We start from the raw sequence: 72,089 nt of genomic DNA on the forward strand, positions 1-72,089 counted from the left end.
GACTAGATGACTTGAAATTTTGGGGGACATTATTGTGTTTTATTTTCTTTCTTTTATGCATTGTTTTAAGGCTAATGAAGGACCCCCCCCCCCCAATTTTATAACATTTCTTAAAAGGGTATCATATTTTTGCCTCAATAGAGTTGAAGATCATTGTACATTTTATCCATTTCTAACTACATATATCATTAAATCTTAGAACTGGAATCAGTCCAAAACTGATTCTTGCTCAATTAAGTACACTGGGATTTTTCCACTAAATTTAAAAATTATGTTGTTGTTCAGTCGCTCAGTCATGTCCGACTCTTTGTGATCCCATGGACTGCAGCATGCCAGGCTTCTGTGTCCTTCACTGTCTCCCAGAACTTGTTCAGATTCATGTCCATTGAGGCCATGATGGAATCCAACCTTCTCATCATGTGTAGAAACACTATTAAACCATATCACTGATTAAGGTCTGTAAGTTGTGATGAGATGGTTGGATGGTATCACCGACTCAATGAACATAATTTTGAGCAGGCTCTGGGAGTTGGTGTTGGACAGGGAAGACTGGCATGCTGCAGTTCATGAGGTCACAGAGTTGAACACGACTAAGCAACAGAACTGAACTGAAGATGTGCAGTGATAGAAGAAAAAATATTTTTTAACTATTTTCAGACTATTTACAGTTAAGAAAAAAGTACCAGACCAGTTGTTTTGCTTCAGCAAAGATGAATTTATCATGTATTTTTCTACTTGTCATTGCAAGTTTTTCTCTCTTTTTATTTAGTATTCAATATATTCTGCCTTGATGTTTGGTCTCTATAGAAAAATTTACCACCAATTCAGATACAGTGTTTAAATATTTATCCAATTATTAAATTGAATACTACTACCTATTTTAATATACATAATATCCTATGGCTGAGGACACTAATAAAACAGGGTAATATCATATGAAAGTTTCTTCTTACATGAGTATTATATTCATATAATAGATTTCACAACAGAGACAGTGACAATTTAATAAAGTAGTTATAGTCTTATTCAGTCCCTTCATGGATCACAGCCTTGTCTTGACAAAGCAGTTTGCACAACTCAATGAACCTATAAGCCATGCCATACAGGGCCACCCAAGATGGATGGATCATAGTGAAGAGTTCTGACAAAATATGGTACACTGGAGGAAGAAATGACAACCCACTCCACTATTCCTACCAGGGGAACCCCATGAACAGTATGAAAAGGCAAAAAGATATGACACTAGAAGATAAGTCCCCCCCATCAGAAGGTATCCAATATGCTACCGGGAAGCATGGAGGGCAATTACTAATAGCTTCAGGAAGAATGAAGCAGCTGGGCCAAAGCAGAAATGACACTCAATTGTGGATGCATCTGATCATAAAAGTAAAGTCAGATGCTCTAAGAAAAATTATCGCATAGAAACCTGGAATGTTAGGTCCACGGATCAAGGTTAATTGGATGTGGTCAAACAGGAGATGGCAAGATTGAACATAAACATCTTAGGAATTAATGAACTAAAAGGGTCTTGAATTTAATTGAGGTGACCATTATATCTACTACTGTGGACAAGAATCCCTTAGAAGAAATGGAGTAGCCCTCAGAATTAGAAAAAAAAAGAGTAAGAAATGCAGTATTTGGGCAATCTGTAAAACAACAGAATCATCTCAGTTTTCTTCCAAGGCAAACCATTCGACATCAGTGTAGCACAAGTCTATGTCCCAACTACTGAAGCTGAAGAAGCTGAAGTTGATTGGTTCTGTGAAGACCTACAAGAACTTCTAGATCTAATACCAAAAAAAGATATCCTTTTTATCACAGGGGATTGGAATCTAAAAGTGAAAGTCAGGAGATATTCAGAATAACAGGCAAGTTTGGTCTTAGAGTACAAAATGAAAAAGGGCAAAGACTAACAGAGTTTTGTCAAGAAAATACACTGGCAATAGCAAAAATGACCCAAGAGATGACTCTACATATGGACATCACCATATTGTCAATATCACAATCAGATTGATTCACTGCAGAACTTGACTGCAGCCATGAAATTAAAAGACACTTGCTCCCTGGAAGGAAACCTATAACATAACTAGAGCATATTAAAAAGCAGAGATGTTGCTTTGCAAACAAATGTCCATATGGTCAAAGCTATGGTGTTTCCAGTACTCATGTATGGATTTGAGCGTTGGACCATAAAGAAGGCTGCATGTTGAAGAATCAATGCTCTTGAACTGTGGTGTTGGAGAAGACTCTTGAGACTCCTTTGGTCTGCATGGAGATCAAAGAAATCAATTGTACAGGAAATCAACCCTAACTATTAACTGGAAGAACTGACACTGTAGCTGAAGTTCCAATACTTTGGCAATCTGATAGAAAGAATCAACTCATTGGAAAAGACCCTGATGATGGGAAAGATTAAAGGCAAAAGAAGAAAAGAGGCAGCAGAAGATAAGATGGTTAGATAGCACCACTGACTCAATGGACATGAATCTGAGAAAATCCAGGACATAGTGGAGGACAGAGGAGCCTGGCATGGCACCCTCCATGTGGTGGCAAATAGCAGACACAACTTAGTGACTGAACAACAAAAACAACATGGACTTTCCTGGTGGCTGAATGGTAAAAAATTTGCCTGCCAATGCAGAAGATGCTAGTTTGATCTCCGGGTTGCACAGATCCTCTGGTGAAGAAAATGACAACCCTCTCCAGTATTCTTGCCTCGGAAATCCCATGGACAGAGGAGTCTGGCTGGTGACAGTCTATGGGGTTGCAAAGAGTCTGACATGACTTAGCAACTGAGTATTCACACTTAATCGTCCCTATGTATATAAATCATCACTTTATTGACATTCTGAACACCTAAACTACTCTTCTCTTCAACAGATCCCTCATGGCGTTTTTCACCTCCACGTTTCTCACTGTGTAAATGATAAGATTTAACATGGGAGTGAGGATTGCAGAGAACATAGTCACCCACTTGTCCACAGGGTAAGTGGCCACAGGACGTGTGTAGGTGAACGCACAAGGCAGAAAAAAGAGCATCACTACTGCAAGGAGATCCAACCAGTCCATCCTGAAGGAGATCAGTCCTGGGTGTTCCTTGGAAGGACTGATGCTGAAGCTGAAACTCCAATACTTTGGCCACCTCATGCGACGAGCTGACTTGTTGGAAAAGACCCTGATGCTGGGAGGGATTGGGGGCAGGAGGAGAAGGGGATGACAGAGGATTAGATGGCTGGATGGCCTCACCGACTCGATGAGCATGAGTTTGAGTAAACTCCGGGAGTTTGTGATGGACAGGGAGGCCTGGCGTGCTGCGATTCATAGGGTTGCAAAGAGTGGGACAAGACTGAGCGACTGAACTGAACTGATTGTAAAATGGGCGCCACATGTAGAGAGGGCTCTGAGTCATCCTTTGGAGCCAAGGGATTTCAGGGAACTCAGGATGGCTATGTAGGAGATGAGGAGAAGGAAAAAAATGAGCAAGAACATGGCCCCACTGTTAGCAGCCACCATGATTCCAGGTATGTAGGTGTTATTGCAGGCAAGTTCCAACAGTAAGAAGAAATCACATGTGAAGTGGTTAATGACATTGAGACCACAGAAGGTCAAGTCCATCAAGAAAAGAATCTGCACAGTGGCATGCAGGATCCCCCCCAATCCAGGCCACCACCACCAAGAGTTGGCAGAGCCCCCGTCGCATGATGGTCATGTAGTGCAGAGGCTTGCAGATGGCCACACAGAGGTCATAGGCCATGAAAATGAGGACGATTACCTCTGATGCTGCCAGGAAGTGTTCTGAAGAGACCTGAGTCATGCATCCTTGCCAGGAGATGATTCTCCTTTGGTGAAGTAGGTCAACAATCAATTTGGGAGTGGTAACAGATGTGAAGGAGGCATCTAATAAAGCCAAGTAAGTGAGAAGGAAGTACATGGGAGCAGAAAGTGTGGGGCTGAGGAAGATGGTGATGACAATGAGCAGGTGGACCAGCACAGTGAAGAGAAAAATGAACAGAAAGACAATGAGGAGTATTTTCTGCATGTGTGGATTTTGTGTGAGTCCTAGGAGAACAAATTCAGTAACATTGTTGGGAGGCCTGAGGACATCCATTCAGTAAGCAACAGCTTCCTCAGATAAAGAATGATAGTCATTAATCATGAAAGACTTTTGATCTGACTTTCTTAGAACAAAATAGTCACTGTGCAACATGCCCTTGGAATTTTTTTTCTGTACTCACTTCAATTCTTTCTTATTTTCACCATGGTATTTTGCATCTCTTCAGACATCTAGTACCTATCACCTGTAAAACACCAATAGGGCCTCATTTGATGTGTAATTTGTCAAGAAAACACTGGGCTGTCTACATGAGATTTGGAATGTCCTACTGGTTCCAACTCCATTGGACTAAGTCACCTCAGTATCCCATGTTTCCCAAGCCCTACTCTGTGTCTGTGAGGTAAAAAATTGCAATTTTCAGAGGTATCTTGTAAGCTGAGAAGTGCTATACACAGGCAAGAGTTATCCCCTCTCCCATGAGAATTTATATTCCAACTCTCAGGTCAAATTGTGGAAAGAAAAAAATATGGTCAAGAAATATTTATCACATGGAGGGAATTTAGTGAGGTGTGTATAAGTCCTTGGAGACACAGGCTCCCTTGTACCTTCCAGGACACATGAGGTATTCATCACTTACCATAGTGCCTGGAATGTCTGCAGTGCCTAAAACCTAATTGGTGATGAGTAAGGATCTATCAATCATAGGAAATCTGTATTTTCAAAGCTCTAACATAAAAATTTAACAAGGAGAGCAGAAAGAAATACTCTGCTAGATAAATTAGAGGGATACCTAATACACTATAAATATAAACATATATATCAATACACCAACTATCAAAACATGTATAAAATCCATTACTTACTATTAACTCCTACTACAGATTCCTTCATCAAACAAATACTTATTGAACCCTTGATGTGCACACTGATGTATGTTGCTCACATAAAATCATGAAAAGTGATGTTATTGAATGAACTTAATTCCTAAAATTGTGTCATCAAAGCAGCAGCACATCTATATCCATGACCTGCATGAGCACTCCTTTATGAGCACTCCTTTATGTTTCTGTCTTCCCACAGCAGCCATCTCCAATCATTCCTGGTTACAGGATGTGTAACTAACACAATTTGGGTTTATAAATTTGCCAAAGAGAAGAGAAATAAATATAATTAAACATATTCCATACAGCATGTATTTTCAAAGATAAACAGAAACATTATTTTTTTTTTTAATTTTCCAAGATGAAAATTGTATGCATATGTGGGAACACAATGAAGCAGCTCCACTGAACTTCCTCCTTCTTTAGTGAGATCTCCCAGCAGATCAAAGAAGAGATAGTGTAAATAAAGTAAGAATTAAACACAATTCATAGAAATGCTTTATAAACAACTATGAAACAAATTACTTTTTCAATTTTTCTTTGGCTCCATAATACTTTTTCTAGGAATAAAGGTTAATGTAAAATATTTTAAGAGAAACATCATTACACACAAATATGTTCAACATAATCATTAATAGCTGTGGAAAATTTAAAGGGTGTGAACTGTTCCACAGTGGAGGAAAAGATAAATAAAACATAGTGGATCCTTTTTGAATAATATGTAGTTTTTAACAGAGATGCTTTTAAAATTGTGCAATATCATAAAAAAATTATCAGTTGTAATATTAAGTGAGGAAAATCTTGGGTGCATATTTTAATTGTATAGTTATTCTAACTTATTCATTGTAGTTAATTATATTATAAGCTCAACTAATTTAAATATATATCAATAAGGAAAAAGATTCTAAAATATTTTTACTTCTAAAGTGCTTAGTACTATAGTCAATTCTACCTTTCTTGATGTTTTGTATGCTTAAGAAGGTTTTAAACCTCAGGTAAATTTGGATGAGGAGTGATTATATGATTTTAAACATACATTTATACCTGAGAATATATGATTTCAAAAAATAATCTCACCTATGAAAATGTATGACCTAGTGCCATGGCCAGGCCCCAGGCAGCTGTTAGTTGCCCAGGAAAGAAGTAAAGTCATAAGATAAAAAATGTCAGCTAACTTGCTGTCTCTTGATGGTACCTTTGGATAAATCTTAAAAGCACTACCACATATCCTATTTATAGGCAAAGTCTATGCTTTGCATGGCTAATTGGAACACATGGGTATTTTTCCATCATTAGCAGGTCTTGCTAACAACCCAATTATTTCATAACAACATCAGAGAAGTACTTTTATAGTATTCCTTTTTAATTTTAAACTTCATCTTTAAGTCTATGTGAAAATAAAGTGAAAAGAGTTAGTTACTCAGTCATGTCCAACTCTTTGTGACCCCTTGGACTGTAGCCAATCAGACTCCTCTGTTCATGGGATTCTCTAGCCAAGAGTACTGGAGCAGGTTGCCATTTCCTACTCCAGAAAATCTTCCAACATAGGAGTTGATCCCAGGTCTCCTGCATTTGGGCAGATTCTTTAAAACATAGTCACAAAAGGAAAACATAGCAACAAGTTGAACATTTATGGACTTGGATATTTGATAGTAAATGAGCTTAAATACAGAGTCTGAGTATTTGGCACTTATAAATTAAATGTTTCAGTGCATTGTTATAAGATTTTTAAATATTTATTGTATTATTTTATTTTGAAGATAAATCTGAGCAAACTCCCAGAGACAGTGAAAAACAGGGAAGCCTGGCATGTTATAGACAATGGAGTTGCAAAGAGTCAGACACAGCTTAGTGAATGAACAACAATTTTATTTTAATTGATCTATCATTCATAATAGGCTTCTCTGTTGGCTCAGCAGTAAAGAGTCTGTCTGCCAGTGCAGAAGTGTTCAATCTTGGGTCAGGAAGATCCCCTGGAAAAGAAAATGGCAACCCATTCCAGCATCTTTGCCTAGGAAATCTCATGTACAGAGGAACCTTGAGGGCTAGAGTCCATGGGATAGCAAAGACTAGGACACTACTAAACAACATTAATGACCATTCATAGTAGCCATAATTTCTAAATATTGCATTCAGGTATATGTTAAGTGATAATTATGAACCACATTATAAATTATATCCAAAAGTCTAAAAGCAATAAATGCTGGAGAGGGTGTGGAGAAAAGAGAACCCTCTTACACTGTTGGTGGGAATGCAAACTAGTACAGCCACTATGGAGAACAGTGTGGAGATTTCTTAAAAAACTGGAATATGACCCAGCGATACCACTTCTGGGCATACACACTGAGGAAACCAGATCTGAAAGAGACACATGCACCCCAATGTTCATCGCAGCACTATTTATAATAGCCAGGACATGGAAGCAACCTAGATGCCCATCAGCAGACGAATGGATAAGGAAGCTGTGGTACATATACACCATGGAATATTACTCAGCTGTTAAAAAGAATTCATTTGAATCAGTTCTAATGAGATGGATGAAACTGGAGTCCGTTATACAGAGTGAAGTAAGCCAGAAAGATAAAGAACATTACAGCATACTAACACATATATATGGAATTTAGAAAGATGGTAATGATAACCCTATATGCAAAGCAGAAAAAGAGACACAGATGTACAGAACAGACTTTTGGACTCTGTGGGAAAAGGTGAGGGTGGGATGTCTCGAGAGAACAGCATATATATTATCTATAGTGAAACAGATCACCAGCCCAGGTGGGATGCATGAGACAAGTGCTCAGGCCAAGTGCACTGGGAAGACCCAGAGGAATCGGGTGGAGAGGGAGGTGGGAGGGGGGATCAGGATGCGGAATACATGTAACTCCATGGCTGATTCATGTCAATGTATGACAGAACCCACTGCAATGTTGTGAAGTAATTAGCCTCAACTAATAAAAATAAATGAAAAAAAATTATCTTTTTATGACTAAAGTACCATGATACTCATATATCGCCACCAACTGCGAGGCCCATTATAATTATCTAGTAAAAGAGATAAAACTGACATTAAAATTGTTTGGTAACAAAATTCAATTCAATTCAGGAATACTTTTATATAAAGCCAGGCAAGCGGCCGAGAGGATACTCCCCACGTCCAATGTCAGTAGCAAAGGCCATGAAGAGATATCCCACATCCAGGGTAAGGAGTAGCGGCTGCACTTTGCTGGAGTAGCTGTAAAGGGATACCCCACATCCAAGGTAAGAGAAACCCAAGTAAGACTGTAGGCCCTTAGAGAGGGCATCAGAGGGCAGACAGACTGAAACCACAATCACAGAAAACTAACCAATCTAATCACATGGACCACAGCATTGTCTAACTCAATGAAACTAAGCCATGCTGAGTAAGGCCACCCAAGACAGACGGGTCATGTTGGAGAGTTCTAACAAAATTTGGTCCAGTTGAGAAGGGAATGGCAAACCACTTCAGTGTTCTTGCCTTGAGAGTCCCATGAACAATATGAAAAGGCAAAAAGATAGGACACTGAAAGATGAACTCCCCAGGTCAGTAGGTGCCCAACATGCTACTGGAGATCAGTGGAGAAATAACTCCAGAAAGAATGAAGAGACAGAGCCAAAGCAAAAACAATACCCAGTTGTGGATGTGACTGGTGATAGAAGCAAGGTCCGATGCTGGAAAGAGCAATATATATTTTTTTATATGCAATATATAATTGCATAGGAACCTGGGATGTTAGGTCCACAAATCAAGGCAAATTGGAAATGGTCAAACACGAGATGCCAACAGTGAACATTGACATTTTAGGAAGCAGTGAGGTAAAATGGACTGGAATGGGTGAATTTAACTCAGATGACCATTATATCTACTACTGTGGGCAAGAATCCCTTAGAAGAAAGGGAATAGTCATCATAGTCAACAAGAGTCTGAAGTGCAGTACTTGGATGCAATCTCAAAAACAACAGAATGATCTCTGTTTATTTCCAATGTAAGCCATTCAGTATCATGGTAATCCAAGTATATACTCCAACCAGTAATGCTGAAGAAGCAGAAGTTGAATGGTTCTATGAAGACCTACAAGACCTTCTTGAACTAATACCCAAAAAAGAGGTCTCTTTCATTACAGGGGACTGGAATGAAAAGTAGGAAGTCAAGAAAAACCTGGAGTAACAGGCAAATTTGGCCTTGGAGTACAAAATGAAGCAGGTCAAAAGCTAATAGAATTTTTTCCAGGAGAACACACTGGTCGTAGTAAACACCTTCTTCCAACAACACAAGAGAAGACTCTACACATGGACATCACCAGATGGCCAACACCAAAATCAGGTTGATTATATTCTTTGCAGCCAAAGATGGAGAAGCTCTATACAGTCAGCAAAAACAAGACTGGGAGCTGACTCTGGCTCAGATCATGAACTCTTATTGCCAAATTCAGACTTAAATTGAAGAAAATAGGGAAAACCACAAGACAATTCAGGTATCACCTAAATCAAATCCCTTATGATTATACAGTGGAAGGGAGAAATAGATTTAAAGGACTAGATCTGATAGACAGAGTGCCTGGAGAACTATGGGTGGAGGTTCATGACATTGTACAGGAAACAGGGATCAAGACCATACCCAAGGAAAAGAAATGCAAAAAAATGCAAAATGGCTGTCTGAGGAGGCCTTACAAATAGCTGTGAAATGAAGAGAAATGAAAAGCAAAGGAGAAAAGGAAAGATATACCCATTTGCATGCAGAGTTCCAAAGAATAGCAAGGAGAGATAAGAAAGCCTTCCTCAGTGATCAGTGTAAAGAAATAGAGGAAAACAGTAGAATGGGAGAGACTAGAGATGTCTTCAAGAAAATTAGAGATACCAAGGGAACTTTACAGGCAATGATGGGCTCAATAAAGGACAAAAATGGTATACACCTAACAGAAGCAGAAGATATTAAGAAGAGGTGGCAAGAATACAGAGAAGAACTGTACAAAATAGATCATTGTGACCCAAATAATCATGATGCTGTGATCACTCACCTAGAGCCAGACATCCTGGAATGTGAAGTCAAGTGGGCTTTAGGAAGCATCACTACAAACAAAGCTAGTGGAAGTGATGGAATTCCAGTTGAGCTGTTTCAAATCCTGAAAGATGATGCTGTGAAAGTGCTGCACTCAATATGTCAGCACGTTTGGAAAACTCAGCAGTGGCCATAGGACTGGAAAAGGTTAGTTTTTATCCCAATCCCTAAGAAAGGCAATGTGAAAGAATGTTCAAACTACCACACAATTGCACTCATCTCACACAGTAGCAAAGTAATGCTCAAAATTCTCCAAGCCAGGCTTCAACAATATGTGAACTTCCAGATGTTCAAGATGGTTTTAGAAAAGGCAGAGGAACCAGAGATCAAATTGCCAACATCTGCTGGGTCATTGAGAAAGCAGGAGAGTTCCAGAAAATCATCTATTTCTGCTTTATTGACTATGCCAAAGACTTTGACTGTGTGGATCACAATAAACTGTGGAAAATTCTGAAAGAGATGGGAATACCAGACCACCTGACCTGCCCCTTGAGAAATCTATATGCAGGTCGTGAAGCAACAATTATAACTGGACAAGGAACAACAGAATGGTTCTAAATAAGAAAAGGAGTGTATCAAGGATGTATATATTGTCACCCTGCTTATTTAACTAATATGCAGAGTTCATTATGAGAAACACTGGGCTGGATGAAGTGCAAACTGGAATCAAGATTGCTGGAAGAAATATCAATAACCTCAGATATGCAGATGACACCACCCTTATGGCAGAAAGTGAAGAAGAACTAAAGAGCTTCTTGTAGATAGTGAAAGAGGAGAGTGAAAAAGTTGGCTTTAAGCTCAACATCCAGAAAACTAAGATCATGACATCCAGTCCCACCAATTCATGGCATATAGATAGGAAACAGTGACTGACTTAATTTTCTAGGCTCCAAAATCACTGCAGATGGTGATTGCAGCCATGAAATTAAAAGACACTTACTTCTTGGAAGGATAGTTATGACCAACATAGGTAGCATATTAAAAAGCAGAGACATTACTTTGCCAACAAAGGTCTCCCTAGTCAAAGCTATGGTTTTTCCAGTAGTCATATGTGGATGTAAGTTTTGGACTTTAAAGAAAGAACGCTGAGTTCCTTTGAATGCTGAAGAATTGAAGCTTTTTTTTTTTTTTTAATTTTTATTGACGTGCAGTTAATTTACAATGTTGTGTTAGTTCAGGTGTACAGCAAAGTGAATCAGTTATACATATGTGTATATGTATATTCACTCTTTGCTTGATTCTTTTCCCATATAGGCCATTGCAGAGTATTGAATTAGAATTCCCTGTGCTATATAGTAGATTCATATTAGTTATCTATTATATATATAGTAGTGTGTATATATCAATCCCTTCTCTTTGTTTATAAGAAACATCATGGGATAACATCATGGTAAATAAAGCACATAATTTGGATGGATGAAAATGCTGAACTGGGAAAAGAAATTCATATCCTGAATGAAATGTTATTCTAGTGAAGACAACTGATGCTCCCCACTGTGATAGAATAGATCCCATACAATTAACTGACTAGTGAGTGGTTGATGGCATATGATGCCATGGCACAGGAGATTGGATGAATTGACGCTTTTGAACTGTGGTGTTGGAGAAGACTCTAGAGAGTCCCATGGACTGCAAGGAGATTCAACAAGTCAATCTAAAGGAAATCAGCCCTGAGTGTTCATTGGAAGGACTGGTGCTGAAGGTGAAACTCCAATACTTTGGCCACCTGATGCAAAGAGCTGACTCATTTAAAAAGACCCTGATGCTGGGAAAGCTGAGGGCAGGAAGAGAAGAGGATGACAGAGGAAGAGATGGTTGGATGTCATCACTGACTCAATGGACATGAGTTTGAGTAAACTCTGGGAATTGGTGATGGACAGGGAGGCCTGGTGTGCTGCAGCCCATGGGATCACAAAGAGTTGATCACAACTGAGCAACTGAACTGAAGTGACTGAAACTTACTTAAAGATGTTCAAATATGGTTTCTTTATTAAAAAGACAAATAAATGTAGGTAACTGTAGATTTACTCCAGTGATTGTGATCACTATGAGCATCATGTATCATGAAGGAAAACATTTTAAGAAAACTAAGAACACATGACCGAACATAATCTGACTGGACACAGTAGTATTATAGTTCTGTAATAATATCTATGATAGCAGATGCCAATACAGTTTCAATGAGGATTGTTATCTGTCTGAAGAACTATAAGGGTGGCCACGTGGTACTAGTGGTAAAGAATCTGCCTGCCGATACAGGAGACTCAAGAGACATCGATTTGATCCCTGGGTTGGAAAAAATCCCCTGGAGGAGGAAATGGCAACCTGCTCAAATATTCTTGCCTGGGAAATCCCATAGACCGAGGAGCATATGGATTTTGTTGAAACATCGTCATGAAAATGTCTTGGACTATTCTTTAAACTCTGAGATGGAAGTCAGAATCAGATCAGAGAGTCAGCATGTACTGACAAAATTACCATTCTTAACCTCAAAAAAGTCTAAAATCCATTCATAATGGCCCATTCAGCATCATCCACCCTCTTCTTAAACAGAAAAGAAACATTTTCAGTTGCTATGATTCAAAGAGGCTATTATAAAATCTGATACCCGTTGAAATGGCTTAAGGAGCATCAGTTTTTAACTTAGAAGAATGCAGATCTGAATACCAGTTCTGTCTCTGAAAGTGGGTGGATTATTGAACATTTTTCAACTTTGTTGTTCTTCATCATTAAAATAGGAATGATCACAGTAAATTTAAATCACAATAATACCTACCTTACAGAGATGCTGTTAGTGTAGGTGAGAGGTTTGAGAAAGACTTTCTAGTACTAAACTTTGAAAATGCAAACATTATGATTAGAATAAAATATTCTTTATGTAATTTATTATCTGAAATTGCATTCCTGTTTAATAACATTCTAATGGCATTTTTTTAACCCTCATCTTTCAGTCCTTGACAGTCAACATAATACTCACTGTTTTGGAGTTTTGCTTTAAATTCCATATAAATGGATTTTATATGAATCCATATAAATGGATTCATACAGTATTGGTCTTTGTATTTCTGCTTATCCTCTTAGCATAATGCCCTTAAAGTTCCGTCATGTTGCCACAAATGACAAGATTCCCTTCTTTGCATTGCTGAATAACATTTTACTTATTTATGTATATAAATATATGAAATTTATATTGCAGTATACTATTGTTTTATGTATATGTATATTTATTATATTAATTTATATAATATTATTTATTTACAGGCTTATTTGTATTATGCATGTATAAGATTTTCTTTATCCACTCATCCATCAGTGTACATTTTAGTTGTTTAGTTGTTTAGTTGTTAGTTAGGTGTTAGTTACATGTTAGTTAGTTGAATAATGCTGCAGTAGACATGGGTGCACTGATGTATCTTCAGATTCCTGACATCATCACTTCTTGGCCTTTTGGCTAAAATCAAATACAAATTCCTGGCATCATGCTGTTGGTTATATACACGAAAGTAGGATTGCAGAATTATACAGTAGTCTTATATTTAATTGCTTGAGAAACCTCTGTAATGTTTCCTGTAGTGACTAAGCAAAATTATATTACAATTACAGGAGTGCTCCATTTTCTCTACAACTTAAAAAAGATTGCTGTCTTCTTTGTATCTCATATAGCCATCCTAACAGTTGTGAGGTGATACCTCATTTTTGTTATGATTTGAATTTGCCTGTTAATTAGTGACATTGAACACCTTCTCATATTCTGATGGTCATTTGTATATCTTTGGAAAACTATCTATTCAGTTTCTTCACCCATTTTTAAATTGAGTTATTTGTTATTATACTACTAAACTGCAGAAGATGCATGCATATTTTAGGTATAAACACCTTGTGAGTATATGATTTGTAAATATTTTCTCCATTCCATAGGCTATCTTCTCAGTTTGTTGTTTCCTTCCATGTGCCTGATTTAGAACTTGAGATTCTGGACTTCAGGCTGATGTCATGATGGCATGTAACTTAACTGACTTGCTAGCATTTGCCTCGTCTGCTTGGTGGTCCTGAACTGCCCTTTTAGAGGCCTGACAACCTCACTGGACAGACAATATCCATATAGACCTGTATCTACATGGAGAAGAAAAGACACACAGCAGGGCCCCATCTTTTATCCATCTCTACAAAGGCATCATTCATATAAGTCCAGCAATATGTTAATGACCAGAGAGTGACCTTAGTCTGTGCCACTTGGAACAGAAGAATTGCTCAGTCATGTTCTCTCTAAATTATGGTCAAATACAGAACTGTGAATGGAAAGATACAGCACTATGTTTGAATAGATACAGGTTTGTGTGTGATCATATTAAATACATAAACACATATGCATATACAAACACATCCCTATTGATAGTCAGATTTAGACACATACATGCAATTGAATTCAGACCTTACATATTGCTGAATGTATACGTACAAGTAGTCATAGAGATTCACATGAATTTGGAAACAGATCTGAGTGTATGGTTGGATCCATACTTGTATGTTGTTGAATACAGACCAATAGATGTTTGCATAGAAATATATACTCATAGCTTTAAGGTTTATGCTCAAATATATGCCTGCAAAAGACACTAAGCCCTTTCTGACCAGTTCATTGAAAATGTGAATCAAATGTCAATAAGAGAGTCCTCTTCTTTCCAAATAGAGAGGGAAAAAAATCAAGATTTATGTGCACTCTAATGGAGATTACAAATTTTTATTTTGATGTCAATCCTTCACAATATATGTCTTATTCTAGATGAAAAAACAAAATAATAACACACCTCATCATCCTCAAAATAAATATGCTGTGTTATAACATGCTAAATATATATATATATATAAATAAAACTTTTATGGAAAGTTTTGAAAATTTACATAATGAATCTAAAGTTTATAGGAGGAGGTAAGATCAGGAAAGAGGGAGAGAAAGAAGAGGAGAAACTGCTCCAGAATTGAACTCTCTAGATGACATAAAACTTGATATATTTAATAGAACATTTTCAAATTACCTGAAATTAATAATTATTCTAAAGGATTATTTCTGCTGTTTGGAGAAAATAGGCTAAGATATGTCCCCATTACAAATAAAAATAAATTCTGGACAGGATACAAAATGAAACACTTGGAAAAGTTATTGAAAAAAACAAGATGTTAAAATTTATAAAGTCATTGGAAGGAAACATTGCAAAGAGTCGGACACGTCTTCGCGACTTTCACTTTCACTTTCAGAGTGTATATTATGTATCATACATTGTGTGAGAAACAGAGAATGACATGTTTTCTTGACTTCAGGGAGCTTATAGATCAATAAATATAGATAGTTAATAAAGATATTTATCTCATTGTTTTAAAAAATACACAAATATGAAAATTAATTAATATCTCTCTTAATTCATTTGGACTGCAATTACACGACACCATAGTAGAAGGATTAAATAATAAACATTTTTCACAAGTTCAGTGGCTAGGAAGTCAAAGATTAAGCTGCAGACAGACTCCATATCTGGTGAGTTCTCCTACCTCATTCCTAGACGGCGATCTTTTTCCTGTGTCGTCACGTGGCAGAAGGGTCGAGAGAATTCTATAACTTCTCTTCATAACAATTTTATCACCTAGTCATTATGCAAAGGGCCCACCTCCAAATACTCCCACATTAAATAGGATTTAACTTATGCTTTTGGAGAGGGACAAAAGTTTTAAGACTATAGCAACATTCAAAAGTGAAGAAATAAATTACATATGTTCAAAAGAGTCTTTTAATGAAGGTGAAAGAGGAGAGTGAAATGCTGGCTTAAAACTCAACATTCAAAAAAAAAAAAAAAAAAACGAAAACCATGGCATTCGGTCCCATCACTTCATGACAAGTATATGGGGAAACAGTGACAGACTTTATTTTCTTGGGTTCCAAAATCACTGAGACAGTGACTGTAGCTATGAAATTAAAAGACACTTGCTCCTTGAAAGAATAGCTATGACAAACACAGAGCATATTAAAAAGCAGACACTTTACTTTGCTGACAAAATTCTGTATAATCAAAGCTGTGATTTTCCTAGTAGTCATGGAGTTGGAGCATGAAGAAGGGTGAGCACTGAAGAATTGATGCTTTCAAACTGTGATGTTGAAGAAGATTCCTGAAAGTCCCTTGGACAGCAAGGAGATCCAACCAGTCAATCCTAAAGGAAATCAGTCCTGAATATTCATTGGAAGGACTGATGTTGAAGCTGAAACTCTAATACTTTGACCACCTGTTGCGAAGAACTGACTCATTGGAAAAGAACCTGATGCTGTAAAAGATTGAAGGCAGGAGGAGAAGGGGAAAATGGAGGATGAGATTGTTGGATGGTATCACTGACTCAATGGACATGAGTTTGAGTAAACTCCGGGAGTTGATGATGGACAGGGAGGCATGGTGTGCTGCAGCCCATGGGTTCACAAACAGTCAGGCACAACTGAGTGACTGAACTGAACTGAACCATACTGATCCTTAAATCTTAGAACTGGATTATGTCCAGGACTGGTTCTTGGCTCAATTCAGTTGACGGGATTTTTCCAGTAAATTTAAAAAGTATGTCCATATGTAAAAACACTAGTAAACCACATCACCTTTTAGGGTCAGAAAGACGTGACAGTGATAGTAAAACAAAATGGTTTATAATTTTTTTCAGACTACTGCCATTAAGAACAAAATATCAGCCTAGTTGATTTGCTTCAGCAAAGATCAATTTATCATGCATTTTTCTACTTGCCATAGGAAGGTTTTCTTTCTTTTTGTTAATATTTAGTACTCAATTTATTCTTCATTGATGTTTGGTCAATATATAAAATGCATAATCAATTCAGATATAACAAATATTTATCCAATCAATAAATTGTACTTAGACTATCTATTTGAATACACAAACTATGCTATGGCTGAAGACACAGCAAATACTAAAATGGAAAATATATAAATGTTTCTTCTTGTATGGGTGCTATATTCTTATAATAGATTTCACAACAAGGAAGAAGACCATAAGTAATAAAGTAGGTGTAGTTTTTCAGTGTTTCAAGACCACAAAGAGAGGACTACACCAGATATAAGAGGGAAAAGTCTACTATCAATAATAAAATCAGAGATGACCGTTCCTAAAAGGTGTGCTTAAGGTAAGATCTCCACCCCAAAAAAATGGGTGTGGCTACCATCAAGAGCACTGTTTCTTAAGCAAAATTATGTAAAAATTAATTTACAAAACAATCTCATTTCAGAGGTGAGCTTGCATATATGTAGAAAACACTAGATATTTAACAGAAATTGTTATTGCAATGCTTTGTTATAAAAGAGTGATCAGGAAGTACATTCTTGTCTTGTTTCTGATCTTAATGGAAAAGGTTTCAAAATTTCAGTGTTGAATATTATGTGAACTGTGTTTGTGTCATTTACATCCTTAATTATGTTGATGTACTTTCCTTCTATACCTGAATTGTTTAGTTTTTTATAATTATTATTATTATGAAAGGATGTTGAATTTCCACACTGTCAATGAAAAACAGAAGGAAGAAATTAAGAAAGTAATTCCACTGACAACAGCATTAATAATAATAGAATATTTGGATCAATTTAAGCAAGGAGGCAGAGCACATAAGTAAGGAAAACTCCAAAATATTGCCAAAAGATACCAGAGAAGACACACAAAAATGGAAACACATTCATGAGCTAGAATTTTTAATATCACTAAGATAAAATTAAAAGATGCTTGCTCCTTGGAAGAAAAACTATGACAAACCTAGACAGCATATTAAAATATTGAGACATCACTTTGCCAACAAAGGTCTATGTGGTCAAAGCGATGGTTTTTCCAGTAGTCATATACAGTTGTGAGAGATGGACCATAAAGAAGGCTGTGCACTGAAGAACTGATGATTTTGAACTGTGGTGTTGCAGAAGACTCTTGAGAGTCACTTGGACTGCAAGGAGATCCAACCAGTCAATCCTAAAGGAAATCAGTCCTAAACATTCATTGGTAGGACTAATGCTGAAGCTGAACCTCCAATACTTTGGCCACCTGATGTGAAGAACAGACTCATTTGAAAAGACCCCAGTGCTGGAAAAGATCAAGGACAGGAGGAGAAGGGGGTGACTTAGGATGAGAAGGTTGGATGACATCACTGACTCTATGGAGATGAGTTTGAGCAAACTCTGGGAGACAGTGAATGACACTAGAGCCTGACATGCTTCAGTCCACAGATTTGCAGAGTCAGATAAGACTTAACAACTGAACAACAACAAAAGTTAAGATGTTGAGATGACCTAAATTGATCTACAAATTCAATGCCATTTCTATGAAAACCTCAATTTTCTTTTTGCAAAAATAGAAAAAAATCCATCCTGAAATTCATATGAAATCTCAAGCAATTCCAAGTAGAAAAGCAATCACACTTCTTCTTTTTAAAGCATACAATAAAGTTAAGGCTATCCCAGGAGTATGGTACTGGCATAAAGACAGATGCACATGGTGAAGCAGTCATGATTGGCAGAGTAGAAAGATCCTGAACTCATGCCCTCTCAAGGAAAGACCAAAATTATGACTATGTAGGAGCCACTGCTGATAAGAATAACCTGAAGATTAGCAGATCCTCTATTATTAAAATATACAAAGTAGGAACCATGACAAGACAGAGAGTAGTGAGTGATACAGGGTATAGTCCAGTCCCATACCTCAGGTGGGCAATAAACCTAGGGTGATAATCCAGTTGCAGACATTTTCCCAAAGGAGGAAATTGTGCTGAACCCCACATAGTGTTACTTAGCACAGGACTCCTACACTGGGAAGTGATATCCCCTAAAATATATGACTTTGTAAGCCAGTGGGGATTCCTTTTCAGAGAGCCAGAGGGCTTTGGAAAATAGTGACTCCAGCCTTAAAAGTCACATCCAGTACAATATGAAATAGAAATCTGAAAAGAGCTTGAGTCTGATCAAATTGTTCATAATGGACAGAGCATCCCAGAAACATAAGAGAAAATTGAGTTTCACTTTGGGGACATAGATACTGGTAGCAAACATTTGGGGTAGCTATCCCATGATAATGACATGATGCCAGCAAGCATCATGTTGGAATCCTCCCTCTAGGAGGATGTTGAAATCCCTCCCCAACTAGATTCCTCTAGTTGGAATCCCTCTAGAATCCACCATTCTGTGGTGGGTGCAACCATCACTCACCAGGCAGGTGGCATCAATGTTGAAAAGCCCCAGGGCAAGTGGTTAGCAGAGCAAGGGCACAGCCAATAGGAAGAACAACAATAAACCCATAGTTTAATTATTATAGAGTGTATTTTTTTCCAATGTCTTATTATTTATTTTTCAAATTATTCATATGCGTTACTTGAATGAAATAGATTTTTTTTCATATTACTCTCATGTCAGAAACCTTGTTTTCACATAACCTGTGGTACAGCCTGTAAGGAATAGATATACTTAGATAGATACATGGGCAGGGACAGTTGGGGAAGTTTAAGAATCAGTGCTGAATTTTCTATTACTTTACCAAAAGCAAAAAGAAGAAACACCCATAAAAAAGACTGAGGGCAGGAGGAGAAGGAGACAACAGAGGATGAGATGGTTGGATGGCATCACTGACTCAATGGACATGGGTTTGGGTGGACTCCAGGAGTTGGTGATGGACAGGGAGGCCTGGCGTGCTTCTGTTCATGGGGTCACCAAGAGTCATACATGACTGAGCAACTGAACTGAACTGAACTGAATGGCATTTTTTAATCCTCATCCTCCAGCCCTTGGCAATCAACATTCTTCTGTCTGCATCTGATTTTTTTTTCACCTATAAGTGGGATCATAGAGTATTTGTCTTTCTATTTCTGCTTATTTCACTTGGCATAGTATCATTACAGTTCCTTTATGTTTTCATAATTTTCAGGGTTCCCTTCTTTTATATTGCTGAATGAAGTCCATGATATATATATCATATTTCTTTTATCCATTCATCTATCAATGTGCATTTGGTTGGTTCCAGATCTTGGCTATTGTGAATAATGCAATGAGCATGGGAGTAGAGGTGACCCTTCAGATCCCTGATTTCGTATTTTTGACTATATACACAAAAGCAGGATTGCATAACACAATGGCTTTGTTTTTCATTGTTGAGAAACCTCCCTAATGTTCACTGTAGGGACTGAAAAAAAATTATATTCCCATTAATAGTATAGTTCCATTTTTGTATACATCCTCACCAAAACTTTTTGTCTCATATAGATCTCATATGACCATCCTAACAGATGAAAGGTGGTCTCTTTTTTGTTATGAGTTGCATTTCTCTGATGATTAGTGATGGCAAGCACCTTCTTATGTTCCTGTGGCCATTCCTATATTTTCATTGGAGAAATATATATTCAGTTCCTTTCCCATTTTTAAATCAGATTATTTGTTTTTATGTTATTTAGTTGTAAAAATTCCTTATATATTTTAGATATTAACTCCTTATGAATATGAGATTTGCAAATATTTTCTCTAATTATTCAGGTTGCCTTGTCATTTTGTTGATTGTTTCCTTCAACATGCAGAAGCAGTCTGGATTTAGAACTTGAGATCTGGGACGTCAGGCTGATATGATGAGATGAGACTTAACTAACATAAAAGTTTTTACCTTCACCCTCTGAGAGTCCTGAGATGACTTTTTTTTACAAGTTGGCAACCTCATTTGTTAGACACTGTCTACAAAGCCCTGTATCTACACGGAAAAGGAAAAAAAGACCCAGAGGGCCCCATCTTATAGCCATCCCTACCAAGGCACCATTCATGTAAGTGCAACCATCTTGGACCTTCTTTAAAAGCCCCAAAATATGCTGATTACCATAGAATGACCTTGATTCATGCCACTTGGAACAGAAGAATCATTCAGCCACTTTCTGCCTAAATTTATATGATCAGATACAGAGCAATGAATGGAAAGATACAAGCCTCTGTGTGATCATATTAAAAACATATACATAAACAAATGGATCCTTATTGGCAATCAAGTACTGATCAATGTGTTGTTTTATACAGACCTGATTATTTTTACATATAGACACATACATGCAATTCAATACAGACCTATATAATATTGAATATGTATATACAAGTGGTCACAATCACATGAGGTTGGATACAGATCTGACTGCGTGGAAGCATACCTAGTTGTATATTGCTGAATACAGACCAATGAATGCTTGGATACAGACATATTCCCATGGCTTTGAGAATTGTGCTTTAGTTCAGGCCAGCAAAAGACACTAATACCTTTCTGACAAGTTGATTGAAAACATGAATCAAACATATATAAAAAATCCTCTTTTTCATAAAGGAAGCCAAAAAGCAAAACTTATCTTTACTTTTAGGAGATGATTAAAATATTTCTTGAGATATCATTTAATCCTTCACAATATGTATTTATTCTAGATAGGAAAACAAAATACTAAAACGTGCCAGTTTCTTCAAAATAATTATGTTGTGCTATGATATGCTGAACTTCCAGGTGGTAAAGAATAGCTCAGTTGGTAAAGAATCTGCCTGCAATGCAGGGTTACCCCAGTTTGATTCCTGGGTCAGGAAGATCCCCTGGAGAATGGTAAGCCTAACCATATTTAGCAATGACATGCTAAATATGTTTTTTATGGAAACTTTTCAAACTTTTCAAAATGACCCTAAAGTTTAGAGGATAAAGGAAATGTGGGAGAGGAGATGGAGAGGTGGAGAAAGTGCCCCATATTTGAACATCTTAGATGGTGAAAAGCATGACATACTGAATAGAAACTCTTCAAACTATGCAAAATGAATCATTATGTTGAGAGACTATTTTACCTTCTTAGGGAAAATAGACTTAACATCTTTGTCCATGACAAATGAAAATAAATTTTAGATTGTTTTTGGACTTAGTGGGTAAAGAATTTACCTGCAATGTGGGAAAGATCTGGGTTCAATTTCTAGGTTGGGAAGATCTGCTGAAGAAGGGAACAGCTACCCACTCCAGTATTCTGGCCTGGATAATTCCATGAACTACATTCCATGGGTTCACAGAGAGTCAGACATGACTTTCACTTTCATAAAGTGTTTTTAAAAGTTATTTTTTTAAAAGTGGTTAAAGTATATCAAATCACTTGAAGGAAATGGAATTTTCCAAAAGAGATATGGCAATAGAAATATAAAAGCAAAAAATATTAAAATGACACATTTATTTTAAAACACTCATAACTATAACATAAAAAAATTAGTAAATATTTGTAGCACATTTTTCAAATAAAACTAAATATGTCAGACAATATATATATGCCTGCATATTTAATGTAGAAAGTTAATCAAAACTTATCAGTAAATATTCTCACTCCAATAGATCAAGAAGTCAATTACTGACAAAGTTTATAGAGTCGATTCTATGCCCCATACACTATGCAAGGAACAGAGAATTCAAAGATAATTAAGTAACTTTTCCTGACTTCAGGAAGCTTATAGATCAATGAACACAGAAAATTAACAAAGATGCTCATCTCATCACTTGAAATAACTACACAAATTCGAAAGTTCACTATATTTCTGTCTTGGTATACTTGAGCTGCTGTTAGAGAATACCAAATACTAAATGGATTAAATAATGCACATTTATTTTATCACAGTTCTGGATGCTTGGGCATCCAAAATGAAGGAGTTGAAAGAGTCCATATCTGGTGAGGGCCCCTCTCTAGATTACAGATGCTCATCTTTTTCCTGTGTCCTCACATGGCAGAAGGGTACATGAGATCTCGAGGTCTCTTTGTAAAGGCATCAATCCCATTTATAAGGGCACCACCTTCATGATCTTGTCAGGCGAGTGTATGCTCCTCAGTTCTGTCTCGTCACAACAAAGATTTGGAGCGATGGACATTAAAGCCCTCGGCACGTCACTGCTCTCAGGTCTTGGACAGATCATGTCCAAATAAGTGTTACAGCTTTATTTTATTTAGAAGATAGCAGGAGAATCCATCTTCGAAACATGAGGGCATGCCAACCCAAAGACATGAAGAGAAGAGAGTGGAGGAGTGTTTTTTTTTTGGGGGGGGGGTGGCTGGAGTGGAGAGAGAGAGAGAGAGCACACACACGCAGGGGAGAGTGGGAGAGAAAGAGCTTTGGCTCCTCTTTTTATATGATTTTTCCTCCTCTTGGGCCTGCCCTATGCAAATTTGGCTTAGACAGGAGTGCTGTTGGTTCTACCTGAGGTCTTCACTCAGGTTCTCAGACCTTCCTTTGACCTGCCTTTGCTCTATTTTCGCAGGCTTTTCCCTTCCTTGTCTTTTAGCCACCGCCATTTTGGACTCCTGTTTTCTCTTCTAACTACCTAACAATCTGATTATTTCTCAAAGGGGCCCCTCCAAACACCAATACATTAGAAAGGACTTAACTTATGACTTGGAAAGGGACAACAAATTTGAGTTTACAGCAACATTCAAAAATGGAGGGAAAAATTACATAGATTCTGATAAATCCAAATGCTTGGTATTATTTGGTAAATAGTATTCTGTTTGAGGTAATATAAGACATCTCGATGCAACAGAGATAAAAATCAGGATATGTGGTTCTGAGAGAGCCAATTCCTAGGCAGTTTGATAAGAAGCCCAGGGGCTTCCAAGGAGAGAGGGGTCTGGGGATTTCAAGAGAGAGACAGGAGTCTATAACTCTCAAGGAGGAGGAAAGGACAAACTTTTTTTTTTTTTCCCTTGCAGTCCTTAGTCACATGAAACAGTTTTTTTCTTTAAGCCCTGAACTGATGATTACACAACAAACAATTCAGTTTAAACTCTGATCTAGGGATTATATAACAACAACGTATCCTGCTTGAGGAAAGTTTCTCCTTCCTGAAAACCTTCTGACTAATCCTGGTATCCTAGAATGTATATTATGCGAGTGGGTCTGCTAGGATCTTTCTATTGTTAAGTTCTAATCCTGTTATCCTAAAATGTAAATTGTGGGAGTGGGTCTAGTAAGATCTTTACAACCTTGAGACATTCTTTTGATTTATTGCAATAACTAATTTTTAAGTACATAATTCCCTTGCTACAGACTAGCGAGGGTGGCACTCTGTGTCCCCCGTCTGATGTCTGTGTCAGAAGGTTTCTCTGTCCCTTTTTCACTTTAATAAAACTTCCACCACACAAAAGCCCTGAGTGGTCAAGCCTGGTCTCTGGTCCTGAAGCGAAATGTTCTTCCTTGGAGATCAAAAATACAACCTCTTTCACTGTAGGCTATCAGTTCTCACAGCGTGATTTTCATTTAACTGTGGAAAATAACCCAATGACACATAACCTTAGTCCCTTATGAATGCATCCTGAATAAGGAGGGAGGATAACAGACTTCTTTGACCACGTGCTTCTGACCCTGTTAGAGGCAGATAATATTTTGTTTCCAGCTTGACTGAGAGAGAGAGAGAGAGAGAGAGAGAGAGAGGATGTGTTATGAATTCTCTCTCTCTGCCAAATGAAACAATATAGTTCAGTCTCTTTACTGCATAGTAATCTTATTTAGGACTTCCAGGTGGCTCAGCAGTAAGCAATCTGCCTGTGATGCAGAAGTTGCAGGAGACATGGGTTTGATTCCTGGGTGGGGAAGATCTCCTGGAGGAGGGAATGGCAACCCACTCCAGTATTCTTGTCTGGAGAATTCTGATAGAGAGAGGAGCCTGGCGTGCTATAGTCCATTAGGTCACACAGAGTCAGACACGACTGAACTGACTTAGTATGCATGCACATGATCTCAGTTCAGTTCAGTTCAGTCACTCAGTTGTGTCTGACTCTTTGCGACCCCATGAACAGCAGCATGCCAGGCCTCCCTGTCTATCACCAACTCCCGGAGTCCACCCAAACCCATGTCCATTGAGTCGGTGTTGCCATCCAACCATCTAATCTTCTGTCGTCCCCTTCTCCTCCTGCCCTCAATCTTTCCCAGCATCAGGGTCTTTTCAGATGAGTCAGCTCTTCACATCAGGTGGCTAAAGTATTGGGGTTTCAGCTTCAACATCAGTCCTTCTAATGAACACCCAGGACTGATTTCCTTCAGGATGGACTGGTTGGATCTCCTTGCAGTCCAAGGGACTCTCAAGAGTCTTTTCCAACACCACAGTTCAAAAATATAAGTTCTTTGGTGCTCAGCTTTCTTTATAGTCCAACTCTCACATCCATACATGACCACTGGAAAAACCATAGCCTTGACTAGATGGACATTTTTTGACAAAGTAATGTCACACAATCTGCATTTCTTTAATAAGAGAGATAAGAATGACAGATATTGTTACCCAGTTTCCTATCAATGACATCACCCAAAAATCTGCTGTCAAGTTTCGTACTGGATATTTGAAGCTCATGAATGATAGATTGTGCCAAATATACACATGAAAGAGCCTTTGATTCCACAGAAAGTTATGGAAACACTATATACAAAAAGGATTTGGGGATATAGAAAAAATTTCAAAGGTTTTACCAGATATTCTAAACTATTTGGAAAGGTGAAAGGATCACCTTTGTGAAAATGTAATGCCAAACAAAGCTGTTATATTTGAAGAGATGATATATTTACCCAATTGGAAAATTACGATTTGGTTATTTTTCGACATAAAATTTCATTCATTTAGGTTATTTTTATAAACATGGCCTTGTTATTAAATTTAAATCTTTGAAACATTCTTCTTCAATCTTAAGATGTTAAGCAACAGAAACAAAAAGATGTGTATAAAGTATCTTGCAGATAGAAAAATTGCATCTATACTTCAAATCTTAATAAGTGTGTTTGTGTGTGGAAGAATTTATATTTTTTATTATTTTTCTGAAATCTGTAATGTAATAAATCCTATTAATTCTGAAAAATATTACATTATTTTAGAGAGAAATATGGTAAACTCTTTCCCTAATCTAATAAATTAACAGTGTTAACTATATAGCTTAACTCATCATATAGAACATAAATCTATAGTCTCAAATAGACATTTTATACCCCAAAACTATATGTAATTCCCCCAACAAATCATGGAAATCATAAAAATGCATTTCAAACAAATATATACTTTGAACTAGGAAATTTTGAAAATATTAAAGTATATTTTGATCATTCAAATTATTCAATAAGAGATGTTTTTCATCATCCCCAAGTTACTTAGCCTGAGGAGTTACTCCAGTTAAAAAACCACATGTTGCTTTCCTGAGAAGAGCATTTTTTCATTGAAAATAGGTGATATATTTTCTTACTGCCTCATTTTCTTCTTCTTATCCAGAGCTTTTTCATGGCATTTTGCATCTCTTCATTTCTCAGAGTATAGATTAGAGGGTTCAACACAGGGGTGACAATGGTGTAAAACATGGTCAAGGAATTATTGATGGGTAAAGTAGAAGGAGGTCTCACATACAGAAAAATACAGGGCACAAAGTAGAGGACCACCACAGTAACGTGGGAGCCACAGGTGGATAAGGCTTTGCGCCTCCCTTCCTGACTAAGATTCTTCAGGGAGTCCAGGTTGACCCCACAGAAGATGAGTAAGAGTGTGAAGAGGACCACACAGGTAACCCCATCATTAGCCAGCACCGTGAAGCCAATAATACGGATGTCAGTGCAGGCCAGTTTTAACAAGGGGTACATGTCACATCCGAAGTGGTCAATGACATTGGGACCACAGAAGGGAAGATTGTAAACAAAAAGAATATGAACAATAGTGTGTAAAAACCCACCAATCCAGGCTAACAGCAGTAACAGAATACATATCCATTGATTCATTATTGTCATATGATGCAAAGGTTTGCAGATGGCCATGTAACAGTCATAGGCCATGACCACCAGGAGTAAAATCTCAGCACCACCAAATAAGTGCTCTGTAAAAATATGGATCATGCAAGCTTGGAAAGAAATGGTTTTCTTCACATAGAATAAGTCTATAATCATATTGGGGTGGCTGTATGGGGGTAAATGATAAGTTGCCAAGAAAGAAGTACATAGGGACATCCAGTGTTGGGCTGGACACCACAGTCAGGACAATGAGGAGATTGCCCACCATGGTCACAATGTAGGTGAGCAAGAAAATGACAAATAATATTTTCTGACCCTGGGGGCTCTGAGCAAGCCCCGAGAAGACAAACTCAGTTACATTGTTCCTTTGTTCCATAGGTCTTTCTGCATCTTTTATTTCAGAGTTCAGGACAACATTTCCTATAAATATAATTATTATGACTAACTTCCTGATGTCTTATGATAATTTGTTCATTCATTCAAGAGATGAGCAGTATGGTTCTTATACTTTCAGATATTATTAATACCATCAAGGCTTATTAAAGCATTATCCTTAAGCTCAAAATCTTGTAAACTAATGGAGAGGCAAGTAATTAGAGACATTTGTGGGAAAAGGATACATCATTAAATAAATGAAGTGTCACTACTAACTTTTCATCCAGAAGATAATTATTGTACATATAGCTAATATATATTAAAAATAAAAAATAATAAAAGTTTAATAAAAAGGTAAAGCAAGATTTACTTTATATTTACTTTCCATTTCATAAAGGAGGTACCTTTCTTCAATCTAGAATTGGAAGAATATTCTTAACCAATCCTTGGAAGCTCAAATAGGTTTATTTGACTATTTCACGTTTTTTAAGGATTTAGGAAATGATACCAAAACACCAGTAGATGAAATATTTGAAGAAAGATTTACATATTGGATGATATAGAAAGTTATCATCTAATGAAGAAAAGATAAATATAAAAGTACGAAATATGGAATAAAATATCAAGAAAAAAATTAACAGAAGACTGCTTCTAAATGGCCAACAAACATGATAGGATGCCTAAGCCCACCTGTGAACAACAAAAAAATAAGGCTTTAAGTCAAGGTTTACTTATTACAACATTTGTTCGAGTTCTTGAGGGTCACTCAGTCAAGGGCTATAGATGTTACCACATCTTTTAATTAATACATTATGTTTAAAGAACACATAAATTAAAACTATCATTAGATTTATATATATCTACCCATAAAACTATCCCCAGATCATTATCTTTGAAATTAATTTCTAGGGATACTTTAAGTAGGTGACTTTATTCCAGATCATTAGTATATAAAATTATTCAAAAGAAGTATTATAGAATAGAACCAATCTGTTGAATCAACATATTTAATAATCACAAAGGTGTTCTAACATGACTCATTATGAAAATCACAAAGGAAAACTCTAAAAGACTGAATTCTAACCCCATCATGGGCTTCCCTGATGATCAGTGGGCAAAGAATCAGCTTTCTATGCAGGATACACAAGAGGTGCGGGTTCAGTCTCTGGGTCAGGAAGATGCCTCTGAGGAGGAAATGGCAACCCACTCCAGTATTCTTGCCTAGAAAACCCCATGGACAGAGGAGCCTGGTGGGCTACAATCCAAAGAGTCCCAAAGAGTTGGACATGACTGAGCAAGTAAGAAAGCCCACCTCACCAATGTACTCTTTTTTTTTTTTTTTTTTCATTTATTTTTATTAATGTACTCTTGCAAAACTGAAAGCCTCATTCAAAATTTTGTTTCTAAATATGCTTCCTGGGATACCTGCCTATGAAGAAAACTGTTCAATCCATGTTCTGGGCTCTGGTTCCTTCTTGCTTGTCCTTCATGCACTGATGCTTTCTCTGGGAATGCAGAGAGTAAGATTCATGCAACCTCACAGCACCTTGAACTGCTTCCTTGTGACCAATGCTTTCCATGATTGCAGAAAATCAAAATCATCTCAGTCATTCAAAAAAAGTTAATTTTCAAATTATTGAGATTTTCAAAATGAATACAAACATTCTGTCTCCTAAGGAACTCTGAATCTTGACTGAGAACAGAAACTCAGAATGTGCACTTTTGGCTGTATTTGTCCTGATAACAAATGGATATTAAATCAGTATGTTAATCAGAGAGAGAGAAAAAAATTCAAACTGTGTGTAAATTGTTTATAATAAAATATTTTCTGTTTGTGCTTATACCAGTCAAACTGAAATAGTGAAATAGCTGTTGCAACATTTGATTCTTAATCACTTACTGTCATGTGTTCATACAGTGTTGTTGAATGTTGGTGTTCCTGAAGGATGGTGAATAATTTCATATAAATATTTTATTATGCTCTGAGTCCATCATTTCAGTTCCAGAAGAAGCCGGTCATGTGATTACTGTTGTAGACAAATGCTCTGCAGGTCCTGGCAAAGGGCCATCAGCACTTTGTCTACATTTAAGTGCACCACATACAACTAAGTCATTCAATTCCAGCATCACCAAGTATGATTTTGTCTAATTAAATTCATTAGGACCTTAATCATAATTTTCAGGGTAGATCTCCAGAGATGGTACAAGAAAAATCACCATGTGGAACAAGACTTATAAAGTTCTGCCATCTGGGAAAAAATCATGATAAAGCAAATTTAGGTCATATCACCAAAAGGGAAAATCAAACCTGGGCAGAAATGAAATATGTGAAAACTTTCTTGCAAAGTTATGTCCTTCAAAGCAAGCAAATCTTTTTAAGTTTAAGCTTTATCTTTGAAGGTGATATCTGAACCAATTTCCAATCATGAATGTTAATTTCAGAACAAGTCATTTAAACTTTATTTTAAATGCAGATAAAGGGTGTCACATAATTTCAGACATGCAATTGATAGAATCTGTTTTATCTGTTTTAGAATAATACTGGGAAAATAAAAGTGTATTTGTGGAACTGTTTCATTCATCTCAAAGTGCTCATGGGGCATACACCAAAGTAGAAAATACTTAAGGCCATGACACAGTTTGCAATATATTTTTAAGAACTTAGATCATAAAGCATATATGTACTTTAACTAGAAATTTCTAACAAAAATGTAATATTTTCCAATTATTTAGCCTAAAATTATTTATGACTATCTTCAAAAAGATATTTTCAACAGAAACATTATGATATACATGTATATAAAAACAATATGAAAAATATTTATTAGATATATATTAATATACATAAAAGACTATCTGTAATCCATTGTAATGTGTATAAATTAACTGGATGCAGGTAACTGTGTGATTGGAAAGAATTTTATGTATTTAAATGCACATATTAGAAAACAACAGACACTTTAAAGGATGAACTAAGCTTCTGTCTCAACATGCTAAAAAAGAAAATTTAAAATAAACACAAAGAACAATGTAGTGTGGAAAGTGTTGAGAAGATATACATCATTAAAAGTAATTTATATAAAGTAAAGAATATCAGGAATTGATCCTTTTGAACATTGAATAAATTATAAATTTCTAGCCAAATGGACTAAGTAAAAATAAGAGAAAAAACAAATTATTAGAATCAAGATTGGAGAGAGGGCTATCATTGCAGATTCCACAAATTTTAAAAAGATGACAAAATGATATGATAAGAGAATGTATGGCAGTAAACTTGTCAAGAAAAGAAAACAGACCATTGCTCTGAAAAACACAATGGTCTAAACACATGAGAAATAATTTTAAACTGGGATAATCTAAGTGCAAATAAATTGAATGTTTAGAGTCCTAGCACTCTCCTGCAAGATAGTTCATTCCCTTGTAGCTTTAATCAATTAATTTTACATGACAACTAATTAAGAAATAACTTAATTGTTACACAACACTTTCATAGAAGTAATGAAACTTCCTAATGCATTCTATACATCCAGCAACCCTTAAACCAGCGTGACTCAAGGGCATCAAGTGGAAATAATTAAATTAATAGCTCACATTAGCAAAGACACAAAATTTTGAACATAATACTTGTTTTCATTCCTTTGGGTGTTTTCTTTTAGGATTTTTTTTTTAAATATATTGCTGATACAGTTCTTGAAGCTCATCCTGGGATATGCTCAGTCTAGAACTAGTCACGTCCCACAACTAACAAAAATTTTTCTAAGTATTCAACCAACAGCCCTGCCACTGTGAACCATGAGGTTTTCCAGCTAATGAGAGTAAGCTCTCTTTCTGGCCTAGTTTGAGAACCAAGCACTCTTCCTCTCTGATTCATCTGGGTAAATCTTTCCCCAGCCCCAGGTATTTTCCTCAGAGGCACACACAGATCAGTACTTTGATAAATACTTGAGATGGATCCCTTTAGCTTTGCATAATTTTCTCTCTCTCTCTCTTTCTCACACCCAGCCTCTCCAGGACTATAGATGTATTTTCTGCCTTAGTATCCTTGGCCGTGAATTTCAGATTCTCAGCTCAGAGGCAGGGTCAGGATCTTTGGAGACAGCCCTCTTTGTACAACAGCATGGGAACTTTTTGCTATTGTTGTTGTTCAGTGTCTCAGTCATGACCAATGCTTTGTGACCCCCATGGACTGCAGCAACCAGGCTTCCCTGCCCTTAACCATCTCCCAGAGCTTGCTCAAACTCATGTCCATTGAGTTGGTGATGCCATCCAACTATCTCATCCTCTGTCACTCCCTTCTCCTCCTGCCTTCAGTCTTTCCCAGCAACAAGGTCCTTTTCAATCAGTGGGCTCTTCACATTAGGTGGCTTAAGTATTGGAGTTTCAGCTTCAACATCAGTCCTTCCAATGTATATTCAGGGTTGATTTCCATTAGGATTGACTGGTTTGATCTCCTTGCTGTCCAAGGGACTCTCAAAAGTCTTCTCCAGCACCACAGATTGAAAATATTTAATCTCTGTTGGTCAGCTTTCTTCATGGTCCAAATCTCACATTCATACATACTACTGGACAAACCATAGCTTTGACTCTACAGAGCTTTGTCAACAAAGTTGTGTTTCTGCTTTTTAATATGCTGTCTAGATTTGTCATAATTTTCTTCCAAGGAGCAAATGTCTTTTAATTACATGGCTGTGGTCACCATCTTCAGTGATTTTGGAGCCCAAGAAAATAAAGTCTGTCACAGTTTCCATTTCTTCCCCCATTTATTTGCCATGAAAATGATAAGTAACACCAAAAATAGAATTATCAGCATCTGAGAATCCCAGGTAAGTCTCATTAGAATGAATCCAGTCACATTCATCCTGTCTTCTTGTCTTCTTTCATTTCAATGCTGATGATGAATTCAGAAGTGGAGAATCTACCTAAAAATATTTTCCTGACAGATTAGAGGAGAATGGCTAGAGTAATGAACTATGCCACCTGACACTGCTGCTGATCAGAGTTGCAATGTCTGCCTATTGTCTTTTCCCTTCACTATCAACTCTGTTCTTCTCCCTTCATCTTCCACTAACTTCTCAACTGATTTTAGTGGCTTAGCTAGAGGTATAGCCTAGAATTTCACCCCTGCAATATCTACTCATGTCTTCAGTCTACCCAAAATGCAGGCCAGGTTCCTGTAGTTTCTTATTTGCTGTCACTATATGAGTAGCAAGAGGTAGCCAAGTATTAATAGGTCACCTGAAATGCAAAAATATTCTGCCCTGTCTCCACTGTGGTTTAGCACTTGTGTATGTATCTGATGATCAAGGTCAATTACTTCTGCCAGAGTCATAGAAACAGTCCTTTCTCTGAATTGTTACAATAACAATCCTTCTAAGTGCCAGGTAAGTCAGATTTAAGATAAGTCAGATAAGAAAACAACAAGAAAAGGACTCCTTTATGGCATAATTAATCTAATATATCAACTAATAGTGAAGCTTACTTTTTGTGAAGTTTGTAGTTATGTTAGCCAATCAACAAATATCCTTAAATTAAAAAAAAATCAGTTGATCTTTCTGTCACTTACAACCAAAAGTATCTTACGGAAAAATCCTATGAAACTGGGTGAATTTATAGGTCCTATTACTCATTTGCATTATATTTATCTTTGCACAAGTACAACAAGATTTTAATTGTAACATTATAATTTATATTGTCATTAGAATGACTCATTACCCTTTTAAAATTGAATTGCCAGGACTTCCTTGGGGGCTTAGTGTTAACATTCTGCTTTCCAAAGCAGTAGCCATAGGTTCAACACCTGATTGGGGAACTGAGATCTCACATGCCAAAAGGCAATCTAAGCCCACGTGATGCAACTAAGACCAGATGCAGCCAGAAATAAAGATTTTTTACAATTTAGTTGCTATTTGCATAATGTTATGCTTTCAAATGAACTTTGGAAACAGGAATGTCAGCTATACTTTACTTTTATGTGGAAAAAACTACACTATTGTTTTATCTTTTTTTTTTTTACCCCTCCCAAGGATATATACTGAGTATACTGTCAAACTTTTTAAAAAGAAATTTAGATAGGACCACAATTAAAGTAAGTTAATTCAAAGTAAATTAATTAAAGGCCAAAGATTACTACATAGGTTGTAGGTAAATTACAAAAGACCATTAATTGCTTAAGATGGATTTATCTTGATACAGACATTTAATTCTGCTTTGGACTTCATTTAGCCGGCAATCCAAAGTAACACCGAAAACACTAATAAGCTACTGGAGAGAGTTTTGTGGGAAGTAGGAACAAATAGCTTTATTTGCTTTGCCAAGCAAAGGCGGTCAGAGTAGCTCTCAAAACTGTGTGTCTCCACTTGGAGAGGATAGTGAGAAGCTTTATAACAATGGTTCAAAAAATGTGATCAGCTAGTGGACATTATTCTGATTGGTTGGTGGTGAGGTAAGTGGGAGATAGCATCATCAACTTTCTTGTTCCAATTGTTCTAGGGTCAAGTGCATGTGGGCAGTATACCACTGTAAACTTCACCCACTTGGTGGGGGTTTCAGTATCTGCATAACATCTCAAAGATGTTGTGTGTATCCCTTGATGGGGAATTAAGACATTCCCCAAGACTGACTATTATTTCCTTGACTGTTTGCTTTTCCCTTGTCTCACACCTACTTCCTTACCTAATTAACAATTGCTTGAATCTTCCATTTGGAACTCAGGGAAGGTCAAGAATGTTGAATGAAATCAATTTTATGTAATCAAAGAAATGAGGGACATATAAAGCTTTTTATGCCCAAGAGCCCCACATGGCTTTGCTCAGTATCAATTCCCCCTTTTCTCTGATATTCATCAATCTTGAGGAGAAAAAGTGTTGGACAAAAATAGAATAATCATTTTGGATGGAGACATTAATTAAACATAGCAGAGGAACTTGGTTTTATGGGAGATGGCTTTTAATCTCCCTTTAGGTTCAGTTCAGTTCAGTAAAGTTCAGTCGCTCCGTCGTGTCCAATTCTTTAAGACCCCATGAATAACAGCATGCCAGGCCTCCCTGTCCATCACCAACTACCAGAGTTTACCCAAACTCATGTCCATCGAGTCAGTGATGCCATCCAGTCATCTCATCCTCTGTCGTTCCCTTCTCCTCCTGCCCCCAATCCCTCCCAGCATCAGGGTCTTTTCCAACGAGTCAATGCTTCGCATGAGGTGGTCACAGTATTGGAGTTTCAGCTTCAACATCAGTCCTTCCAACGAACACCCAGGACTGATCTCCTTTAGTATGGACTGGTTGGATCTCCTTACAGCCCAAGGAACTCTCAAGAGTCTTCTCCAACACCACAGTTCAAAAGGATCAAGTCTTCTGCACTCAGCTTTCTTCACAGTCCAACTCTCACATTCATACATGACCACTGGAAAAACAGTAGCCTTGACTAGATGGACCTTTGTTGGCAACGTAATGTCTCTGCTTTTTAATATGCTATCTAGGTTGGTCATAAATTTCCTTCAAAGGAGTAAGCATCTTTTAATTCATGGCTGCAATCACCATCTGCAGTTATTTTGGAGCCCCCAAAAATAAAGTCTGACATTGTTTCCACTGCTTCCCCATCTATTTCCCATGAAGTGATGGGACCAGATGTCATGATCTTAGTTTTCTGAATGTTGAGCTTTAAGCCAACTTTTTCACTCTCCTCTTTCACTTTCATCTAGAGGCTTTTTTGTTCCTCTTCACTTTTTGCCATAAAGGTGGTGTTATCTGCATATCTGAGGTTATTGATATTTCTCCTGGCAATCTTGATTCCAGCTTGTGCTTCATCCAGCCCAGTGTTTCTCGTGATGTACTCTGCATATAAGTTAAATAAGAAGGGTGACAATATACATCCTTGATGTACTCCTTTTCCTATTTGGAACCAGTCTGTTGTTCCATGTCTAGTTCTAACTATTGCTTCCTGACCTGCATATAGGTTTCTCAAGAGGCAGGTCAGGTGGTCTGGTATGCCTATCTGTTTCAGAATTTTCCACAGTTTATTGTGATCCACGCAGTCAAAGTCTTTGGCATAGTCAATAAAGCAGAAACAGATGTTCTGGAACTCTCTTGCTTTTTTCATGATCCAGTGGATGTGGCAATTTGATCCCTGGTCCCTCTGTCTTTTCTAAAACCAACTTGAACATCTGGATGTGGGGTTAACCTTCCCTACATCTTTTAGGGAATGGGGTGACAAATACTTTGGCTACTTCTAGCTGAAATGTGACATATTCTGCCTCAATTCATGGAATGAACATCAAGTTCAAATATTCCTGACTTCCAAATTGAGTTTGATATGCTTAAGAACTCAACCACTTGGGGATTTAGGAGAATAAGTCTATCTGTACCCAGCACTCAAGGGAGACTTGCAGCCAGGTAGCCAGTTGTTTAATTTATCTAAGTAGGTTTTAACTTCTGATGTGGTATTAACATATATACAGATATATGACAGCAGCTATTGGCCGCTACATGTGTCTCCTCTTTTTTGTTAGTGTCTGATCTAAAACAATTTTAGTGTCAAAAAGCTTAATAGTTACAGGAGGATACCTTGAAATCATAAGGTTACAGCTACCAGTGACTACTGCAATCCCTTAATCTGACACAACTCAGAAATTTAAGTTCTTAGCAATAAGGAATGTGTCTGAAATCCACAATAGCTATCTAATTTTACCTTGGATGTCTGAACTACAGTTATTCCATTTTGACTTTCAAATATATTTCCTTCCTTGTGTTGAAAAGCAGATGCTACTGTTAATGATTTCAGTGTTCTTCTAAACATGAGAAGATGCAAGATTTGGGGCTCATACAATCTTCTGAAAATATCTATTTGAAGGCCTATTCTGCCAGCTTTTCTCAGAGCACAGATTGCCTCATTCCTGATCTCCTCCCTGAACTCCTTTCAGGCGGTTTTGAAGGTCAGTGGATGCAGCGATCATCGACTTAATCCTTGTAGAAAGTGAAAGTGAAGTCGCTCAGTCATGTCCAACACTTTGCAACCCAGTGGACTGTAGCCTACCAGGCTCCTCCGTCCATGGGATTCTCCAGGCAAGAGTACTGGAGTGGGTTGCCATTTCCTTCTCCAGGGGATCTTCCCGACCCAGGGATTGAACCCAGGTCTCCCGCATTGCAGGCAGACGCTTTAACCTCTGAGCCACCAGGGAAGCCCTAAGTAGAAGCTGACAGCAAATGCCAATTTCCAGTTGGCAAGGCTCCTTCAGGGTCTTAAATTCAGACATGATATTAGGGACATTTTATGACTATTTCAACACATGGTGCTAGAAATGCTCATTCCCAGATCTGCTGAAAATTTCACTGATAGGTCACTCAGTGTGCTATTATTGGACTAGGGCTTATTAACAGTAGCCCAGAGTCTCCAAGTTTTGAAGCAAACAGGCAGAGGGAAAAGGAAAATATTTCAAGTCTACTCACAGAGACATACCAAATTGTTGTGAATAATAACCAACAATATATAGAGGAAAAACCTCCCAATATCTGGAAAACACAGATCAAAATCAACAACATTCTAGACAAAATCTATAACAATTATAAGCATGTTCACTAGTTCACTTAGTAACCAAATCTTCTGTTAACTTTTCATGAAGCCATCAGATTTTCCCTTAGGATTTCTTTTTTTTAATTCTTGCATTGTTCCCTAGTATAATATGAAATCTATCAGAATATAACAGTAACTGGCTTGAAATCTCAGGAAGACTTAAAAAAAATCACAGTTTAAATCACAATGTGACTGACTAAATTTAGTTAGAGCTGTGATGTGTAACATTTTAAAATAACTAGAATTGTTGCTGACAATATTTTAGCAGGACATAGATTTTAAGAAACTTCATGCAATTTAACATACTAATTAAATATTTCTCCCTGATGTGCCTTGGCCTGCTAAAGCATCTTCAGGTTAGCTGGGGGTCAAAAGAACTTTTAGCAGCTGTTGAACAATATTTATTTCACTTAACTAAAGAGAAGAGATTTCAAAAGCAAATATAGATCAATTAAAGGCAGAGAAACTCACAAACTGTTGTCAAAGCAGCTTTTTGAGAAAATTTCAGAGGGAGAAACCAAATCCAGTCTTGCCCCAGCCCATTCTTAACAAAATCTATTTTCCCAACTAAATTTAGAAAATCCTGATCATGTATAAACTTTAGTGTTTCTTTTCCCTCACCTTCTCTTGAGTCTCTGTATACATCATTTTATTTCTCCATCCAGAAACAAGATACTTTTTCTCTCAACAAAATGCAATTCCATTCCTCATGCTTTCTTTACTGAAAACACACATCCACTTTCTTACTCTATACTGAAAGGCTTTCTTATGATTTCTAGTAGATTTAATTACATATTTAAATTAGAATCTTCAGCTCTTAAAAGCTCAATTTCTTGTGAAAACCAAGAAATAATCAATTATGAACTGTCTTTTACACGAGCAATCAGTAATTTGGCAAATAAAAATCTAAATAATATTTGTTGAAAAATGAGGCATACAGAGAGGTTTTTGTGCAAGGATTCCCACAAGTTGAGGCAGTATCAGTGTAAGGTGATATCTCATTAGTTTCGATTTGCATCTCCTCTTTTTTTTAAATTTATTTTAATCAGAGGCTAATTACTTTACAATATTGTTGTGGCTTTTGCTATACATTGACATGAATCAGCCATGGGTGTACATGTGTTCCCCATCTTGAGACTCCCTCCCACTTCCCTCCCCATCCCATCCCTCAGGGTCATCCCAGTGCACCAGCCCTGAGCACCTGTCCCATGCATCGAACCTGGACTGGCAATCTGTTTCACATATGATAATATACATGTTTCAAAGCTATTCTCTCAAATCATCCCACCCTCGCCTTCTCCCACAGAGTCCAAAAAACTGTTCTATACATCTGTGCCTCTTTTGCTGTCTCGCATATAGGGTCATCGCTACCATCTTTCTAAATTCAGTATATATGCTCTAGTATACTGTATTGGTGTTTTTCTATCTGGCTTACTTTCCTCTGTATAATAGGCTCCAGTTTCATCCACCTCATTAGAACTGATTCAAAGGTATTATTTTTAATGGCTGAGTAATATTCCATTGTGTTTATGTACCACAGCTTTCTTATCCATTCATCTGCTGATGGACATCTAGGTTGCTTCCATGTCCTGGCTACTATAAACAGTGCTTTGATGAACCTTGGGGTACACGTGTGTTTTTTAATTCTGGTTTCCTCAGTGTGTATGCCCAGCAGTGGGATTTCTGGGTCATATGGCAATTCTATTTCCAGTTTTCTTAAGGAATCTCCACACTGTTCTCCATAGTGGCTGTGCTAGTTTGCATTCCACCAACAGTGTAAGAGAGGTCCCCCTTTTCCACTACCTTTGCAGCATTTATTATTTGTAGACTTTTGGATAGCAGCCATTCTGACCAGTGTGAGATGGTACCTCACTGTGGTTTTGATTTGCATTTCTCTGATAATGAGTGATGTTGAGCATCTTTTCATTTGTTTGTTAGCCATCTGTATATTTTCTTTGGGGAAATGTCTGTTAAGTTCTTTGGCCCATTTTTTGATTGGGTCATTTATTTTTCTGGAACTGAGCTGCAGGTGTTGCTTGTATATTTTTGAGATTAATTCTTTGTCAGTTGCTTCATTTGCTATTATTTTCTCCCATTCTGAAGGCTGTCTTTTCACCTTTCTTGTAGTTTCCCTCGTTGTGCAAAAACTTTTAAGTTTAATTAGGTCCCATTTGTTTACTTTTGCTTTTATTTCCATTACTCTGGCAGGTGGGTCATAGAGGATACTGCTGAGATTTATGTCAGAGAGTGTTTTGCCTATGTTTTCCTCTAGGAGTTGTATAGTTTCTAGTCTTATGTTTAGATCTTTAATCCATTTTGAGGTTATTTTTGTGCATGGTGTTAGAAAGTGTTCTAATTTCATTCTTTTGCAAGTGGTTGACCAGCACGAGCACCAGTTGTTTTCCTAGCACCACTTGTTAAAGAGATTGTCTTTTCTCCATTGTATATTCTTGCCTCCTTTGTCAAAGATAAGATGTCCATGCGTGCATGGATTTATCTCTGGGCATTCTATTTTGTTCCATTGATCTATGTTTCTGTCTTTGTGCCAGTACCATACTGTCTTGATGACTGTAGCTTTGTAGTATAGCCTGAAGTCAGGCAGGTTTATTCCTCCAGTTCCATTCTTCTTTCTCAAGTTTGCTGCATTTCCTCTTGATTAGTGACACTGAGCAACTTACCACAATATTATGGGCGTTTGTATATCTCTTTTGGAAAAATGTCTATTTAGGTGCTTTGCCCATTTTCAAATAGGGATATTTGCTATTTATTTGTGTAAGTTTCTTATATATTTTAGATATTAACTCCTTATGAGTATATGGTTTGTAATTTTTTCTCCCATTGTATAGGCCTTCTGTTCAATTTGTTTATTGTTTCCTTTGATGTGTAGAAGTAGTGAGGATTTAAAACTTGATAGCTTGAACATCAGGATGATTTCATGATGGGATGAGAGGCAACCAACCTGATGAGTTTTGCCTCCTCCGTCTGCTGGCCCTGAGCTGCTCTTTTACAAGTCTAGCAAGTCACTAGGAAGACATTGTCTACATAGCCCTGTACCTATATAGAAAAGGAAAGAGACCCAGAAGAGCATGGCTTTCTATTCATCCCTACCAAGGCACCATTCATATAAGCAAAGTCATCTTGGAAATACCTTCAAAGAACATCATGTGCTGATTACTCTAGAGTGACATCAGACTATGCTACATGGAACATAGGAGTTCTTTAGTCAAGTTCTGCCTAAATTTATTTTGGTGAAATATCAAGCAGTAAATGGAAAGATATATCCTTATGTGTGGACAGATATAGGATTGTGTGTGATCAAACATATATCTGTGTATGGCAAGATACAGTCTTGTGTGTAGACAGATAAATGTCTGTGTATAATTACATCAAATGCATATGCATGTACATATGCAAACACCTCCATATCAGTAGTCAAATACAGACTCATGTGTTGTCAGATATAGACCTGTGTGTATTCACATATAGACACATGCATGCAATTGAATAGATACCTAAATAATATAGAATAAGTAGTTACAAGTTGCCATAGAAATTCACATGAAATTGGATACAGATCTAAGAGTGTGGTGGGATACATACTTGTGTGCTGTTGGATATAGGCCTATGAATGCTTGTAAAATCCCAAAGAAAGGCAATGCCAAAGAATATTCAAACTACCACACAATTGCACTCATCCCACAAGTTAGCAAAGTAATCTTCAAAATTCTCCAAGCCAGTCTTCAATAGTACATGAACTGTGAACTTTCAGTTGTTCAAGCTGAATTTAGAAAGACAGAGGAACCAGATATCAAATTGCCAACATCCGTTGGATCATTGAAGAAGCAAGAAATTTCCAGAAAAACATCTACTTCTACATTATTGACTATGCCAGAGCCTTTGACTGTGTGGATCACAACAAATTGTGGAAAATTCTGAAAAAGATGGGAATACCAGGCCACCTTATCTGCCTCCTGAGAAATCATATGTAGGTCAAGAAGCAACAGTTAGAACCAGATATGGAACAACAGACTGGTTCCAAATTGAGAAAGGAGTATGTCAAGGCTGTATATTGCACCCTGCTTAACTTATATGCAGAGTACATCATGTGAAATGTTGGGCTGGATGAAGAACAGGCTGAAATGAAGATTGCTGGGAGAAACATCAACAACCTCAGATATACAGATGACACCACCCTTATGGGAGAAAGTGAAGAAGAACTAAAGAGCCTGTTGATGGTGCACTGGGAAGACCCTGGAGGATGGGATGGGGAGGGAGGTGGGAGGGGAGTTCTGGATGGGGAAGAATTGTGTGCCCATGGCTGATTCATGTCAATGTTTGGCAAAAACCACTACAATATTGTAAAGTAATTAGCCTCCAATTTAAATACATATTGTTTTTTTAAGTGAAAGAAGAGAGTGAAAAAGTAGACTTAAAACTCAACATTCAGAAAACTAAGATCATGGAATTTGATCCCATCACTTCATGGCAAATAGATGGGGAAACAATGGAAACAGTGAGAAAATTTATTTTTTTGGGCTACACAATCACTCCAGATGATGCAGACATGAAAAGAAAAGATGCTTGTTTCTTGGAAGAAAAGTTATGACCAACCTAGATAGCATATTAAAAAGCAGAGACATAGGGGATTCAGACATCCTTTCATGTTGTGAGATGAAAGACGAGCCTGCATTCAAGTTACTGCAGGGAAATCCGGCCTTATTTCGAGTCAGGGCATCTCGGTGTCCATTCCACTTGAGGCAGCAAACTCAGGGTCCCTCTCACATACCTATAGCTGAGAGAAGCCTCCTCTTGAAGTGCGAGTGGAAAGTCGGCATTCCTCTCAAGGTGAAGAAAGGGAATCGGCTGTCATCTTGAGATAATTTGGGTACACAGAGATCCTTCGGGTTATGGCAGTGACCTTGGGGTTCCTCTAGACTTGTGATGGTGTTCCTGGGGACTCTCTGGAGTTCCATAAAGGAAGTCAAGCCTCCTTTCATGTTTGATGTGGAACACAGAATTGCTCTGGAGGCAATGCAGGGGAATCGGGCATCATCTTGCACTGAAGGTGGAATCTTGTGGTTTTACTGAAGTTGTGGTAGGAGCCTCGTGGTTCCTCTCGAGTAACTACGGGGACAGCAGTGAACCTCTTGTGGTTTCTCAGGGATGTCAGGCCTCCTTTCTCATTGCCAGAGACACTTTGGGATTATTCTCGAGTTGTGTCAGGGGAATAGGGACGCATCCCGAGTCGAGGTGGAAATTTCAGCATCCGTTTCCTGTTGCGACAGGGATCTTGTGGTTTGTATAGATTTTCCAGAAAAGTCGGGCGTCGTCTCGGGTTGACATGGAAGGCCTCTTTGATCTCAAGTTCGAAATGGGGTGTCAGGCCTCATTTCGAGTTGGGGCGGGGAACTCGGGCTTTTTCTAGAAGTGCAACAAGGGAGTCAGACCTCCCTTAATGTTGCGACAGGAAACTCGGAGTTCCATTTAAGACGTTGCCATGGAATCAGTCCTTATGTCAAGCTGAGGGGGATCACAATGTTCTTTTGACTTATAGCAGGGACCTCGGGTTTCTTATCATGTTTCAACAGGTGAGACAAGGCAGTGCTTCCAGTGTGAGTGGAACATCGGGATTCCTCTTCAATCAAAGAATGATAATCGGCCCTCATCTCGAGATGAATTGGGGTACACGGAGCTCTTCTCGAGTTGCTGTGCTGACCTCGGTGTTCATCTAGACTTGTGACGGTGTGCTCTGGAAATCTGTGGAGTTGCTTAAAGGAAGTCAAGCCTCCTGTTGTGTTTAATGGGGAATGCAGGATGGCTCTGGAACCAATGCAGGGGATTCGGGCCTCATCTCGCGGTGATGTGGGAAATCTCACGGTTTTTTCGAGTTGCGGCGGGAACCTGGGGTTTCCTCTCGAGTAACCACGAGGATGGCCCTTTAAAACTCATGTTTGTTCAGCGAAGTCAGGACTCCTATCTAGTTGGGAGGGACACCTCGGGATTCTCCTCGAAGCTTGGCAGGACAATAGGGATGTCTCTCGAGATGAGGCGGGAGACCCAGGGTCCCTTTCCAGTTGCCACTGGGATATTGGGATTCCTATCAACTTTCAAGAGGAGTAAGGCATTGTCTCCTTTTGAAGCATTGAACTCCGCGTTCCTCTCGAGTTGTCAAAGGGATGTTAGGCCTCCTGTTGAGAAGAGGCAGGTAACTAGGGCTTTCTCTAGGGTCTCCACAGGGGATTCAGATATCCCTTCAATGTTTTGAGATGAACAACAGGCCTGCATTCAAGTCACTGCAGGGAAATCAGGCCTTATATCGAGTCAGGGCACCTCGGTGTCCATTCCACTTGAGGCAGCAAACTCAGGGTCCCTCTCACATACCTGTAGCTGCAGAAGCTTCCTCTTGAGGTGCAAGTGGAAAGTCAGCATTCCTCTCGAGGTGAAGAAAGGGAATCAGCCCTCATCTCGAGATGATTTGGCAGTACACGGAGCTCCTTAGGATTGCAGCAGTGACATCGGGGATCCTCTAGACTTGTGACAGTGTTCCTGGGGACTCTCTGGTATTCCATAAAGGAAGACAAGCCTCCTTTCATGTTTGAGGTGGAACATGGAATTGCTCTGGAGGCAAGGCAGGGGAATCGGGCATCATCTTGCATTGAAGGTGGAATCTTGTGGTTTTACTGAAGTTGCGGTAGGAGCCTCATGGTTCCTCTCGAGTAACTACGGGGACGGCAGTGAACCTCTTGTGGTTTCTCAGAGATGTCAGGCCTCCTTTCTCATTGCCACTTTGGGATTCTTCTCGAGTTGTGCCAGGGGAATTGGGACGCATCTGAAGTTGAGGCGGAAATTCCAGCTTCCGTTTCCTGTTGCGACAGGGATCTTGTGGTTTGTATACATTTTCCAGGGGTGTTAGGCATTGTCTCGTGTTGAGGCATGGAAGCCCTCTTTGGTCTCAAGTTCGAAATGGGGTGTCAGGCCTCATTTCGAGATGGGGTGGGGAACTCGGGCTTTTTCTAGAAGTGCAACAAGGGAGTCAGACCTCCCTTAATGTTGCGACAGGAAACTCGGAGTTCCATTCAAGTCATTGCCATGGAATCAGTCCTTATGTTGAGCTGAGGGGGAACACGATGTCCTTTCGACTTACAGCAGGCACTTCCGGTTTATTCTAGAGTTTCAACAGGTGAGACCAGAGACCAGGCAGCTCTTCTGGTGTGAGTGGAGCATCGGGATTCCTCTCCAATTGAAGAATGAGAATTGGCCCTCATCTCGAGATGATTTCGGGTACACGGAGCTCTCTCAGGTTGCGGCAGTGACCTCGGGGTTCCTCTAGAGTTGTGACGGTGTTCCTGGAGACTCACTGGAGTTCCATAAAGGAAGTCAAGCCTCCTTTCGTGTTTGATGTGGAACACGGAATTGCTCTGGAGGCAATGCAGGGGAATCGGGCCTCATCTCTCGGTGAGGGGGGAAATCTCATGGTTTTTCTCAAGTTGCGGTGGGAATCTGGGGTTTCCTCTCGAGCTATGATGGGGATGTTCTTGAAACACTCGTGTTTTCTCAGCGACATCAGGCCTCCTGTCTAGTTTCCAGGGACACCTCGGGATTCTCCTCGAGGCTTGGCAGGGCAATAGGGACGCCTCTCGAGGTAAGGCAGGAGATCCAGGGTCCCTTTCCATTTGCCACAGGGATATTGGAATTCCTATCAATTTTCAAGAGGAGTCAGGCATCGTCTCCTTTTGAAGCATTGAACTCCAAGTTCCTCTTGAGTTGTCACAGGGATGTGAGGCCTCCTGTCGAGATGAGGTGGGGAACTAGGGCTTTCTCTAGGGTCTCCACAGGGGATTCAGGCATTCCTTCATCTTGTGAGATGAAAGACGAGCCTGCATTCAAGTCACTGCAGGGAAATCCGGCCTTATTTCGAGTCAGGGCATCTCTGTGTCCATTCCACTTGGGGCAGCAAACTCAGGGTCCCTCTCACATACCTATAGCTGAGAGAAGCCTCCTCTTGAGGTGCTTGTGGAAAGTTGGCATTCCTCTTGAGTCGAAGCCAGGGAATCAGCTCTCATCTCAAGATGATTTGGGGAACATGGAGCTTTTCTCTAGTTGCTGTGTTGAATTTGGTGTTCCTCTAGACTTGGGACGGTGTTCTCGAGGAATCTCTGGAGTTGCCTAAAGGAAGTCAAGCCACTTGTCGTGTTTGATGGGGAATGCGGGATGGCTCTGGAGCTAATGCAGGGGAATCGGGCCTCATCTCAAGTTGATTTGGGGTATACCGAGCTCTTTCGTGTTTCTGCGGTGACCTCAGGTTCCCTCTAGACTTGTGACAGTGTTCTTGGGGACTCTCTCGAGTTCCATCAAGGAAGTCAAGTCTCCTTTCCCGTTTGATGGGGAACACGGAACTGCTCTGCACGCAATGCAGGGGAATCAGGCCTCATCTCACTGCGAGGGGGATGTCTCATGGCTTTTCTTGAGTTGCGGCGGGAACCTGGGGTATATTCTCGAGTTACGACGGGGATGGCCCTTCAAAACTCGTGTTTGTTCAGTGACGTCAGGACTCCTGTCTAGTCACGAGGAACACCTCGGGATTCTCCTCGAGGCTTGGCAGGGCAGTAGGGACTCCTCTCGAGGTGAGGCAGGAGACCCAGGGTCCCTTTCCAGTTGCCACAGGGATATTGGTATTCCTATCAATTTTCAAGAGGAGTCAGGCATCCTGTCCTTTTGAAACATTGAACTCCACGTTCCTCTCGAGTTGTCAACGGGATGTGAGGCCTCCTGGCGAGATGAGGTGGGGAACTAGGGCTTTCTCTAGGGTCTCCACAGGGGATTCAGACATCCCTTCATCCTGGGAGATGAAAGACCAGCCTGCATTCACGTCACTGCAGGGAAATCAGGCCTTATTTTGAGTCATGGCATCTCGGTGTCCATTCCACTTGAGGCAGCAAACTCAGGTTCCCTCTCACATACCTATAGCAGAGAGAAGCCTCCTCTTGAGGTGCATGTGGAAAGTTGGCATTCTTCTTGAGTTGAGCCAGGGAATCAGCTCTCATCTTGAGATGATTTGGGGTACACGGAGCTTTTCTTGTGTTGCTGTGCTGGACTTGGTGTTCCTCTAGACTTGGGACGGTGTTCTCGGGAAATCTTTCGAGTTGCCTAAAGGAAGTCAAGCCACTTGCCGTGTTTGATGGGCAACACCGGATGGCTCTGGAGCCAATGCAGTGGAATCGGACCTCATCTCGTGGTGATTTGGGGTACACGGTGCTCTTTCGTGTTGCTGCGGTGACCTCAGGGTCCCTCTAGACTTGTGACAGTGTTCTTGTGGACTCTGTGGACTTCCGTCAAGTAAGTCAAGGCTCCTTTTGTGTTTGATGTGGATCATGGAATTGCTCTGCACACAATGCAAGAAAGGGGAATGAGACTAAACTGTTTTGTCCTAAAGAGAATGTTTACTAAAGGAGACCCAAGCCTGCCTCACACAATGACCTCAGTCCCTGGGAGCAGCGTGCTGTTCCACTTGAAGAGGGACAAAGGACTCATGAGAGACAGCACGTAGTAATCCTCCCGTCAAACATTCCCTGACAATTCCCCCTTATTTATTTATAATATTTGCAAGAAGAGTTCTGACCATCAGAGTTTATTCAGTTTTAACAATCTTTGCATGAAGGCAACAGCAGACAACAAATATAATTGTTAAGATAATCTCCAAAATTATAGTTCTAGACCCAATGTTATGAGTAAGGCTCTGAAACCATCCATGTGGTTCTAGCCCAGATAATTGATCAGCCAATTATTTAACTAAAGTTCCAATACTAGTGGAAGAGGGCAGAGTATTAGAAAAGGTTTCACATATTTTGTTTTTGTAATAACTGTAGATTCAGAAAGGCATTATCATATATGTTTTAAAAATGAAACTTGATTTGTTTCCAGTTGTAGCCACTATTATAGAAATGAACAGGAGTAACATGAAATTGAGTAGAATTTCAATATTTAGCATCATCTGTTTTTGTACATGTGTTCATTGATCTCCAACCCATTTGATGGCTGTTCTCAGTTCTTGTATTTTTTTTTTTTTAATATCCTCATCTATTTGAGCCTGAGTGGCCCACATAGTATGAGCATCTTTAGTCCAATTTTGGATAAAATTACGTGTCTGAATAGAGGTTTATAAAGCAACACCAGTGGTGAAAATGGCTATTAATCCCAAAATACTAAAAATCAGCCATCCAATGAATCACTTAGATCACCGTAGCAATTTAGTAAGCAACCGGGAAGCAAGTCCAGCCATGGGACCTCCTTCCCAGGGCCGTTGGAGATTTATTGGTAACCATAGACTACGTCGAGATCAAAGAATTAAAAGAGAATTATGTTTTAAGGAAATAGAGGAGTTAAGACAAGTATATAATCTGCAATTTATGCAAGTTACAGAACGTATAGTCTTATTGAATTGTAAGTTTCCTATAGCTATAACAAAAGGAAATGGAACACAGGCTTGTATAAAATATGATTGATTATAGCAAAAGAAATAATTGCTATGGCTATGATTGGTCTTTGTGAAATGTCCGGTCCAAGTCTCAAGTTCCTCAGTGCTTGCAGCAAGCTTCCAGATATCCCATTGTTCAGTCCCAGTCTGTTTATTGAGGACGATTCAAGGACGAGGCGGGGCCATTCCACTGTCATGCCATCCAAGAAGTCCTCTGTCATGGTGATGCCCTATTGTAGTATTGGTAACCTGCCATGCCACTCGAGTAATGTAATCACATACAGTACTGTTAATATCATCTGAGCAGTTAGATAACCACATACCGTGGGGTCCCCAATCAACAATTGTATGATTGGCTAAAAATATTAATTTTTCTGATTTAGCCTGACATTTGTCCCAATGAACAGGGATATATCCTGTTCTTATTAGTAAACCCTTGGCATGTTGTTCTTTGTTTTTCCCTAATTCTTTCCCTAAAGTTTCAGTAGTATAAACATGGTTCACTGACAAAGAAACGGCAGTAAATAATCCAAGTAGTGTCCGAAAATCCTTTCCTGGAGGCAGGACGAAAGCCCAAGTTTGTTGACTAACGTTTGTACATAATTCTGTTGGGCCCATACATAAAGGAAGGACTTCATAACCTAGAACGATATTAATTAGTTTTTCTTTTTCTTCAGGATGAGAGGGCCCCTCCAAGTTCCAAGGAGGGGGCATATGTGTTGACTCATTAGTGGATATGATTGGTCCTGTATCTGTCTATTTTACAACCAACAATAAAAAAGGGGGATTAGGTATATAAGCCCAATAAGTGTGATCAATCAGGTCAGCCTGAGCGGGGGAAGCAAAAGCAAGCAAAGCAAGCATAGTGAAGAAAAAATATTTTCAGGATTCCGAGGCATTCCCTGTTGAGAAATCAGATTTTCAGTTTGATTAGTAAGGGTTTTTATCTGTCCCCAAGTAGGGAGATCATAAGGTCGATGACATCGAGTGCAGTGTTTCTCGGAAATTTTTAATGTCACCATGGCTTGTATTGGAATTTTTTCTTCTTGGGTTTTTTGCTGTTTCAACTCTAGTCTGAATGCTGGGGGCCCCCTTAGGTTGAATCTTCTGAAAAGGAAGTCATGTGAGCTCGTTGGATCCATCTGGAGAAATAGAAGCATATCTTTTCCCTGTAAGATTAGTTTTTTAGATTTTCATTGATTGGATAACCCGTCTTGATATGAAATGGGCAAAGGAAAGGAGGTGTCCTTTAATGTTTCAAAACTTCTTCTTTTTTTTTTTTTTTTTTTTTGAGTTTTTTGCTTTTGTCAAAACATATCTTTGTTGTAAATTTTAAAAGTTTAAAACAAATAAGGCTATATTAACAATAGTTATAAAAAGAAAGAGAGGCGATAATGATGAAAACATTCTTAGGAAATATTTTAGTCCAAAAGAAAAAAATCATTCAGAAATCTGTTTGGGACTGGTATTTGACTGTGGTTTGTGTTATTTGTGGCAAAGGATTAGGAGTAACCATTCAAATATTTTTTCCTAAGTGAAATTATTGAAAAGGTGATGCAGAACAACTTGACAAATGAAATGTTGCTCACATTTGACCTTGTCCTTGAAAAAGAAATGCAGCTTAGCAACTGTTGAATCTCACTGTTCAGTGTGTTAAAGAGGATGACTACACTTCCAAGACAGACCTGAAAAGAAGGCGAACATTCCACATTTCTGATATTCTTGGGAACAAATAATCCATTCGGGAAATGGTATCTTTTTTTACGCCGCTTTCACCCTGCTTTAAGAATCTTACAGATTGGAAACAGAAATAAAGTCACATCAACAATAGTTATAGGCTTAAAGACTACACTACACCAGAAGTTTACTCTGGACAAGGAAGACAAAAGTGTTCTTGTGTATTTCCTCTTATTTAACTTTTTATTTGCAGTTACAGTGTGTAATGTGTTTGTCCAATCATGTCTTGTGTTTATGGACTATAAAGAATGTCTGCAATCTGTTTAATAGAGAATGAATGTAAAAATTGTTTGAACTGCTTAGAAATATAGGCAGAGTCATTGTCTGTTTTTATATAATTAGGTGTTCTCATTATCGTGAAGTAAGTTGATAGGTGGGTTATAACATGTTGTGTAGTCTTACCTTAGAGAGGTGTTGCCCCTAGAAAAGAAGAATTTGTATTGATCGAGACATGTAAGAAGGAAGGGGAAGAAAGTTCAGGACAACGAGTTACATCTATTTGCCATAAAATTTTCCTTCATTTGTCATAAGCCCTTTTAAAATTCTAGCATTAAACATCCCTAAAAGTTAAAAGGCCAAAACAAAATATGATAGCACAATAAACAAATGCAATGTTTATTTCAAATAAACATATCATACTTTGTGGTTTTCATTGTGATCCACCCAAGCATTTCAACTGCATTTTCTAATATATTTGCAGTCTGAATGTATCTGTTGACCAAAGTTAATTCTGTTGAATGTTGTTTTCTCTGAATTTTTTTTTTTTGCTTGTTTCTAATTTGGCCTAATTTGGAGAAAGAACATTTGCTGTAGCTAGAACGACAATGAAAAACTAGCCTAGCAAACCCTATGCAAATACTACTTTATTCTATAACAAATGTTTCAACAATTAAAAAAATATTTTTGTATTCATCATTTTATTTGCCATTTCTTATATGTTTTTATTAAAAACATATATTTTACTTTTCTATAGCAACCATGAAATGTCTTGTATGTTAGCATTTTGTAGATCATTGAACATATTTATCAAATCATATTATATTATATATACATCCATTCCTATACAAATATATATTTATATTCATTAACAGCTCAAAATCTCTTCAGCTCTTCTGCAAGAAAAACCCCTTGCAAGAGTAAGCCAATGTTCAACAATTAACGCTTTAAAATCCTACTTCATTTGGAAATGACCCAGCCATTCAACAAACTTCCACTACTTAGTTCAGCACAACTCCAGAAACCTAAGTCACTCTAATCCCAAGAGACCACTCCAGATTATAGATAATAGATCATTTTATCAAAAATATAATTATTTTTAATAGAGCTTATCTAAAAGTTTTCATCTCGTCTATATATTTGTGTGTGTGTGTATATATATATATATATATATATAGAGTTACCTTTTTGTTGACAAACTTAGCTTACCCTAAACCAAGGCATAACAAAAGTATTATATAATGTTGATGACTCAAGACATGTCCCAACTAGATTAACAAATAATTATATTTAAATCACATTCACATTTAAATAAACATTATACCCAACATTGAACACCCTTCAGTTCATGTAAAGCTGAATCCAAATAGAGCTCATTAACTCCACACTATCTAAAAACAAAGACATACATTGAGACATAGATAATTTTAGATACATAGGCATAGTTCTCCATTTGAAATTTAAAATATCTTTTTGTTTTATTTATTTATTTTGAGCTCCACCAATTTGTTAATGGCTGGAGTCCTAGATAGAGTGGGCTGTGTATCCCAAGGACATGATAAGAGTTAACTTAAGGTTTTTTTCTTAGGCCTATTTTTGTTTCCCAGGCAGAACTGGAGCTCCAAAAAAAAAATATTTTAACAAGTTAACCTTTTCTTAACTGCACGTGCAAGAAGAACCGGTTTTGCAATTTCAAAAAAGATATTATTTTCATCAGTTTTCTCCAGAGTCTAAAGAATATCATAGCCATTCAGTGTCAAAAATATCATTTCTCCTTTTTGTAGCTATAGTATATTATTAATGATATATGCATGAGGGAATTGTTGTCACATAGGAAGTAAAGCCTTGGCTACAAAATTTTGACAAATACTAGGACTATTATGGAGACGGCAATGGCACCCTATTTCAGTACTCTTGTCTGGAGAATCCCAGGGATAGGGGAGCCTGGTGGGCTGACATCTATAGGGTCGCATAGAGTAGGACATGACTGAAATGACTTAGCAGCAGCAGTAGCAGGACTTTTAAGCATACCTTGAGGTAACATAGTCTACTGAAATCTTTTATGAGGCCCAAAATGATTAGGATAAGGGACAGAGAAAGTTAAACTCTCCCAGTCTACAGGGTGTAAAGGTATATTAAAAAAGCAATCTTGTGAATCAGTAATAATAATGTGCCAATTTTGAGGAATAGTAATAGGTGATGGGATCTCTGGTTGCAATGCACCCATAGGTTTCATAAAAGAATTAACTTTTTTAAACTCTGTTAAGAGACACCATTTGTTATATTTCCTTTTTATAACAAAAATAGGAGAGTTCCAAAAAGAGCAAAATTCTTCAATATGTTGCAATTTTAATTATGTGTTTATAAATTCTTTAGTAGCTTGTAATTTTTCTTTCATAAGGGGCCATTGCTTTGTCTAAATAGGCTCATAATTTTTCTCAGTTATTTTAATAATTGTTTTGTTTGTTAAATGAGCAGTGGCCCCTAGGAAAAATGTGGAATATATATGTGAGTTTGCCATTGCATAAGTAAGTCCCTTCCTATTAGATTAAGGGGTGCATCTATCACATAAGGTCTTAATGTTGTAGGTTGGCCTTCTGGTCTATCATATGGGTAGATTTGAATATTTTGATAAATTTCTCGTACTTTGATTTGAGAAATTCCTGCAATTTGGCAAGAGACCTTTTGTATAGGTCAGGATTTGGGCCACAAGTGTTTGGAAATAGTAATAATATTAGATCCAGTGCTGAGGAGACCAGAAAATCTTTTACCATTAATTTTGATATTTATATTTGGTCAGACATATTTAAATACCAATGATGTCCATAAGGATTGTTTTTGATCTGTATTACCAAATCTGCCTCTCCATACATTATTAGAGGAGTTAATAGAAATGTAAGGCCAAAGAAGTAATTGAGCAATTTTGTCCCCCCTTTTGAATTGCCATAGAATCTGAGCTGACATCATAATTTTAATTTCTCTTTTATAATTTGAATCAATTATTCCAGAGTGAACAGTAATTCCTTAAAAACCAAATTAGATCAGCCAAGTAAAAGACTGAAGGCTTGTGAGGGCAGGGGTCCAAAAAGTCCAGTAGGTACTCTAGAAGGGACTGTTTAAGGGTAAAGGGAAAAATCATTTAGGGCTGGTATATTAACGGCAGCACTGCTGGACGTTGAGGGTTTGAGGGAAAAGATAGAATTTGCACCTGGTTTTTGTTGTAGGGGACCTGGGAGGTCCCCTGTTTGGAGTTTCTTGGAATAGGTTTTCCTTCAATATCAAATTTAAATTTACTGTCTTTGGCCCAGTGCATTCCTCTGTGGAAGCAAGGGCAAATTTTTGGAGGTTTTTTTATTAGCCTTCTTAGGGCAGTCCCTTTTTAAATGGTTTTTGTCTCCACATGTAAAGCATCCTTCATTTCTCTTTTTAAAAGGTAGTAGCCATTGTTTCAGCTAGTATTTGCATCTTTTAAGTTTTTGATCCTAGATTGTGACAAGCCTTTAAATAATCAATAATAGTCCTAGTCTCACAAATTGCAGCTTTGACATTTATGATTTGACATTTCTGATTTGCATTCTCATAAGCGAGTAATTTCTCTAGCTGTTTTTTTTGGTTTCTTCTCTGGTTACAGCATGGGAAATAGCAGCTTCTAATCTAGCTTAAAAATTAGCGTAACTTTTCATTAGGTTCTAACAAAGCAGAGACTTTTGGAGTTGCGACTGTTGGCAGAGGAGAAGCATTTGGAGCAGCCAGGGCAGGGCTAGTAAGAAAATTCTGAGATATTTTGTATTGTTTTAATTGGGCCTTTTGTAAAGTTTAATCATTTAATTTATATTTATGTAATAAGTGTTTTGTCTGTTGCCAAATATTGGAAGGGCTAGAATGTACCTTGAAATGGCAGAATTACGGCTTTAATAAGAGCCCATAAGGGCTAGAGATCAACTGGAATATTTTTTCCTTGTGTGGCTGCTCATTTAACATTTTCTTTGACCCAGAGCCAAATTTATAAATCAAAACTGCATTTATCAGGAAACTAAGGATTATGTTCAACTACTGTTTGAAGGCAAGCCTCTATTCATTGGCGTGAAACCAGAAGTCCGTGAAATTTAAACAAATGGTGAAGTCAAGTAGAAAAATAATGGGGCTGGCCAACCTTTTAACCCATGCCTTAGTACTTACCGACCTCAATAGGTCCTTGAGTCACTCCGCCTGATATGCCACGTATACCAAAGTCCCTGTTCCTTGGCGACATTTGTTGGGGTCCCTTAATGGACCAGAACCATGTGGTATGGAGTCGACGATAAGAAAGTAAAAGAGAGAAAGAGGCTGATATCCCTAGGTTTACGTGGAGGACCCATAAAGTCCTTGACACAGGACTTGCATCATTCACGAAGGTACCAGGCGCCCTCTCGAGGGGGTCTTAGAAGCCGGGGCAGAAAAGTGAGCACGACAGGTCTCCACGCTCCAGAGAGTCAGCCAGAAAAAGAGATAGATAGATAGAGAGAGAGAAAGACCCAGGGACCTAAGCTCTGATGAAGCAAAGGTGGTTTAATGATTTTTCTATGAGTATATACAGGCTACAGTACAAGAAACTTCTTTCGGGAATGATAGAGATCAGAAAACCAAACGTGCAGCAACCGTTACCAAGAGAACAAGGGGTAATGTTAGTGACAAGGTCAGGAGACAATCCATATCTCAAGAAAGGGGAATGAGATTAAGCAGTTTTGTTCTAAAGAGAATGTTTACGAAAGGAGACCCAAGCCTGCCTCACACAATGACCTCAGTCCCTGGGAACAGCATGCTGTTCCACTTGAAAAGGGACAAAGGACTCATGAGAGACAGCATGTAGGAATCCTCCCGACAAACATTCCCTGACACCTGGGGTATATTCTCGAGTGATGACGGGGATGGCCCTTCAAAACTTGTGGTTGTTCAGCAACGTTAGGACTCCTGGCTAGTTGCGAGGGACACCTCGGGATTCTCCTCAAGGCTTGGCAGGGCAATAGGGATGCCTCTCGTGGTGAGGCGGGAGACCCAGGGTCCCTTTCCAGTTGCAAGAGGGATATAGGGATTGCTATCAATTTTCAAGAGGAGTCAGGCATCGTCTCCTTTTGAAGCATTGAACTCCGTGTTCCTCTCAAGTTGTCAAAGGGATGTGAGGCCTCCTGTCGAGATGAAGCAGAGACCTAGGGCTTTCTCTAGGGTCTCCACAAGGGATTCAGCCATCCCTTCATCTTGGGAGATGAAAGACGAGCCTGCATTTAAGTCACTGCAGGGAAATCCGGCCTTATTTCGAGTCATGGCATCCCGGTGTCCATTCCACTTGAGGCAGCAAACTCAGGGTCCCTCTCACATACCTATAGCTGAGAGAAACCTCCTCTTGAGGTGGCTTGTGGAAAGTTGGCATTCCTCTTGAGTCGAAGCCAGGGAATCAGCTCTCATCTCGAGTTGATTTGGGGTACACGGAGCTCTTTCTTGTTGCTGCGGTGACTTCAGGGTCCCTCTAGACTTGTGACAGTGTTCTTGGGAACTCTCTGGAGTTCCATCAAGTAAGTCAAGGCTCCTTTCGTGCTTGAAGTGGAACATGGAATTGCTCTGTACGCAATGCAGGGGAATCGGGTCTCATCTCGCGTCGAGAGGTTATAAAGCTAAGGAGGTTATAAAGATTTTAATCCATGAAATTATCCCCAGGTTTGGATTGCCACGGAGCTTTCAGAGTGACAATTGTTCAGCCTTTGAAGGTGCTGTAACTCAGGGGGTGTCTAAAGCTCTAGGAATAAAATATCACTTACACTGTTCCTGTAAACCCCAATCCTCAGGGAAGGTTGAAAAAGCTAATGACATTATCAAAAGATACCTGCATAAATTAACTCGAGACACAGGACAGTTGGTTTAAAGTCCTACTCATAGCTTTAATGAGGAGGGACTGTCCCCTTTTGAGTGTATTTGTGGAAAGCCTTTCTTATGCATAGACATTGTTATAGACCCTGAAGCCTTGGACTTAACTAATTATGTAACTCAGCTCTCAGCTTTTCAACAGGCATTAACAGAACTCTGGGAGATGACTCCTGATCCAGCTTGAGTCAAGCAATCCTTTATTTGAGCCAGGAACCGAGGTCCTCATAAAAACATTGGGGTCTGGGGGCCCATCCCTTGAGCCCCTCTGGGAAGGCCCTTACCAGGTTATTCTTTCTTCTCCCACAGCTGTCAAAGTGCCAGGAATTGATTTGTGGGTACATCACACTCGAGTTAAGAAGTGGCACCCTGACCAGAACTAAGTGACTTCATTTTATGTCTTTACTTTCTATGCTCTGGCTTTGTACTTTTCAGATGGGTGTGATAATCTATGTAAGCCTACTTATGCTGACTCCAAAAATCCTGAGTCTGCCGTTTGAACCTGAAGACAATGCTTGGGCTCACTCCTACTCAGCATTTCACAATCAGTCTAACTTCTGGGTCTGTGGAGAGCTCCCCTCTTCATCAGTGGAAGGCTTCCCGTGGTGGACATCTCCACTTCAAGGAAAGGACTTTCTCCAAGTCTGCAAATACCTTCAAGAACATTCACATGTGATGCCTCTTCTTAAACTGATGACATCTAAAGAACACTAAGATGGACTGATGTAACTATGGGCATAATGTGACTTTTCATTTTGATTTTAACTTGGTTTAATGATTATTTTGCCTTACATTTGTAGCTGTATAATGGGGTTTTCTAACCGTCTAAAAGCTTTTAAGTTACAAATGGTTGTCCAAGCTCCTATGAGTGCCACAGACTCCTCCAACTATTACTTGGGGCCCCTGGATCAGAGACCGTCATTATTAGGGTTAGGAGAATATGTTGCCTTAACAATTTAGGGACCACGCCCCTAGACAGCAGGAAGTATTTATGAAATGAAAACAACGCCCCTTTCCCTTGGCAACATAATCCTCCTTAAATAAAAGGGGGAAATGAGAAAGTCAATTCCTCGGCAGATTGATAAGAAGTCCAGGGGTCCCCAAGGAGAGAGGGGTCTGGAATTCTCAAGGAGGAAGAAAGGACAACCTTTTTTTGTTCCTCTACATTCCTTAGGATTATATAGCAATAATGTATCCTGCTTGAGGACAGTCTCTGGAAAAAAAACTTTGGGCTAATCCTGTTATCTTAAGGTGTAAATTATGGGAGTAGGTCTAGCAAGGTCTTTACAACCTCCAGACATTCTTTTGATTCACTGTAATAACTAATTACCTTGGACGTGTTGCAAGAGAGCATCCAAGGGCAGGCACACTGAAACCATAATCACAGGAAACTAGCCAATCTGATCACACGGACCACAGTCTTGTCTAACTCAATGAAACTAAGCCATGCTGTGTGGGGCCACCCAGGACGAAAGGGTCATGGTGGAGAGGTCTGACAGAATGTGGTCCACTGGAGAAGGGAATGGCAAAACACTTCAATATTCTTGCCTCGAAAACCCCATGAACAGTATGAAAAGGCAAAATGATAGGATACTGAAAGAGGAACTCCCCAGGTCAGTAGGTGCCCAATATGCTACTGGAGATCAGTGGAGAAATAACTCCAGAAAGAATGAAGGGATAGAGCCAAAGCAAAAACAATACTCAGTTGTGGATGTGACTGGTGATAGAAGCAAGGTCCGATGCTGTAAAGAGCAATATTGCATAGGAATCTGGAATGTTAGGTCCATGAATCAAGCAAATTGGAAATGGTCAAACAGGAGGTGGCAAGAGTGAATGTTGACATTCTAGGAACCAGTAAACTAAAATGGACTAGAATGGGTGACTTTAACTCAGATGACCATTATATCTACTACTGTGGGCCGGAATCCCTTGGAAGAAATGGATAGCCATCATGGTCAACAAAAGAGTCTGAAATGCAGTACTTGGATGCAATCTCAAAAATGACAGAATGATCTCTGTTCGTTTCCAAGGCAAACCATTCAATATCATGGTAATCCAAGCCTATACCCCAACCAGTAATGCTGCAGAAGCTGAAGTTGAACAGTTCTATGCAGACCTACAAGACCTTTTAGAACTAACATCCAAAAAAGACGTCCTTTTCATTATTGGGAACTGGGATGCAAAAGTAGGAAGTCAAGAAACACCTGGAGTAACTCAAAGGCAAATTTGGCCTTGGAGTACAGAATGAAGCAGGACAAAGGCTAATAGAGTTTTGCCAAGAGAACACACTGGTCATAGCAAATGCCCTCTTCCAACAACACAAGAGAAGAGTCTACACATGGATACCACCAGATGGTCAACACTAAAATCAAATTGATTACATTCTTTGCAACCAAAGATGGAAAAGCTCTATACAGTCAGCAAAAACAAGACTGGGAACGGACTATGGCTCAGATCATGAACTCCTTATTGCCAAATTCATACTTAAATTGAAGAAAGTGGGGAAAACCACTAGACCATTCAAGTATGACCTAAATCAAATTCCTTATGAATATACAGTGGAAGTGAGAAATAGATTTAAGGGACTCGATCTGATAGACAGAGTGCCTGATGACCTATGGATGGAGGTTTGTGACATTGTACAGGAGACAGGGATCAAGACTATCCCCATGGAATAGAAATGCAAAAAGTCAAAATGGTTGTCTGAGGAGGCCTTACAAATAGCTGTGAAAAGAATAGAAGTGATAAGCAAAGGAGAAAAGGAAACATATTCCCATTTGAATGCAGAGTTCCAAAGAATAGCAAGGAGAGATAAGAAAGCCATCCTCAGAGATCAATGTAAAGAAATAGAGGAAAAGAATAGAATGGGAAAGACTAGAGATCTCTTCAAGAAAATTAGAGATACCAAGAGAGTATTTCATGCAAAAATGGGTTCGATAAAGGATAGAAATGCTATGGACCTAGCAGAAGCAGAAGCTATTAAGAAGAGGTGACAAGAATACACAGAAGAACTGTACAAAAAGATCTTCATGACCCAGATAATCACAATGGTGTGATCACTCACCTAGAGCCAGACATCCTGGAGTGTGAAGTCAAGTGGGAATTAGAAAGCATCGCTAAGAACAAAGCTAGTGGAGGTGATGGAATTCCAGTTGAAGTATTTCAAATACTGAAAGATGATGCTGTGAAAGTGCTGCAGTCATAATGCCAGCAAATTTGGAAAACTCAGCAGTGGCCACAGGACTGGAAAAGGTCAGTTTTCATTCCAATTAGAAAGAAAGTTAATCCCAAAGAATGCTCAAAATACCACACAATTATGCTCATCTCACACGCTAGTAAAGTAATGCTCAAAATTCTCCAAGCCAGGCTTCAGCAATACGTGAACTGTGAACTCCCAGATGTTCAAGCTGGCTTTAGAAAAGGCAGAGGAACCAGAGATCAAATTGCCAATATCTGCTGGATCATTGAAAAAGCAAGAGAGTTCCAGAAAAAAACATCTATTTCTGCTTTATTGACTACGCCAAAGCCTTCGACTGTGTGGATCACAATTAACTGTGGAAAATTCTGAAGGAGATAGGACTACCAGACCACCTGACCTGCCTCTTGAGAAACCTGTATGCAGTTCAGGAAGCAACAGTTAGAACTGGACATGGAACAACAGACTGGTTCCAAATAGGAAAAGGAGTATGTCAAGACTGTACGTTGTCACCCTGCCTATTTAACTTACATGCCGAGTGCATCATGAGAAATGCTGTGCTGGAAGAAGCACAAGCTGAAATTAAGATTGCCAGGAGAAATATCAATAACCTCAGACATGCAGATGACACCACCCTTATGGCAGAAAGTGAAGAAGAACTAAAAAGCCTCTTGATGAAAGTGAAAGAGGAGAGTGAAAAAGTTGGCTTACAGCTCAACATTCAGAAAACTAAGATCATGGCATCAGGTCCCATCACTCCATGGGAAATCGATGGGGAAACAGTGGAAGCAGTGTCAGAGTTTATCTTTTTAGGCTCCAAAATCACTGCAGATGGTGATTGCAGCCATGAAATTCAAAGAAAATTACTCCTTGGAAGGAAAGTTATGACCTACCTAGATAGCATATTAAAAAACAGAGACACTACTTTGCCAACAAAGGTCCATCTGGTCAAGGCTATGGTTTTTCCAGTGGTCATGTATGGATGTGAGAATTGGACTGTGAAGAAAGTTGAGTACCGAAGAGTTTATGCTTTTGAACTGTTGTGTTGGAGAAGACTCTTGAGAGTCCCTTGGACTGCAAGGACATCTAACCAGTACATCCTAAAGGAGATCAGTCCTGGGTGTTCATTGGAACGACTGATTCTGAAGCTGAAACTCCAATAATTTGGCCACCTGGTGCGAAGAGCTGACGCATTGGAAAAGACCCTGATGCTGTGAGGGATTGGGGACAGGAGGAAAAGGGGATGACAGAGGATGAGATGGCTGGATGGCATCACCGACTCGATGTACATGAGTTCGAGTAAACTCCGGGAGTTGGTGACTGACAGGGAGGCTTGGCGTGCTGCGATTCATGGGATCCCAAAGAGTCAGACATGACTGAGTGACTGAACGGAACTGAACTGATCTGAATAACAATTAAAAGTAAACTAAAGTTGCTCAGTCGTGTCCAACTCTTTGTGGCCCCATGGACTGTAGCCTACCAGGCTCCTCTGTCCATGGGATTTTCCAGGCAAATGTACTGGAGTGGGTGGCCATTTCCTTCTCTAGGAGATCTTCTTGAGCCTGCATTCTTGTCACTGCAGAGTAATCCGGCCCTGTTTGGAGTCAGGGCATCTCGGTGTCCATTCCACTTGAGGCAACAAACTCAGTGTCCCTGTCACATACATATAGCTGAGAGAAGCCTCCTCTTGAGGGCCTTGTGGAAAGTTGGCATTCCTCTTGAGTTGAGGCCAGGAGTCAGCTCTCATCTCGAGATGATTTGGTGTACATGGAGCTTTTCTCGACTTGCTGGGCTGAACATGGTGTTCCTCTAGACTTGGGAATATGTCTCAGGGAATCTCTGAAGTTGCTTAAAGAAAGTCAAGCCACTTGTCATGTTTGATGGGGAACGAGGGATGGCTCTGGAGCCAATGCTGGGGAATCGGGCCTCATCTCGCGTTGATTTGGGGAACACGGAGCTCTTTCGTGTGCTTTCCGTGACCTGAGGGTCCCTCTAGACTTGTGACATTTTTCTTGGGGACTTTCTTGAGTTCCATCAAGGAAGTCAAGGATCCACTCTTGTTTGATGTGGGACACGGAATTGCTCTGCACGCAATGCAGTGATATCGGTCCTCATGTCGCGGCGAAGGGGAACTCTCATGGTTTTTCTCGAGTTGTGGCGGGAATCTGGTGTATGTTCTGGTGTTACGGTGGGGATGGCCCTTCAAAACTCATGTTGGTTCAGTGATGTCAGGACTACTGTCTAGTTGCGAGGGACACCTTGGGATTCTCCTCGAGGATTGGCAGGGTAATAGGGACACCTCTTGAGGTGAGTCGGGAGACCCAGGTTCCCTTCCCAGTTGCCACAGGGATATTCTGATTCCTATCAGTTTTAAAGGGTAATCAGGCGTCTTCTCCTTTTGAAGCCTTGAACTCCATGCACCTCTCGGGTTGTCAAAGGGATGTGCGACCTCCTGTCGAGATGAGGCAGGGAACTAGGGCTTTCTTTAGAGTCTCCACAAGGGATTCAGACATCCCTTCATCTTGGGAGATGAAAGACGAGCCTGCATTCAAGTCACTGCAGAGAAATCCGGCCTTATAAGGAGTCTGGGCATCTCGGTGTCCATTCCACTTGAGGCAGCAAACTCAGGGTCCTAATCAGATACCTATAGCTGAGAGAAGCCTCCTCTTGAGGTGCTTGTGGAAATTTGGTATTCCTCTTGAGTCGAATCCAGGGAATCAGCTCTCATCTTGAAATGATTTGGGGTACACGGAGCTTTCCTCAAGTTGCTGTGCAGAACTTGGTGTTCCTCTGGATTTGGGATGGTGTTCTCAGGGAATCTCTGGAGGTGCCTAAAGGAAGTCAAGCCACTTGTTGTGTTTGATGGGGAAGGCGTGATGGCTCTGGAGCAAATTCAGGGGAATCGGGCCTCATCTCGAGTTGATTTGGGGTACATGAGCTCTTTCGTGTTGCTGCGGTGACCTCAGGGTCACTCTAGAATTGTGACAGTGTACTTGGGGAATCTCTGGAATTCCATCAAGGAAGTCAAGGCTCCTTTCGTGTTTGATGTAGAACACGGACATGCTCTGCACGCAGTGCAGTGGAATCAGACCTCATCTCGCGGCGAGGCAGAAGTCTCATGGATTTTCTCGCGTTGCGGCGGCAACCTGAGGTATGTTCTCAAGTTACGGCGGAGATGGCCCTTCAAAGCTCGTGTTGGTAGCGACATCAGAACTCCTGTGTACTTGTGAGGGTCACCTCGGGATACTCCTTGAGGCTTGGCATGGCTATAGGGACACCTCTCAAGGCGAGGTGGGAGACCCAGGGTCCCTTTCCAGTTGCCCTAGGGATAATGATATTCCTATCAAATTTCAAGAGGAGTCAGGCTTCGTCTCCTTTTGAAGCATTGAACTCCATGTGCTTCTCGAATTGTCAAGGGGATTTGAGGCTTCCTGTCAGGATGAGGCGGGGAACTAGGGCTTTCTCTAGAGTCTCCACAGGGGATTCAGACATCCCTTCATCTTTTGAAATGAAAGACGAGCCTGCATTCAAGTCACTGCAGGGAAATCCGGCCTTATTTCATGTCAGGGCATCTTGGTGTCCATTCCACTTGATGCAGCAAATTCAGGGTCCCTCTCACTTATCTATAGCTGAGAGAAGCCCTCTCTTGAGGTACTTGTGGAAAGTTGGCATTAATCCTGAGTCAAAACCAGGGAATCTTCTCTCACCTCGAGAGGACTTGGCGTACACAGATCTTTTCTCGAGTTGCAGTGCTGAACTTGGTGTTCCTCTCGACTTGGGATGGTGTTCTCGTGGAATCTCTGGAGTTGTCTAAAGGAAGTCAAGGCACATGCCATGTTTGATGGGGAAGGCGGGATGGCTCTGGAGCCAATGCAGGGGAATCAGGCCTCATCTTGAGCCTATTTGGCATACACAGAGCACTTTAATGGTTGCTGCGGGGACCTCAGGGTCCCTCTGGATTTGTGACCATGTTCTTGGGGACTCTCTGGAGTTCCATCAAGGAAGTCAAGGCTCCTTTCGTGTTTGAAGGGGAACACGGATTTGCTCTGCAAACAATGCCAGGGAATCGAGGTGAGGGGGAAGACTTATGTTTTTTTTTCAAGTTGCAGCAGAACCTGGGATATGTTCTCGAGTTACAGCGGGGATGGCCCTTCAAAACTCGTGTTTGTTCAGCGAAGTCAGGCCTGCAGTCTAGTTGCGAGGGACAATTCAGGATTCTCCTCGAGGCTTGGCACGGCAATAAGGATGTCTCGAGGTGAGGCGGGAGACCCAGTCTCCCTTCCCCATTTCCAGAGGGATATTGGGGTTCCTGTCAAGTTTCAAGAGGAGTCAGGCATCGTCTCCTTTTGAAGCATTGAACTCCACATGGCTCTCGAGTTGTCAGATGGATGTGAGGCCAGCTGTCGAGATGAGGCGGGGAACTAGGGCTTTCTCTAGGGTCTACACTAGGGATTCAGACATCCCTTCATCTTGTGAGATGAAAGAAGAACCTGTATTCAAGTCACTGCATGAATTTCCAGCCTTATTTCGAGTCAGGGCATCTCGGTGTCCATTCCACTTGAGGCAGCAAAATTAGGGTACCTCTCAGATACCTATAGCTGAGAGAAGCCTCCTCTTGAGGCACTTGTGGAAAGTTGACATTCCTCTGGAGTCGAAGCCAGAGAATCAGCTCTCATCTCGAGATGATTTGGGGTACACAGAGCTTTTCTCGAGTTGCTATGCTGAACTCGATGTTCCTCTATACTTAGGACGGTGTTCTCGGGGAATCTCTGGAGTTGCCTAAAATAAGTCAAGCCACTTGCGTTTGATGAAGAACGCGGGATGACTCTGGAGCCAGTGTAAGGGAGTCAGGCCTCACCTTGAGTTGATTTTGGGTACGCGGAACACTTTCGTGTTGCTGCGGTGACCTCACGGTCCCTCTAGATTTTTGAACAGTTTTCTTGAGGACTCTTTGGATTTCCATCAAGGAAGTCAAGGATCCTTTCCTGTTTGATGGGGAACACAGAATTGCTCTGCATGCAATGCAGGAGAATCAGGCCTCCTCTCAGGGCGAGGGGGAAGTCTCATGGTTTTTCTCGAGTTGCGGCAGATACCTGGGGTATATTCTCGAGTTACGATGGGGATGGCCCTTCCAAATTCGTGTTGGATAAGCCACGTCAGCAGTCGTGACTAATTGTGAGGGAACCTCGGGATTCTCCTGAGGCTTGGCAGGGCAATAGGGACGCCTCTTGAGGTGAGGCGGGAGACACAGGTTCCCTTTCCAATTGCCACAGCGATATTGGGATTCCTATCCATTTTCAAGAGGAGTCAGGCATCGTCTCCTTTTGAAGCATTGAACTCCGTGTTCTTCTCAATTTGTCAAAGGGATGTGAGACCTCCTGTCGAGATGAGGCGGGAAACTAGGTCTTTGCCTAGGGCCTCCCCAGGGAGTTCATACATCCCTTCATCTTGGAAGATGAAAGACGAGCCTGCATTCAAGTCACTGCAGGGAAATCCGGCCTTATTTCGAGTCAGGGCATCTCTGTGTCCATTCCACTTGGGGCAGCAAACTCAGGGTCCCTCTCACATACCTATAGCTGAGAGAAGCCTCCTCTTGAGGTGGTTGTGGAAAGTTGGCATTCCTCTTGATTGGAAGCAGGAAATCAGCTCTCATCTCAATATGATTTGGGGTACACGGAGCTTTTCTCGAGTTGCTGTGCTGACCTTGGTGTTCCTCTAGACTAGGGACAGTGTTCTCGGGGAATCTATGGAATTGCCTGAAGGAAGTCAAGCCACTTGTCGTGTTTGATGGGGAATGCAAAATGTCTCTCGAGCCAATGCAGGGGAATTGGGCCTCATCTCGAGTTGATTTGGGCTACACGGAGCTCTTTTGTGTTGCTCTGGTGACCTCAGGGTCCCACTAGACTTGTGACATTGTTCTTGTGGAATCTCTGGAGTTCCGGCAAGGAAGTCAAGGCTCCTTTCATGTTTGATGGGGAACACGGATTGCACTGCACACATTGCAGGGGAATCGGGTCTCCTCTCATGCCGAGGGGGAAGTCTCATGGATTTTCTTGAGTTGCAGCGAGAACCTGGGGTATATTCTCGAGTTACGCCGGGGATGGCCCTTCAAAACTTGTGTTTGTTCATGACATCAGGACTCCTGTCTAGTTGCGAGGGACACCTCGGGATTCTCCTTGAGGTTTGGCAGGGCAATAAGGACGCCTCTCGAGGTGAGGCGGGACACCAAGTGTCCCTTTCAAGTTGCCACAGTGATACTGGGATTCCTGTCAATTTTCCAGAGGAGTCAGGCATCATCTCTTTTTGAAGTATTGAACTCCGCATTCCTCTCGAGTAGTCAAAGGGGTGTTAGGCCTCCTGTCGCATGAGGTGGGGAACTAGGGCTTTCTCTACGGTCTCCACAGGGGATTCAGACATCTCTTCATCTTGGGAGATGAAAGACGCGCCTGCATTAAAGTCACTGCAGGGAAATCCAGCCTTATTTCGAGTCAGGGCATCTCGGTGCCCATTCCATTTGAGGCAGCAAACTCAGGGTCCCTCTCACATATGATAGCTGAGAGAAGCCTCCTCTTGAGGTGCTTGTGGAAAGTTGGCATTCCTCTTGAGTGGAAGCCAGGGAATCCACTCACATCTCGATATGATTTGGGGTACACGGAGCTTTTCTCGAGTTGCTGTGCTGACCTTGTTGTTCCTCTAGAGTTGGGACGGTGTTCTTGGGGAATCTCTGGAGCTGCCTAAAGGAAGTCAAGCCACTTGTCGTGTTTGATTGGGAATGCGGGATGGCTCTGGAGCCAATGCAGGGGAATTGGGCCTCATCTCGCGGCAAGGGGGAAGACTCATTGTGTTTCTCGAGTTGCTGCGGGAAGCTGGGGTATGTTCTCTAGTTACAGCGGGGATGGCCCTTCCAAACTAGTGTTGGTTTAGCAACGTTAGGATTCCTGTATATTTGCGAGGGACCCCTCGGGATTCTCCTCAAGACTTGACAGATCAATAGCGACGCCTCTCAATGTAAGGCAGGAGACCCAGGGTCCCTTTCCAGTTACCACAGGGATATTGGGATTCCTATCAATTTTCAAGACGAGTCAGACATCGTCTCCTTTTGAGGCATTGAACTCCGCGTGCCTCTCAAGTTCTCAAAGGGATTTGGGGCCTCCTGTCGAAATGAGGCAAGGAACTAGGGCTTTCTCTAGGGTTCCACAGATGATTCAGACATCCCTTCATCTTGTGAGATGAAAGACGAGCCTGCATTCAAGTCACTGCAGGAAATCTGGCCTTATTTCGAGTCAGGGCATATCGTTGTCCATTTCAAATGAGGCAGCAAATTCAGGGTCCCTCTCACATACCCATAGCTGAGAGAAGCCTCCTCTTAGGTGGTTCTGGAAGTTTGCATTCCTCTTGAGTCGAAGTCAGGGAATTAGCTCTCATCTTGAGATGATTTGGGGTACACAGCACTTTTCTCAAGTTGCTGTGCTGAACTTGGTTTTCCTCTAGACTTGGGACATTATTCTCGGGGAATCTCTGGAGTTGCCTAAAGGAAGTCAAGCCACTTGTCATGTTTGATGGGGAAAGTGGGATATCTCTGAAGCCAGTGCAGGGGAATCGGGGCTCATCTCGATTTGATTTGGCCTACACGAAGCACTTTCATGTTATTGTGGTGACCTCAGGGTCCCTCTAGACTTGTGACAATGTTCTTGGGGACTCTCTGGAGTTCCATCAAGGAAGTCAAGGCTCCTTTCCTGTTTGATGTGAAAGATGGACATGCTCTGCACGCAATGCACGTGAATTGGACCTCATCTCTCGGCGAGGGGAAGTCTCATGGTTTTTCTCCAGTTGCGGCGGGAACCTGGGATATATTCTCGAATTACAATGGGGATGGCCCTTCAAAACTTGTTTTTGTTCAGCCAAGTCTGCACTCTTGTCTAGTTGCGAGTGGCACCTTGGTATTCTCGTAGAGGCATGGCAGGCAATAGGGACGCCTCTCGAGGTGAGGCGTGAGACCCAGGTTCCCTTTCCAGTTGCCATGGGGTTATTAGGATTCCCATCAATTTTCAAGAGGAGTCAGGCATCGTCTCCTTTTGAAGCATTGAACTCCGTTTTCCTCTCGAGTATTCAAAGGGATGTGAGGCCTCCTGTCGAGATGAGGCGAGGTACTAGGGCTTTCTCTAGGGTTTCCACAGGGGATTCAGACATCCTTTCATCATGGGAGATGAAAAACGAGCCTGCATTTAAGTCCCTGCAGGGAAATCCGGCCTTATGTCGAGTCAGGGCATCTCGGTATCCATTCCACTTGAGGCAGCAAATTCAGGTTCCCTCTCTCATACGTATAGCTGAGAGAAGCCTCCTCTTGAGGTGCTTGTGGAAAATTGGCATTCCTCTTGAGTCGAAGCCAGGGAATTAGGTCTCATCTCGAGATGATTTGGTGTACACGGAGCTTTTCTCGAGTTGCTTCCCTGAAGATGGTGTTCCGCTAGACTTGGGACCATGTTTCCGGGATTCTCTGGAGTTGCCTAAATTAAGTCAAGCCACTTGTCGTGTTTGATGAGGAACGCGGGATGACTCTGGAGCCAATGCAAGGGATTCAGGCCTCATCTGGAGTTGATCTGGGGTACCCGGAACTCTTTCATGTTGCTGCGGTGACCTCAGGGTCCCTCTAGACTTTTGACAGTTTTCTTGAGGAATCTCTGGATTTCCATCAAGGATGTCAAGGCTCCTTTCCTGTTTGATGTGGAACACGGAATTGCTCTGCACACAATGCAGGGGAATTGGATCTCGTCTCTCGGCGAGGGGAAGTCTCATGGTTTTTCTCGGGTTGCGGAGGGAACCTCGGATATATTCTCGAATTAGTACGGGGATGGCCCTCCCAACCTGTGTTTGTTCAGGGTCGTCAGGACGCCTCTCTAGTTGTGAGGGACACCTCGGGATTCTCCTCGAGGCTTGGCAGGGCAATAGGGATGCCTCTCGAGGTGAGGCGAGAGGATCAGGTTCCCTTTCCAGTTGCCATAGGTATATTAGAATTCCCATCAATTTTCAAGAGGAGTCAGGCATCGTCTCCTTTTGAAGCATTGAACCCTGTGTTCCTCTCGAGTAGTCAAAGGGATGTGCAGCTTTCTCTCGAGATGAGGCGGGGAACTCCGGTTTTCTCTAGGGTCTCCTCAGGAGATTCAGACATACCTTCTTCTTGGGAGATGAAAAACGAGCCTGCATTTAAGTCACTGCAGGGAAATCCGGCCTTATTTCGAGTCAGGGCATCTCGGTGTCCATTCCACTTGAGGCAGCAAATTCAGGGTCCTTCTCACATACATATAGCTGAGAGAAGCCTCCTCTTGAGGTGCTTGTGGGAAATTGGCATTCCTCTTGAGTCGAAGCCAGGCAATTAGCTCTCATCTCGAGATGATATTCGGTACATGGAGCTTTTCTCGAATTGCTGTGCTGAACTTGTTGTTCCTCTAGACTTGGGAAAGTGTTCTCAGGAAATCTCTCGAGCTGTCTAAAGGAAGTCAAGCCACTTGTCGTGTTTAATGGGGAAGGCGGGATGGCTCTGGAGCCAATGCATGGGAATCGTGCCTCACCTCGAGTTGATTTGGGGTACACGGAACTCTTTCGTGTTGCTTTGGTGACCTCAGGGTCCCTCTAGACTAGTGACAGTGTTCTTGGATACTCTCTGGCGTTCCATCAAGGAAGTCAAGGCTCCTTTTGTGTTTGGTGAGGAACATGGACTTGCTCTGTATGCAGTGAAGGTAAATTGGGCCTCATCTTGTGGCGATGGGGAAGTCTCATGGTTTTTCTCGAGTTGCTGACTGTACCTGGCGTATGTTCTCGAGTTACGTGGGGGATGGCGCTTCAAAAGTCGTGTTGGTTCAGTGACGTCAGGACACCTGTCTAGCTTTGACAGACACGTCGGGCTTCTCATCGAGGCTTGGCAGGGCAATCGGGACCTCTCTCGAGGTCAGGCGGGAGACCCAGCGTCCCTTGCCAGTTGCCACAGGGATATTGGGATTCCTATCAATTTTCTTTTTTTTTCTTTAGTTTATTCATTTTTTCAGTGAGCTTTGTCATATATTGACATGTATCAGCAATAGATTTACACGTATTCCCCATCCCGATTCCCCCTCCCACGTCCCTCTCCACCCAATTCCTCTGGGTCTTCCCAGTGCACCAGGCCCGAGCCCTTGTCTCATGCATCTCACCTGGGCTGGTGACCTGTTTCACCATAGATAATATACATGCTGTTCTTTCACAACATCCCACCCTCACCTTCTCCCACAGAGTTCAAAAGTCTGGTCTGTACATCCGTGTCTCTTTTTCTGTTTTGCCTATAGGTTTTTCATTACCATCTTTCTAAATTCCATATATATGTGTTAGTATGCTGTAATGTTCTTTATCTTTCTGGCTTACTTCACTCTGTATAATGAGCTCCAGTTTCATCCATCTCATTAGAACTGGTTCAAATGAATTCTTTTTAATGGCTGAGTAATATTCCATGGTGTGTATGTACCACAGCTTCCTTATCCATTCATCTGCTGATGCGCATCTAGGTTGCTTCCATGTCCTGGCTATTATAAACAGTGCTGCAATGAACATTTGGGTGCATGTGTCTCTTTCAGATCTGGATTCCTCAGTGTGTATGCCCAGAAATGGGATTGCTGGGTCATATGGCAGTTCTAGTTCCAGTTTTTTAAGAAATCTCCACACTGTTCTCCATAGCGGCTGTACTAGTTTGCATTTCCACCAACAGTGTAAGAGGTTTCCCTTTTCTCCACACCCTCTCCAGCATTTATTGCTTGTAGACTTTGGATAGCAGCCATCCTGACTGGCGTGTAATGGTACCTCATTGTGGTTTTGATTTGCATTTCTCTAATAATGAGTGATGTTGAGCATCTTTTCACGTGTTTGTTAGCCATCTGTATGTCTCCTTTGGAGAAATGTCTGTTTAGTTCTTTGGCCCATTTTTTGATTGGGTCATTTATTTTTCTGGAATTGAGCTGCAGGAGTTGCTTGTATATTTTTGAGATTAATCCTTTGTCTGTTTCTTCATTTGCTATTATTTTCTCCCAATCTGAGGGCTGTCTTTTCACCTTACTCATAGTTTCCTTTGTAGTGGAAAAGCTTTTAAGTTTCATTAGGTCCCATTTGTTTAGTTTTGCTTTTATTTCCAGTATTCTTGGAGGTGGGTCATAGAGGATCTTGCTGTGATTTATGTCGGAGAGTGTTTTGCCTATGTTCTCCTCTAGGAGTTTTATAGTTTCTGGTCTTACATTTAGATCATTAATCCATTTTGAGTTTATTTTTGTGTATGGTGTTAGAAAGTGTTCTAGTTTCATTCTTTTACAAGTGGTTGACCAGTTTTCCCAGCACCGCTTGTTAAAGAGGTTGTCTTTTTTCCATTGTATATCGTTGCCTCCTTTCTCAAAGATAAGGTGTCTACAAGTTCGTGGATTTATCTCTGGGCTTTCTATTCTGTTCCATTGATCTATATTTCTGTCTTAGTGCCAGTACCATACTGTCTTGATGACTGTGGCTTTGTAGTATAGTCTGAAGTCAGTCAAGTTGATTCCTCCAGTTCCATTCTTCTTTCTCAAGATTACTTTGGCTATTCGAGGTTTTTTGTATTTCCATACAAATTGTGAAATTATTTGTTCTAGTTCTGTGGAAAATACCATTGGTAGCTTGATAGGGATTGCATTGAATCTATAGACTGCTTTGGGTAGAATAGCCATTTGACAATATCGATTCTTCCAATCCATGAACACGGTATGTTTCTCCATCTGTTTGTGTCCTCTTTGATTTCTTTCATCAGTGTTTTGTAGTTTTCTATGTATAGGTCTTTTGTTTCTTTAGGTAGATATACTCCTAAGTATTTTATTCTTTTTGTTGCAATGGTGAATGGTATTGTTTCCTTAATTTCTCTTTCTGTTTTTTCATTGTTAGTATATAGGAATGCAAGGGATTTCTGTGTGTTAATTTTATACCCTGCAACTTTACTATATTCATTGATTAGCTCTAGTAATTTTCTGGTAGAGTCTTTAGGATTTTCTATGTAGAGGATCATGTCATCTGCAAACAGTGAGAGTTTCACTTCTTCTTTTCCTATCTGGATTCCTTTTACTTCTTTTTCTGCTCTGATTGCTGTGGCCAAAGCTTCCAACACTATGTTGAATAGTAGTGGTGAGAGTGGGCTTCCTTGTCTTGTTCCTGATTTCAGGGGAAATGCTTTCAATTTTTCACCATTGAGGGTGATACTTGCTGTGGGTTTGTCATATATAGCCTTTATTATGTTGAGGTATGTTCCTTCTATTCCTGCTTTCTGGAGAGTTTTAATCATGAATGGGTGTTGAATTTTGTCAAAGGCTTTCTCTGCATCTATTGAGATAACCATATGGTTTTTATCTTTCAATTTGTTAATGTGGTGTATTACATTGATTGATTTGTGGATATTAAAGAATCCTTGCATTCCTGGGATAAAGCCCACTTGGTCGTGGTGTATGATTTTTTTAATATGTTGTTGGATTCTGTTTGCTAGAATTTTGTTAAGGATTTTTGCATCTATGTTCATCAGTGATATTGGCCTGTAGTTTTCTTTTTTTGTGGCATCTTTGTCTGGTTTTGGAATTAGGGTGATGGTGACCTCATAGAATGAGTTTGGAAGTTTACCTTCCTCTGCAATTTTCTGGAAGAGTTTGAGTAAGATAGGTGTTAGCTCTTCTCTAAATTTTTGGTAGAATTCAGCTGTGAAGCCATCAGGTCCTGGGCTTTTGTTTGCTGTAAGATTTTTGATTACAGTTTCGATTTCCTTGCTTTTGATGGGTCTGTTAAGATCTTCTATTTCTTCCTGGTTCAGTTTTGGAAGGTTATACTTTTCTAAGAATTTGTCCATTTCATCCAAGTTGTCCATTTTATTGGCATAGAGCTGCTGGTAGTAGTCTCTTATGATCCTTTGTATTTCAGTGTTGTCTGTTGTGATCTCTCCATTTTCATTTCTAATTTTGTTAATTTGGTTCTTCTCTCTTTGCTTCTTAATGAGTCTTGCTAATGGTTTGTCAATTTTGTTTATTTTTTCAAAAAACCAGCTTTTAGCTTTGTTGATTTTTGCTATGGTCTCTTTAGTTTCTTTTGCATTTATTTCTGCCCTAATTTTTAAGATTTCTTTCCTTCTGCTAACCCTGGGATTCTTCATTTCTTCCTTCTCTAATTGCTTTAGGTGTAGAGTTAGGTTATTTATTTGGCTTTTTTCTTGTTTCTTGATGTAAGCCTGTAATGCTATGATCCTTCCCCTTAGCACTGCTTTTACAGTATCCCATAGGTTTTGAGTTGTTGTGTTTTCATTTTCATTCATTTCTATGCATATTTTGATTTCTTTTTTTATTTCTTCTATGATTTGTTGGTTATTCAGAAGCGTGTTATTTATCCTCCATATGTTTGAATTTTTAACAATTTTTTCCCTGTAATTGAGACCTAATCTTACTGCACTGTGGTCAGAAAAGATGACTGAAATGATTTCATTTTTTTTTTTAAATTTTCCAAGACCAGATTTATGGCCCAGGATGTGATCTATTCTGGAGAAGGTTCCGTGTGCACTTGAGAAAAAGGTGAAGTTGATTGTTTTGGGGTGAAATGTCCTATAGATATCAATTAGGTCTAGCTGGTCCATTGTGTCATTCAAGGTTTGTGTTTCCTTGTTAATTTTCTGTTTAGTTGATCTATCCATAGTTGTGAGTGGGGTGTTAAAGTCTCCCACTATTATTGTGTTACTATTAATTTCCTCTTTCATACTCGTTAGCGTTTGCCGTATATATTGCGGTGCTTCTATGTTGGGTGCATATA

Source organism: Dama dama, chromosome 5 (assembly GCF_033118175.1).
Source record: "Dama dama isolate Ldn47 chromosome 5, ASM3311817v1, whole genome shotgun sequence".
NCBI lineage: Eukaryota > Metazoa > Chordata > Mammalia > Artiodactyla > Cervidae > Dama > Dama dama.